Below are 62175 nucleotides of genomic sequence, written 5' to 3' on the forward strand. Positions count from 1 at the left end.
ACAGTGGCACCTTGGGGCACCTCAGCATCCCCAGCCAGGGTTCCTTAGGCTGCCAGCCCCTCCACCAGCCTTCCTTCAGCTGGGAATGCAGCCTTGTGGGGGTGGTTTTCCTGGGGATTGCAGGCACAGGGGATCCATGCAACCAGGGAAGGGTCAGCACAGCAGTGCAGATGCTCCTCCAGTGGGCACTGAGGCACCTGGGCTCACCAAGAGCCTGATGAAGGGACACCCCCAGGCCATCACCACCCAGCCCTGATCTGCCCATGTCAGTGAGCTGGACCATCCCTGGGGTTCACCAAATCCTTGGGGCAGCAGAGCTCCGTGGGAGTGCAAGGGTAATGCAATCCCATCCCTGATCCAGCTCTGGCAGCTGCTGAGGAAGAAGCCCTGCTCTCCAAAACCACCTCCACGGGGTCTGCTCAAACAGACACGCGTGAGGCCGCTGCTCTGGCAGGCTCTCAGCTCTCTGCCTGTTGCCCTTCAATGAGCTGGCTATTTAAACTGCACTTAAGCACTACAGCTGCCGGGCTGTACAGCGTCTCCGTGACACCAGCCCCTGCTCCCAGGCACTTTAAAAGCCTCTGTGTAAAAGAAATTAATAACAAAGTGAATTGTACTCGAATGCAGCTTCTGGAGAGATAAAGCGGTGGCGGGGGAGCGGCGGAGGGTGAGGGAGGAGTTTAACCTCCCCTCCCCACACCCCCCGGCAGTGGTGGATGATGATGTTTTCACGACATCACAAAACCAGGTCAGATTAAGACTGAAACAGGCTGAGGTCCACCAGGCTTTCTGCTGGGGCCCTTACTGGCAGTGACGGGTGTCAGGAGCCTGACAGCAGATGTCAAACGATCGCTTCCTAATCGGGCTGGTTTTCCTTCTCAGCCCAGCCCTCGGGAGCCAGGAGGGAGGGAGCTGCCTCCTGACACTGGTGGGGTTTCGGTCGGGTCTCGCCCAGCAGCCCATGATCGATGCTGACGCCCCTGTCAGCCGCCTCCAGCTCCAAGCTGCTCCAGGCTGGGGGTGTTTTGTTCTGTTCGTGATGGACAGAATTTGGGAAAACTCAATCCTAAAAAGCTCTATGGCCTCATCTGGAGGCTGTGGGGCTTCCACCCCCAGCCTTTGCCGAATCAATGCAGCAGCAGATCAACCCACCACGGAGCTGCCCTTGATCCTGACGAACACAGAGGAGGGAAAAAATGTGTTTTAAAAAGATGCGGGTTCACAAGGGCTGATCATAGCTCACTGCGTGCCCCACAGGCAGGAACAAGAGGCTGGCATGGAGAAGGAGCATCTTCCGCAGGCTTTAACCCCGAGGGGGACACAGTTCCTTCCCAGTTTTCAGCTGGAGTTTTCAGGGAGCAGCGTCTGCAAAATATCCCTGGCTGGGGAAGCAGCAGTGGTCAGGACCTCAGCATCATGGCTCTGCCAGGCCATCATCAGCAGTGATTAATGAGGCATCTGAGCTGTCACTCAGGGCTGTGATGAATCCATAAGCACCGAGATATATTAGGGAAAATGCTTGTGGGAGAAGAAGAGAACTGGGCTGGTAACTCCAAACCTCACAGACCCACAGGGAGGTTCCTGTTGGTGATACTCTCCAGGGAGTATCCCACCCCCAGGCAGTGTCTGGCATCCCTCCCAAGCACCATTGTGCTCCTGATTTCCAAGGGGATTTGTCTTGCAGGGGCCCTGCAGGTCCTGGCAGAAGAGGGAGTCAGGAGCCATTCCCACCTGCCAAGGGAGAGCAACTTAATGTCATTCAGAGCTGGGATCTCACCTCCAAATCCCTCCTTCTTTGACAAGAGCAAAAATCATCCACTCAAATCTTCAAACAGCAGTTCAAAGCCTTTACATCACTCTCAAGACTAATTAGTAGCTAAATAATAATCCAGGATAAGTCTTAGCAAGGCATAAGAACCATGACATGGTCAGTCAGTGATGTGGGGGATCTGAGGCGGGAGAAAGCTTCATGTTCCTGGTTAAATCAACATCTCCCAGGAAATTGCAGCCTCTTCCCATAACAAATAGCAGTGTCAGGAGTTAATCCTCATCAGAGGAATATTTCAAAGCAAACTCACCTGGGGCAGAAGGTCTGTTTGCTTTACCTGTGCTAACCTGAGGCAGGGCAGCAGAGCTCTGGTCGCTGTTGCTCAACCCAAGTGCCCACCAAGGCAATGGGTGGTGACCCCATGGAAGATGGGTTATGGTGGGACAGAACTGGTGGTCGGGCAGGTCCTGGGGCAGAAGGTTCATAGCCTGAGGATGGACACTAAATATACAGATACTGTGTCAGACCTGGGACATCCTCAAATGCAAGCAGTGGCAAGAGGAGAAGGGACCCTGGAGGTTCCCTGTTATTCCCTCATCCTGACCTTACATGTCCTGGCTGGGCACTGAGCCCAGGGACCTCGGACACAGCCTATCCTGCTTGGAATGCTGCCCTTCCTGCTCTGGACTCCCATCTGGTGCTGACATCCCCTGGGTGCCGTTCCTTTCCTGCCAACCCTGCTTTTCCCAGGCACCTCTAAACTCTAGGAAGGAAAAAAAAAAAAGCCACCAAACCCGCAGCAGCAAGCTGGCTGCACCAGAACATTTATTTCATATAATGCATCATTTATTTTCAATTATCGTGGCACTTTCCCCCCGCCCCCCTCCCCCTGTCCCTGTCCCTGCTGCTGGAAAGTTTGCAGAGTTGCAAAAAAGAGCCTTGGGAGGAGCAGCGGCTCCGGCACAGGGCGAAGGGACAGGAGGGATGGGGACGGCACCGGCACCTCTTACAGGGGCTGGGAGGAGGCTGGGAACCCGGCAGGAGCAGGGGAGGATGGACACCTCGGGGCTGTGGGTCACACAAGGAGAGATGTCCCGGCTGTCAGCTCACCTCCGGATTAACCAGCTGAAGGAGGTGACAGCAGCGAAGCGGAGGCGGTGACAGGGACACTGCAGGGGAGGGCACAGAGAGGGATCAGAGCAGTTCTGTGGGCATCTCCTCCCTCCAGACAGTGTCACTCTTCCCCCAGCCTCAGCCTTCTCTCCCTTCCCCTCTCCTCCAGGGAGCTGCTCTCAATGCCTTGGCGAGCCAGAGGTTGAGGATGGAGCCAAGTCAACCTTCGGCTCCTGGGAGACATCCAGACCTGACTCTGGGATGCAGCTTGAGATGCCATTTTCACAGCTGATGGCTGAAAACCCCAAACCCACCCCAATTACTGCTTGGCCAGGAGACCTCCCAGGGCCAGGCTGCCTTTGAGACCAGGGTACTTGTGTGACACCCTCCCTGTCCCACAACCCCATCCCACAGGAGGTGCTGCAGCTGCAACCCAGGCATGGAACTTGTCATCTTTGCCCCACCATTGCACACCAAGAAGCTTTTTTATTCCCAGGTCTACTTCAGCCAAAGCCATTTGAAGATCTCCAACATATCATGAAGAATTTTCTAATGGGGCTCAGCAGACTCTAAGATTTATATCAAAAAGCCCCAATTTATTGAATTAATGCTGCAGAGCAAAACCGTGGCTGCTTAACAACTGGAGTATCAGTATTTTACAGCAACATAACTAATAAGGCCATTAATACAAACTGGGCTTACTCCTGACATTTATATCACTGTAAATCTCGCTCTCAGCACTGGAATTATTTATGCCATCCCAGGCACTCGAGAAGCACTGTCATCCTTTATCAGGCTGAAAGATTTGAGCTGAGAAACAACGAATATAAACATAATAAAAAAAAGGAGCTCCAGACAGGTCCCTGATGCAGAGATGGGGCTGTCCCTTGTTTTCCAGAAGGGATGGGACCAGGGGGGACCTGCGGTCCAGACAGGTCCCTTGAAAACGAACCCATCCAGTGCACCTGGCTACAGCTCCCCAGGTGAGCCCTGAGCAAAGAAAACTCAGATGATTTTCATACAATCACAGAATGGGTTAGAAGGCACCTTAAGTATGATCTAGTTCCACCCCCCTGTGGGACTGCTTTTGCTCAAGGATCTGGGTGCTTTTCATGGAGAGCACAGACACCGAGCCCACTCTTACAAATTTTAAGTAGGGACTGCAGATGCAGCCAGGAAGACTGAAAACTGCGGAGGGTGAGAAAGGTCTAAACCCCCCAAAAAACCCCATCCCCAGCACTAACCAAGCACCTGGGAAAGTGCAAATAGGAAGGAGATGAGGGCAGGCGGGTGGGAGAGGAATGAAGCCCGACAGACCTCACTGAGTACTAATTATTTCTGGCATTATCTGCGCAGACAGATAAGGTTTTCATTAATAAACTTGACAAAGGTGGAGGGGGGCAGAGAGAGCAGCAGCTGCCAAGAGCCAGGCAAGAGCTGTGGATGAACCACCACCACCAGCAAAATGCAATCAGGACAGGGAGCAATTAGGGGCCCGACCAGCAGTGGTGGCAGTGGGGGGACATGGGGACAGTAATTGGCCGCCAAGCCTGTCCCCGCTCAGCATTCTTGTGCAGGCTGCCTCATAATTCACGGCACGTTGGAAATGAAATCGTTAGTAATCTTTCATAGGCAGGGCCTTATTAAACCCACTATCAGCACTTGGTTAATTGGAGGAGATAAACCCCTGGCCGGCGCGGGAGGGCGGGAGAGGGAGATGCATCAGCCCCTCAGAGCCTCCCTGCAGAACAAACACAGGGCACACGTGTGTCAGTGTGAGACACGGGGGGGGCACGGGCTCTGAAACCACCCATTGAGGATTTTACCTACACAAAGGGACCTGGAGAGGCAGAAGGATGAGGGATGCCCTTGGCTTGCGGGGGGTGTCAGCACAGCCAAGGGCTGCAGGGCAGATACAGGCAGGTCCCCGGGGCATTGGGGTGGTCCAGCACATCCCACCTGCCCGGTCTCACCCCAAAGGCCAGTGAACTGAACAAGGGTTGGCCCCAAATTGAAAGAGGAAAACCTCAAAATCATCTCAGTTAGGAAAAAGTGCTGAGAGGCCAAGAGTTGAAAAACCAGCTGAACTCGATAACCCTTGTGGGTCCCTTCCCACTCGGGACATTTTATGACTCTCCTCACCGCTCCAGTTCCTTTGCCCTCCATAGAAAAGCGAGGAACTCCAGACTGCTGAGGAGGAGTGGCATTCCCAGGTGGGTGCAGGGGGCAGTGTGCCATCATCCGTGCTCAGCATTCCGGTTCATTAAGCACTGGCACCGCTCCGTGGGCGCTGCCAGCCCGTGTTGCCTTCCCGTGGCCAGCGATGCAGGGCATGGATGGGGATGGCTCAGGGTCTGCATGGGATGCAGACCTGCTCCACCACTGCCTCGGGGCTTGGACTACCCCATCACCTTTGTTTTGCTGCACAGAGCTCTCCCACAGCCCTGACAGCCCAGGGATGTCTCGCCATCCAAAAGGATCAGAGCTGTGATGGCAAGTGAGAGGCCAGGACGGGATTCCCTGGCGAGGGAGGTCAGCCCAGCCTGGCACAGCAATACATGGGGGGAGCTCACACTGCATCATGCAAGACTGAAAAAGGGGAAAAAATCCCACCTCTATCCCTCTAGAATCTCCTTTTTCACACCTTACAGCCCAGCTTCTCTGCAAGCCAAACCCAACTCCTCTGGGCAGCAGCAGTGATTTGCCCTGCTTGGCTGTAATTAGCTGCAAAACCACCTCAAAAATTGCCTGGTTGAAGAACATTTAAGGACTAAAAAAAAAAAAAAAAAAAATGGAACTGAGCTGCGAGAAAGCAAGCAAGATCCATCATGGCTAATTATTTGCTCTTGATTGTCAAAAAAAAAGATGGATTGATGGAAGGAGCTGGTAAGCAGGATGATAGCAGGAGTGTTCTCAAAGGTAAGCACTGCAGTAGGATCCAAAAGCAGGAATTTTCATAATCCATGGGCTGTTAATTATCTAAACAGAGGTCTCTTGGACCTGCCTGAGTGAAGATTAATTAGTTTTTGAAATAATAGCTAAATTGATAATGGGAAGGAGTTTGGGTTCCAAAATAATGGCTGAAAATTAGCCAGCCTGTTTCTCCATTTCTCTCTGCCACGTTCAGGAGGACATTTGTCTTTGTTGCTTTTTCAGAAAAGGGCCATTAATCAAATCAACAGATGGTCCTTCCCAAGCCTGGGGTGCTGCATAAACACAAAAGTGAGGAGGAAGAAGCAATCACCAACAAGTGTGAGGGAAAAAAATCCCCCAACCCTGTGATTAGCAACTCCAGAGTCGGTGTTCCCTGAAAGGGCTGGATCTGTTCAACTGGAGTAACTCTCCTGGAGATGAGGAACGTCTACCATGACAAGCAGGCACCTCCAGGAAAGGGATTTGTCTGTCTTTAAAACAAATTACCTGCACTTATCCCAAATACCAGGATTTATGTCTCCTGGTTGACCCAAGTTTGATGTCCAAGTTGTCACCGCCTGCTCAGGCTTTCACCCATGAGCGAGCCACACGTGTGTCAGATTCGTTCCTGCGTGTCCCAGGGGTTTGCACGCTGCCTTGTCCCTCCACAGAGATGCTCCCCATCACCCTCTCCCACCCAGCTGCACGTTTCACAGGAACATCTCCTGTCAGCATCAGTGACAGCTCTGCTGTCACACGCAGCCGAGACCATCCGAGGGGCTCAGGAGCTGTCAGATGTACACGCACATAAGGAGCGCAGTGGCACGCGTCTTGTTCCCTGGGAAAGTCAGCCAGCAGGAGCCTCGGGTCCTCTGAGCAGCCCCCAGTGCTCCCTGCCTCCCAGGGCATCCGACCCTGCCTTGGGGGGTGACACTGGCCATCGTCACATGCAGCTCTGAGCACAAAGCACCCTCACAGCAGGTACCCTCACAGGTGGGACACCGCTGCCCAGAGCTCCCTGCTGGCACAGCCAGAGGTACCAGGCCGCTCCAGGGAAGCAGGTCCGTGTCACAGCCAAGTGAAGGCACAGGCAGCTGAAGGCTGCCCCATCAATCACACCAGCCTCTCTGCTCACAGAGCCCCTCAGCTCAGAAGAGCATCTGCTCCATCACACACACAAGGCTGACACATGTGAAACCCTTGGCAGCACTTATTGATGTGCGTTGCCTTGGATTTTATGGCACAATAAATAACGGGGGAGAGGCAGACACCCATCCCCTCAGTGCCTCCACACCACATCCCACCCCTTGTGGCTGCTCAATCCCAGCACTGCAGACACACATTCCTCCCTGGATGTCATTGCTCCACACCCTGCCAGCCACACGTGGCCAAGGGACAGGAGGTCATGCTCCCTTGTTCCCTTTCCTGTTCAGCAGCCTTTAGTGAACAGGCATCACCAGCTACCAACAAAAAACATCCAAACATCCCTCCCAGCCACTTGTTATCTTTAGCATCCCACAGCCAAACAAGGGACACGTGGCTCGGTGCAGGGTGGTCTCCTCCCAGATCTGCCTGAGTACAGTGCAAGGCTCAGACCCTCTCCGTGAAGGTGACAGCCACGCCCTTTGTCCCACGGGTGGCCAGCAGCCTCCTGTAGCCCACTGCCCTGCCCCAACCTCAGAGCAGAGACCAGCAACAGTCAGAGTCGCCCTCAACTTTACACCACCCAGCAGCAGGATCAGACCTCAGCTGTTTGTTTCACTGTGGATGAGGCAGAAGCAGCGGGGAAAGATCCTTCAGATAAGAGGGAGTGGGTGACAGGCCTGCAGCAGGGGGAAGCCACTCGGTTTATCAGCACAGGTCTTGGGCAGCACTGAGTACCCACTGCTGTGCAGGCAGCCAGCAGCAAACAGCTCATTAGTAACGCTGACGATCCCGCTGCTCCGCCAGCCTGGGCTGAACCGGCTCCCAACGTGGAACAATATCCCCCACCGGCAGCAGATCAAAGGCAAGGCAGGGAGAGGGAGGGGGAACACACCTTGCAGCTCCTGGTTCAGCACCATCCTCAGCCCCTGGGCTGTGTAACCTCGTGGTCTCACCCCACTGCAATGCCTTAACTAGATTAATCGCCCCCGCCACAGGCAAGAGAAGTCAAGTGGATGCTGTATCCATGGCCATTACTCTGATTTTTCATCCTTCACCTATTGTGAATAAAAAAAAAAATGACAGAGAGAGGGGCAGCCCCTCAGCCCAACACCCATCATCACCCCCAGAGCAGCCATTGCTCACTGTGCCCTTCATGGTCCAACAAGCCACTGATTTATCCCCAGGTGCTGGGAAGAAGGTGGCTCACCAGCAATCCCTAAGCAAAGTAGAGGTACCTCTGCCTCGAGGAAGGGCCAGGTCCTGTGCAGAGCCTGGGAGCAGCTCCTGGATCAGGTGTCGGGCAGGCACAGTGAGCTGGGAGCAGCTCCAGCTCCCGGGCAGGATGCTGGGGCTTGGCTCCACTCAGACATCTCCACGCCTGGTGTTTTCAGCGTGGGCTTTTTGCCATGTCCGTGCAGCTCCTGTCCAGTCCCAGGCTGTCTGCCAGCACACACACCAGCTCTTCTGGGCTCTCCAGCCCAGCTAACATGATGTGGTGAGCACATGGTCCCTTCTCCAGATTCCTTTCCAGTTATTTCCCAGCCCCAGGCATGGGGATGATTTATCATCCCCTTCTGCAAGGTGATCAAACGCTGCAGTTGTAAAACACTTAATTCTGGGAAACAAATTATGCAAAACACACTCAGTGGGATCTCACACGAATGGATACAGCCAGCTGACAGTGAGGACTCTGCTTCCAGGATTTATTTTTTGGGGACTGTGAGAAGCTGCCTGGCCAGCCTGCTCCTTCCTAGGAAAGGGTGTCTAGCAGGCACAACATGGATCTCTGGTTGATCCCACTCCATTGCAGCTCCCAGGGACCTCAGATCCTGCCCCTCCTCTGGGATGGGCTGGCTGGTGGCAGGCACAGCACAGGGACAGGCTGGTCTGGAGGAGGCTTGGGGATCACACAGAGCAGCTCTGGAGGTTCAGCACATCTGGATCTCCTGATGTTGGTTATTTTAACACTCACATGGATTTTTCAGAGCACTTCTGTTGCTATTGGCAGTGCTGCAGCACTCAGGCTGCGAGAAAAGCATCTGGATGGACCTTCACTCATTGTCGTGTTTCCAAGCAGCTCCAGGGATGCTCTACCTGCCCACAGCCTCCACAAGGACTTTCCTAGCAAGAAATCTTGCTGATCAGGCAGAGTTTTCCATGTCTTGGGCCACTAACAACAGGAAAGGAGGCTGTTTGGCTGTGGACAGGCACTTGTCATGGCAGGTGCCAGAGGAAAGAGCTCACTCTTCTGGACTGGCTCAAGGATGCTCCAGGGGAAAGGACTGCAGGCAGGTAACATGCTGGATTAGGACTGAAATCAATCCAACCTGGATCCTGCTTGGAGTGCATCACTGTTTAAAAACCATAAAGAAAAGAGAAATGAAGATTTCCTGCCCCTGAATTGCTGACTCATTAGTGACTCAGGGGCTAAGTTTAGCTGTCGGAGCACTCAGCACCAGGCTGCTGGCCTCTCCTTAACCTCCTTGTCAGACCTTCCAAGTAAACCCTTCACCAGCTCAGGAGAGATTCCACTGATGCTCCAAGGGGATTATGAACCACCTCTGAAAGCTGGAATCAGGCACATGTACATACTGAGGTACACACACAGCCTTCTGGTGGGGATGCAAGACCTGGGAGCGGAGAGACAGCACTGAGTGCATCGAGCTTGGGGAGTTGTCATAGCAACAGGGGATTTTAAAGGCAGTTAGGTGTGGGTTCATCTGCATCAAACAGGGATGGCAGAGAGCCCTGTGGGCAAGGGGCTCCTCTGGTTCAGAGATGTGGTGGCACTGCCTGACAGCAGCAGGCAGACCCAAAAAGGCTTTGAAAGCCCCATAAGTGCTGGTACAGCAGCTCAGCCTGGCCTGGGGAGTGGGGATGCCCCATGGGGAAGCACAGAGCTGCAGCCCAGACCGATTTCCATACCAGGGTGTAAAGTTGAAGACTTTCTGATCGAAGAAAAGTATAAATTTCTAAACAGTGATGATATCAGCACCACAGCTTGACCCAGCTGTGAGCTGAGCTGGCCCTGGGCCTCAGTCACACCCGTTCCTGTAAGGTCAATCATTATATAACCTCCCACAAAACCTTCATTGACCACTTCCCAGGAACACAGCCTGGAGAGCAGCTCAGCTCCTGCACTGCTCAGGCTGATCCAGGTTGCTGCTCCTCACTCCTCCCCAGCCCCAGGGCAGGAGCTGGGGGATCTGCCCACCCTGAGCCCCCCGCACTCCCCAAACGCTGCTGATGGGGCCCTTGACCATGGCAGGAATGGAGACAGATTCCCACATGGTCACTATCACGTGGGCTGAAGGCATTTTCCCTTCTCCACACACCTGGCTTTTCCAATTCCAATAGCATTGCTGAGAACTTTTTTTTTCCCACCTTTTTTTCTTTTCATATGCTAAAAATCAGTTCCTCCTCCTCGCTGCTAGTAATTCCTCTGAAGTTTCTCATCCCATCTTTTCCTTCCCTTCACAATTTCTACATTTTCCAGGCTCTGTACTGGATGAAGTGCTGTTGATTCCTTCTTTCCATCTATTTTTCCACATTTTTGGCTCACAGTGGCCACTCTGGCCAGGAGGCATGCTCTGATACTCACTTCCCTGGCTAGGGACATTCCCTTTTCATGAGACAGCTTACAGGAGGCCCTGGGAAGCCACAGAAGCATGGGCAGTGCTGTGTTCATGCCTTCCTTCAGCTCCCAGCCTCCCATTTTATTTATGGGCTAGAGAAGGGGTTGTGGCAGCGATTTGGCTGCTTCCTCCCAGTCTGGAGAGAGACAGGGGGGCAACATCCATCTGCAGAGGGGAGATAAGGGAATGGGGCACCTCCAATGCCTGGGATCTTATTAAAGGAGAGCTGGCTGGTGAGATCCTATCGCTGCCCAGAAATATCTCTGACTTCATCCTCCACTAATGCGGACCAGAACAAATCGAGCGAGCAGGGTGAGCAGGCTGGGTGCTCCTGGGAGGCAGGATGGGCAGGGAGGGACAGGAGGCTGCCCCCCTCTCCAAGGGACCCTGAGTCACACTGCCCCCAAGGCTGGCCAGCAATACTGGTGGTGGGTAAGCCTGAAGCAGTTTAAACCAGTCACCTTCTAATGGAGGTGGCAGCGCCAGACCCGCTGCCCACGGTTCTGGAACCAGAGCTGGGTTTTAAAGCTGCCAGTCCTCCATTCGTTCAGGGACATGAGGGACAGGGGCAGCTCTTGGCCAGCCAACATCTCCCCTGCCAAGGCACCACCTCCCAGCCCTCCAGCCCTGCTCAGTCAGTCCCACCTCCCGCTGTCAGCCCAGTGGGTACAGCTGGAGAACTGCGCCCAAGCGTTTTCCCACCCAGCACCGTTTCCGTTTCCCCTGGGAAAGCACAGTTGGTTTGCCAAGGTTTTTTCCCACCTCTCTGCTCCACAGCAGAGGGAATTGGGCACCACAGCAGCTGATAAGCAGCTGCACAGAGCCAGGTCTTGCTCTGGCAAAGCCCAGAATGAGTTACAGACAGGTGAAGCTCAGATTTCCAGCTCCTTTCCTTCTGTCCTGACACCTGGGAACCCGATTTATCTCAGAAACCATCATGTGCTGCTTGTTCATCTCAGGAACAAGCACGAGACAGACAGCAGTGCAGGGAGGGATCCCTGCCAACAAACACTGCTCATGCTGAACATGGCCAAAAGGAGCCACGGGGAGAGGACCCAGAGCCAGAGGCTCCTTTTTGCCAGGGCAAAGCTCACTTTGACCCCACAGCAATTTGGCAAGGGGGTTTTGGAGGGCAATGAGAGCCTCACTGAGGCTCGAGGCTCATGGGGCACAGACAGGTGCTAACAACAGCCAAGCAGAGATAGCGATCTTCTTGTCAGACTAAACCTCACAAGAGCCACATGAATAATTAGCAATAAATTCTTCCCACCCTTCAAAAGGGAGGGCAGGTGTGCAGGAGCCTGCTCTGAGCCCTCCTGGGAAGCCAAAGAGGATGCAGCCTCTCACCATGCCCCCTCCAAAAAGCCTAAGCACAGCTGCCAGCTCATAGCATGGCACAGCCCTTGCCTGAGTCACCGGGGCCTTGGTGTCACCTCCCACCAGCCACGGGAACAAAAGGAGCCTCATCATCCTCCCTTGCATGGCAGAGCTCTGCCCTCCCCACGGCTCCGGGGAAGGGGGGAAAACATCAAACCCCACTGCTGGGTGTGTGGGCAGAGCCTGACAGCATCTCCCCCATGGGCGGGCTCTGCTCCGGGGGGGAAGGTTTCCAGCAGTGCTTGGGAACAAGCTGTGCAGCCTAGGAGAGCACCAGGAGAGGATTGCTGGGCTCCTGGCACCAGAAAGGAGAGAACAGGCCAAGCACAGCAGCAGGGAGCAGACATGAACAGCAATGGGAGGACCAGGACATCCATGCAGGGAGTTCAGAGTGGCTTCAGGAAGAGGGAGACAGGAATGGCTGCCAGGAGACCATAGAATTATAGAATCGTAGAATGGGTTGGGTTGAAAGGGAACTTACAGATCATCTACTTCCAACCCCACTGCCATGGGCAGGGGCAACAAAAGTAAACCAAGAGCAGAAAAATTTGGGGAAATGAGTAGGTCAAGCTACACCAAAGCAAAGAATGTGAAAAAGCTTCTGTCAGCTCCTCTCATTCCTCTGTAAACACCAGCCTAGGAGCACCGTGCCCGAGATCACAGCCTGCCCAGCCCAGCACTGCTCCAGCAAGGAAAGAACTTGTCCCACACAAGGGAAAACACAAATCTGGGAAAGCACAAAACACCCAACCAGCCAAAGTGTGTCAGCAGCTTGTGGTTCACAGGGTGAGAGCCCACACACCAGCAGGACAGCTCCTAGACAGCAAGGCCAACGTTGACCAACCTACCTCAAGAAGCAGCCCAGCAGCTGGAGAGAATATTTGTGTGCTTCTCAGGATGGGATGATTACAAAGCAGCCCTGCTCCTTCTGGACTGCACAATTCCTCGCTCAGGCATCTCTGCATCCCACTGTGGTGGAGGTAAGGAAGCCCCTTTGGGTGAGTGGGAGACCTGGAACCCTGGGGTGATAACCTCCTCCCTCCACGTTATCTACTACCTGTGGCTGAAGATGTGCTGCCTGATTTATCCAGGGCAAAGAGTGCTTGCAAGAACAACAAAGTCATTGAAGAGCTGTACTGGTCAGTCTGCATGGGCAGTGGGAATGTTACAGGGCTGATCACAGAGCTGCTCTACCTGAGCTGTCACACGTTGATGGGAAAAGGAAGGATGTGAAAACCAGCCTCATCCACAGCAAGCAAGAACCAGGGCTGACATATAGCTTAAACAATATATTAGCTAACACACTGAAGGAATGAAAAAGCTCATGGGATTAAGGAAGAAGCCTCTTTCCTATATAATTTATAAACATACAGAATGTGATAATCTTGGACTTAGTACCACGAGTATGTTTAGCAGGAGCAGTGGCTCCAGGATGCAGCACCAGCAGCCACCAAAGGCAGCAGGAGGCACTGGTGGAGCCAACCTTGGCAGGAGGTGCTGGGACATGAGCTCCACGTTCATTCCCACACATCCAAAGCTGATCACTGCCAATAGTCGTGGCTTATTGACATCAGCTCCCCTCTGTGGGTCACAGCTGCCCCTATGCCCCAACCCATGCTATCAGAATGTCCCATGCCATGGGAAATTCAGGGATTTAGGGATAGCAGCGAGACCAGGGTGCCAGGAGAACATGGCTCTGCCTGGGTTTGCATTGTGCTGCACTAACCCAGACTAAATTACCTTTTACGCTGCCACACTTCAGCAAATAGAACAAATAACCAGAGAGCAGCAGCAGAGAACTTCTTCCTGTGGCAGCTGCCAAGGGAAACCAGATCCTTTTAGTTCAGCCTCTCTGCTGCTGACAGGAAGGCAGGTTTTAGACACCCCAGTGCTGAGGCTTTGGGCACTTGTCAGCAGCACCAGGGGTGGAAGGGAACAGCCAGAGCTCCTGACGCAGCTCCGAGCTGGGTACGGAAGGAGAGTCTATTTAAAGGAGTCGGAGCCTTTCTAACCTACCTTCCTTTGAAAGGAAAAAAGCCCACCTAAATATATCCTGCCAGAATTAGAGCTTTTAACCTGTTTGCCTCCTGCAGGCCATTGTCCGGCTCACCAAGAGCTGTTTCCCTGGAAATGGCAGTGCAGGCTAATTGCTGTTTGAAGCTTTTCCTCCTATGGAGCAGTGCAGCAGCCTTGGAATGCTGATCCCTTCCCTGACAGTAGAACAGGCTTCCCAAGCTATTTCTCCCCAGTTTTCTCCCTCTACAAGCAAGATTTAAGCAGGAGAATTTCCCTGCAGAAGCCACCCTAGGGTGGGTACGAAGGAGGAACTGCTGGGGACACACAAACAGACTGACAGCTCCAGCTGAGCTCAGGGGACCCTCAGCAGTGGGATGAACCCACAGCTTTCCCTGCAGGTGAGGAGTCAAGGCAGCCAGGCAAGGAAGAAATGCAAACAAGAGGAAAAGCACATCTGATTTATGCCTTTTTTTTTTTTTTTGCCTAAGTTCATGAGAAGAGCAGGTTGTCAGAAGGCAGAACAGACATTTTGGTGACAGCTTCTTATTTAACGTAATTGCTACACCTCAGAAAAAAAAGAAAAAAAAAAAGCCTTATCACGAGCCAAGACGATTTTCCTCCAAGAAATCCTTGAGGTTTGTTGTTTCCATTGAGCTCTGCAGGGGAGAGCCCTGCTCCCAGACAGCAGCTGGGGCTGGGGAAGCCACTTTCTGGAAAGGGAGGAAGGCTGAGGAGGAATGTGGCACGGCAGTGCCCTCTTTGGGCACAGCCACCCGCCGTGCTTGGTTCAGCTACACCTCTCCTTCAGGAGCTGGGACACACAAGGAACTTTGTTCTACGCAGTAGGTATTTGCTCTGGCAGCCTCACCCTTCCCAGGAACCTGCCAGAGCCAGGCTACAACGTGCAAGAGAAGCCATCCAGGCCCCCCTGCTTCATCCTGCCATGAGCTCCTCACACAAACCCCATGGAGAGCAGGGACCAGGTGTCTGGAGGCACTTGGGTCCATTGAAGAAGCAGTTTGAGGGAGTGTTGAGGAAGCTTTGCCAACTTAAGAAAGGTACCTGGAGCCATGCAACAATGTCCCTGCAGCTTGAGTCAAACTTCTGGATGGGCAACACTCCTTCAGCCTTGCTCTGCTCCAGCCCTTCTTGGCTGCAAGTCTGGTTGGGCTTTCCAAGGGGAAAGGCAACTGATGGAGACTATTCCTGGGTTCTTTGCTGGCACACAACAACAACGCTGTAATCAATCACCTCCGAGGTTAATTGGATCAGGTTCTTCAACAAGCTCTCTTGAGGGGCAGGACTTCCTTTTCTCCACATTAAGCCCTTTTATTAACACTCTGATAGGTCTCAGCATCGCGCTGTCCCTGTGATGCTCCCCACTGCCAGTGATGGGGGGTCTGTTGCAGGAGATCAGGGGTGAGCTACAGAGAACCACAAACAGCAGAGAAAACTGAACAAGTTTAGAAATTGTCAGCTTTAGCAGCAACACCAGAGCCCAACTGTGCTCGTGCCCAGAGCAACCAGCCCCATGCTGCACATGGTATTGGAGTCACAGCAATGTCTTTGGCTCTTACCCTGAAAGATTTCACAGGACTGGAGATGCCTCAGAGCTCTCACAGGCACCACACAAAAACCCCTCAGTGTTCTCAGTGTAACACAACATGATTATTTGCTTGCAAAAATGACTCGGTTTCTCCGTCCCTGGACCTTGCAGGTGTTTTGGTGAACAGCCTGCATGTGCTGAGGGTAATCACAGCCCTGCCAGGGGTTGGACAGCCCGGAGGACACGGCCACACTTATCTCCAGCACGAGCTGAGCGAGCAGCTCCTGAGGGTGAGAGCTAATCTGTGCAGCCCTGAACGAAGCAGCCGCTCTCTCAACACCTGCAGCCTCCCTGGGGAGAAGAGGAGGACAAGGCCTGAATGGGATTAGTATGGAGGAGAAAGGCATGTCTAGGGCTGTGCCTTGGCTGCTGCCAGGGATGTGCCTGGGGAAGGGTCTGCCTTGGCTGTCCTCACGATGCCGAGGGCTGGAGGCCAGGAATGTTTCCATGGGTCTGCTGGGGAGTGAACAGGTCTCCAGCCTCACACCCCTTCTGGTCTCCCAGCACAAGGTGGAGGGAGGTGGCCAGGCAGCACGTGGAATCTGCTTCCCCATGCACCCATATGCCCCACAGCAGAAGTGATGGACTTGTCCTCATGGCACAGCCAGTGCCAATGGTTTCTGGGCAGTCACAATCATTTCTGATCAGACTGATATCCCCAAGGACTAACCACAGGATAAGGCCACAGGGAAGCAGCTGTAAAACACTAATTATTCCCACCCCAGCCCTCACTCATTAGCCAAACCAAGAGATCCCACCAGCCCAACTCCCTGGGGAAAGAATCCCACCGTGAGGAATGAGCTCCCTTGCTTCTCTCATTTCAGTCTATTCCAACCTCACAATTCCCTGTTATCCAAAGAGCCCGACTCCATTTCAGGGGTTTACTAGACACATGTCTTAGGCTGCTGAAGAACACAGAGATCAGAGGGTTTAAAAGCCACTTAAACAGCACCAGCAAAATGCAATGGGCTGCAGAAGAGCCTTTCATTAGCAACCCACATTTAAAGCTGGGCTACAAACCACTGTGGTACTGAGCAGCAAAACTGTGGTCCATGATCAGCCCTTTCCCAGGGAAATATCCCCTTGCTGGAACAGGCAGCAGGTCCCTCAGCCCCAGCCAGGAACCAGCTCCTAGCTGAGGTTACTCCTGTATAATTCCAGAGGATCCTACAGCCCAAAAGCAGTTCTTGGGGCCAGGAGACCCAGCAGGGTCTAAGGTCAGGACATAACTTGGCTAAAGGCTGTGGGATCAGGTGGGGCTGGGACTGTACAGACCTGCAGAGCAGGGGTGGTGTAGAGGGAGTGCTGAGTAGATCACAGGATAATACAGACCTTATCCAGCCATCTCCAAGGCTCTCTGAAAAGGACCCTGGAGCTCGGGAGCACAGGAATTTATCCCTGTTGCCCCTTGGCCCATAGGAGCACCCACCTTCACCTCCCCCACTGCCACTGTTCTTAGGAGACCATGTTCTGCTTTGCTCATGCACACAGAAAACAGTTCAAACCAGGGAGAAAAGGGAGAAAGAGGCAAACACTCTGCTCTCCACTCACCTGCCAACCCTGGTGTCCAACCTGCTCTCCCCTCCAACTCATCTGCACCCACAGCCCTTGCTCCTCAGCCACCTGAATGGTGCAGGAGCTGGAAGAAAGCCAGGACTCTGGCTCCAAGTCATTAACCCTTTTCCTTGTGACTGGGTAACCCTCCTTCAGCCCACTCAAGCCTTCCCCAGGGCTGGCAGGGGTATGGTGCTGTACAACTCCACAGTGCCTCAGCTCCAGGAGGCTTGAGGTGCTCCCTTCTCCCCTTTGGCTTCATGGAAGGGCATACATAACAAGATCTCGGCACAAGCTGAGGAAATTGCCTTCCTTTATCTTGCCAGTGCCTTGCCCAGGCTAATCGGGGAAGGAGAACACAAGCAACGGCCAGAACACTGTTCTCCTGCAGGCAGCAGAGCCCAGCAGTGAAGGAATCAGCAGCCCCTTTGCCTCTCAGCTTTCCATTTCATTTGCATTTCATGTTCGGGAGCTGCCCAGCTCAGCCTCTGCCCTACAAAGGGCAGGGGATGCTCCAGGGCCAGATTCCTGCTCTGCAGGTCAGCCATGGAGAGAGGAGACATGCTCCCTGCAGCCCCTGCTCACCACATCACGAGGCATCACCAAGTGCACAAGGAAGAGGTCAGGCTCAAGAAACAAAACCAGAAACCCTTCGGCAGCGTCCTGGCACGCTCAGCCTAGAAAGAAGCAGGTCATACTTCTCCATGGATACTTGGACCAGGATATTAAAGAGGATCATCACAGCAGGCAGGCAGCGGTCCAAACTCACCGTTTTTAGGCATTTGAGAAGCCAGGATTTGTCTGCATGAGCTCCCAGGAATTATCCCAACTGTCCCCACGGCACGGAGTTCACTGTAGCATCAGAGGCTCTTCCTGCAAGATCCTCTGTAACAAATGGCCCAGCAGCATGCCAGATGGATAATCGATCCCAGCACCACTCACCACCCGCTCCTGGGAGCACAGAACACTTCCCGTGCCCACAAACAGGAACTATAGATGAGGCTCAACTGGAGATGATGGTGGATGGCAAAATCCACCGTGTACAACAACTGCTGCATTGGCAGGCTTGGCAGGGTCTGACCAGGGACAAGGCTGCCAGAGGATACAACTGGGCTGTTTTGCAATAATTTGTCCAAGTCTGCATGGAACACAAGGGTTTCAGCAGTGCCTCTGGAGCCAAACCAAGACCAAGACCTCAGCACAGATCCTACACAAACACACTCACTTCCAGTAAATCCCAGCCCCACGTGAGGGGAAGGGAAACAGCTTTTTTTCCCCATTTTACAATGGTCCTTGGGAAGCATAACAAGGTGAAGGCAGTGGTTTGACACTGGATGAGATGTACTTTGATAAATGTCCAACTTCTTTCCCCAAAGAGCCATCAGGGAGATTCTCCTAAAGATGTTGCTGGTCTAGGTGGCAAGACACAGCCCACTGGTCCATGAATGGGAGAAGGGAGAGCTTCTCCATGCTCAAAACACAGGAGGCTGATCTCCTCCCTCAACCCAGCCCCAGCAGCCACAGAAATGGAGATAAAATCGCATGCAGGCTGCAGGAATTGAACTCTCCCTGTTCTGTTTGGACACTCTCCGAGCACGGGGCTGAAGGGCAGCTCTGCCCCTCAGCCCAGCTCATCCTGGAGGAGCTGATGTCTCACAGGTAAACAGCTCAGCCAACTTCAGAGGAATTGGTCACAGGGCTACGTGTCAGCAGAGCTTCAGTACAGCATCTCTGCAGCTCCAGGCAACAGCCTCTGCCAGGGAGAAAAGGAAAAAAAATAGCCTTGAGCCATCAGGCTGCAAAGACACCATCCCTGGTCCTGTTGGCTTGAAGGACAAGCGTGGAGCACCTAATTTTCTTTGGCCTCATTGATTTTCTGCAGCTCTCTGCCCTCAGATCTACAGTGAGGTGGCTTGTTCAGCCTTGGCAGCAGCTCTGGAGCAGGATGAGGACACCCATATCCTGCTGGGGCAAATGAAACAAAGGGCAGAGACAGCAAAAGGCACCGTGGGACGGTTGGGTTAACACAGCCATGAAGTGAGGATGGCATTCCTGCCCCTTGGCCTGTTCCACGCCCTAGGACAGGGACTGCTTTGAGAAAACTGGGCTGCCTGGGTGACAGTCAGCTCCTCATATCCCCAGAAGGCAGGATCCACCCAGAGCCAGCCCTGCCTGCCTGGCAGCCACACTCACAAGCTTTTCAAGTCTCTCACATCCCAGCCTGGAAAGCAAACTACAGCAATTACCAGCACTCACTGCTGTGAATGGCAACACTCTGTAAATAAATTACATCTCGGAAATTAATAAGTGTTGCCTAATTGAGGCTTAGCATCTTAAATTCCTAAAAATCCTTATAAGACGACAGAAAAGAAAGAAGGAAAAACATTTTCTTGGCTGGAGAGCCCTAATCCAGCCCTAGCAGTAGGCAGGACACCCGAGGAGATTCAGCCCTGCCTGTTACAGGCTTGTCATGCTCCAGCAACAGGACATGTCACATCCCAGGGTCAGTCCAATTTCTCCTGCCAGCAGAGCAGCAGTACTGCAAATGGCTTCTAAATATCAAGCTGGCACTCGAATGCTTCTAAGGCAGAGCACTACGTGCACCAGGAATGAAAAGAAACCAAATCAGGGAGCAGCAGTCCAGCCTGGGCCTGCACACTCGAGGCAGAGAACCCTTGGGCATTCAGCATTTGCAGTGCAGGAAGCTCAGTGTTCCTCCTTCTCCTCCTCCTGATGGCTGCCAGCTCTTTGGTGTGTCCCACTATGGTGAGAAGCCAGTATGGATGAGCTCTGGTTACCTGGGAGCATTCAGAGCTTCTGGTGCTGTGTGGGGAAATCATTTTGGAGCCAAACACCACAGATTCCCAGCAGACAACTCTGCTGGCAGCTTCCTCTGGCCTGCCGGCTCTCCCATGCCAAGCCTGCTCCATCCAGCCTCCAAGCAATCTGTCCCTGTGCAGGGAGCAATGTGTTGTCCAGATCTTTTCCTTGCCTGGGGCACACATGGATTCGTGCCTGATGAGAAGCAAGTCAGAACCACACTTGTGTGTGATGCTGATATTTTGGTTCTCCTTCAGATTCCTCCCATCCGCCTCCCAGACACCCCAGGGTTCCCAAAGCACTCCATCCCCCAGCCTGTTAATGGGAGATCAGGAAACAGGTAACTGGGGTAACAGCATTTTCCAGACCTCCAGCTCACTGGGATTGTTGTCCATCCTCCCCAAGGAGATGGACACACATCCCATGGCACACAGAACTGGCATTGCTATGCAGCCAGTGTCCCCCTCCCTGCTGCACACACAGGTACCTTGAAGGTTAAAGCACTAATCCCCTTTTCTCCTGCCCACGTCATTAGCACATCCAGGTGAGCAGCAAACACAGCCCCTGACACTGAGCACTGGTTTTCCTCTCCACTGACTCCCTGGGGCCTGGCATGGAGAAACCTTAATGGATCCGACACAACTCCTAGCACAGAGCAGCTCCACTGTTTGATGCAGAGTTTAATTTGATTTCTCACTTGAATAGCTGAGACATCCTTGATGTGCATCCTTCAGCTCCTTCCAGACAAATCTGCTGCATACAATTAGCACCAGGAGTCACCTGCATCTCACCATCCTCCCCCTTTGCTCCACTGCAACCTCCACCAGCACCTCCCAGGGCTGCAGAGCAGCCCTGCTCTCTCCTTTGGAAAAGGCTTTCCATGGCATTCACCCTTCTCTAGAAAGGGGAAAGCTGGAATTAAACAGTGGTGATGGGGAGCTGATGGAGGAGGCAGAGGCCAAGGCAGGAGCTGCAGCAGCTTTCCCAGCTCAGTCTCCAGCAGCAATCCCTGCGGGAGCACAGTCCCAGGCAGCAGCAATCCTTGCTGCCCCAAGCTGCTCCATTCCTCCCCAAAACCCAGCTGCATTTCAACAAGGCTTGGATCAGCTGTACAGCCCCTGAAGAGCAGCACAGTACAATGTTCTGGAAACAGGGAACAAACATTGTGATTGCCATGAAGATATGGGAAGCACAGGTGGGAACATGGTGTTCCTTTTTTCTTTTTTTTTTTTCATATAAAAGTCTTGAGTTTTTTCTGGCATCTGTTTTCAGGACATCCTGAATTTCAGCCTACAATCCACAAAGCCTGGGCACCACAGACCTGCTGAACCAGGGTCACTGTCGAGGAGGGAGACCCACAGCTTTCCAAAGCCTTGGAGAACAGTGTTGTCCTGTACCACGGTGAGACACAGGCAAAGGTCTCACCTAAGACTGGAGAGTCCCCACAGGCTCCATCTGTTCTTTGTCTGGTTCAAAACTCACTGGTGAGCCAGCTCGACTGAATCCATTCCCTTCCCAAAGCTCTGAAGCACAACAGTTGCTTTAAAAACCTTACAGCAAACTGCTGGGGAGTGAAAAATGGATTTTCAGGCATTAAAGCCCAGACCGAGGAGAAAACAGACACCTTTGATTGAGAAATCAATGCTTGGGTTTTACAGCACTTCACACTCAGCAGCAGCAAAGCCCTGCCTGCACCTCATCCCTGCAGGGTAGGGGGGCAGAAACCAGCTGAAAGCAGAGAAATGGGACACTGGTGCTTCCCATGGTCTTACCAAAGCCAAACAGGCTTTGAGGACCTTCAGTCCATTGAGCAAAACATGTTTTCAAAAGAGAACCTCCGGATGATAAACTGGGAAAGGGAAAGGGTCCATGTCATAGCATTCAAAAAGGGCTTCACCTGGCTGCTCTCAGGGCTGAGGGCTGGTTTTTCCTCACCCCCTGCCAGCCAAGGCCCTCAGCCACTTGATCCAGTAGGTGACATTCCTGCTCATGGCAGGGGGTTGGAACTAGACGGTCTTTAAGGTCCCTTCCAACCTAAACCATCCTGTAATTCTCTGATCTCTCCCAGTCCAATTCACGAGGTGATCCCCACCCAATATAGCACACAGGAGCTGCTGCTGCTCTGCCAACCAGCCCTGGGTGCAAAAAAGGAAAAGAAAAAAGAAAAAAAATATTAAAACCAGAGCCTGGGATTGATGAAGATGCCAGAGGGAAGGAGCAAGTCACAAAGGGAAGAGGAGGAACAGTCTGCACCCAACAGGGATGTTACAAGCGAGAGAGACATGCTGACAAATTAAAACAGACCACGAGAACCCCTGATATGTTTTAAAGCCTTCTCTCAGCTTTCTTCTTCTCCTTTGTATGTTGGAAATTCATCTTCAACTGCAATCGCAATGCCCCCAGAGGGAAAAACACCCCAGCACAAGGCAGACTTCCCTCTAGGCAATGTGAGTCTGTATTACCAGAGCAAAAAAGGCTTTCATCTCAAAATCATTCATTTCCAGAGCACTTGACCCAAAAGGAAGTCTCCTTTATTTCTATAAAAGTCACTTTCTCTACTGAAATCCCGTGGCCTCAGAAGGGAGTTGGGAGGCAGCTTCCTGCACTTCCACTGCCTGCTCAGAGCCCAGCTGCTGTCCAGAGCCCTGCTGGGACACGGCTGGGGCACAGACCAGCCCTGCTCCTGCAGCACCAGGATGACAGCAGACCCCAGGGCTGGGAGCTCAGGGACCTCCCCTGCTCCCCAGAGAGCTCCTCTGCCCCTGCCAGGCTCTACAAGCCTCTTCTGCCCAGAGATGGTGGCAGAGAGGGGGCCTTCTCCGACTGTTTCCATCCTTCAGGAAGAGCCAATGCAGCAGGTGCAGTAGTTGGCATCTGACTTGTTTCTCATCAGATGCTCCAAGCCAGAAGCAATCCCTTTCCCAGCAGGAAGCCATGGATACAAGGGTGTATCCTCAGCACCCAGGTGAATTTGGACAGCTCTGTGGTGCTACCAGATGTGCCACATAGAAACCAGCTTGTGCAGGCAGCGGGGTGGGGGCTTGGGGAGCTGCTTCTGCCCAGGGAGCTGTGCTGACTCCATGAGAAGCCAGCTGTGATCCACACCTCCAGGAGCTCCCAGACCAAGGGATGTTCCTGTGAGGCACTCGGGCCTGGAATGGAGGGGGAAAGTGGTACCAGCAGTTCAGCAGGAGGGAGGAGAAAGGCTGTTTGCCAGAACCAGCAGGCAGCCAGGCAGCTGGTGTGGGTGAGACGAGAGCTCCTGGCTCCCACAGCCACCTGAACTCGGGGGAAGATGCCACTATGGACAAAGATCTCCAAACTAAGGCTCCCAGCCCAGCTTTGGCCCCTGTGGGTGGCAGGACAGGGGGCACCACGTGCTGGTGACACACACCCCTGCTCTGTCCTACAGGACACTGAAGGACACTCTTGCTTACCTGGGACACAGCCCAGTAAGGCAACCCTGGGCTCATGAAGTCATAGTCCAGCACAAGCCACTGTTCCCATGCTGAGTTTTGCAATGGATGTGCAGCACAATGGCCCAGACTCAGGTGAGGGAAAGGACAAAGAGCCCACATTTCTACCCCTCCAAGCTGAGAAGAACCTGAACCCCAGTCCCCAGCGCGCTGGAAAGAGCCCAGGGACTCACAAGGCTGGTTGTGCAAGAGCTCTGTTAATTCCATGTTTTTTAAGCAGCCCTTGGGGTTCTTTTGAGTGCCTGTTGTTGAGATCCCTCCATCCTGGAGGGAGCAGATTTATCAGGCAGGACTGGCAATAAAGATAACAGTATTGGTGATGATTCCTGAAGCTGAATTGCTCCCAGTGCACTGGGAGGGGATATCCAGTGCAGGACACCTACAGAGTTCTATAGAATAAATATGACCTGCTTCAGTTTATACAAACCAGCTCCACAGAAACATTAAAACCAAACAGTACTGCCCTTACAGGGAAGAAACAGGAGGAGCTGGGATATCTGAATTGCCTTTCCAGTGAGGAGGCAGTCTGCTGGAGGCACTGGTTGTAGAGCATGCAGAGGCAGCACACACACCCTCACACACACTGGTGGTACATCACCCAGAGGATGTAGCAGCTCCGGCATCACAAGGTGATACCTGTGCCTGTGGAGGCTCTGCCTCCCACTGATGCAGCCCAACAGCATCCCAGAGCAACAAACTGACTCCAGCCCCATGTTCCTGTGGGGACAGTGCACAGCCCCAGCTCACAACACTGCACAAAGCAAACTGATTGCAGCTTTTTGCTGGCACAGCCACACAGCAGCACAGCTCCTGCTTCCCTTCCTTCTGGGAAGTGGCACAGCACAGGCAGCTCTGCACCAGGCTGTCAGGAAGAGATTCCCACTGCACTGGAATTAGAGACAGGTCCAAACAAACCTGCTCCCTTCCAGGGATTGGGGAATCACACCTGCCTCTGTTTTCTGAAAAGCAGGTACAACAGTTTTGTCTGTTCAAGGTGCACCATCCCTGATCCTCTGACAGCAGCACTGAGCAAGATGCTCAGAGGCAAAGGGGATTTTTGAATCAGCTTGGGTGGCCACCAGCTATTTCAGGTTGGGTTGATTTCTGCAGGCCCTTGGCAGCATTTCTGGGGAGGCTTTTTTGAAGTTATGTCCTTCAGCTGAAACCCCCCCAAGCCCCTCTTTTTCTGACCACCCCAAGGAAAGTGAAATTCCTTGAGGAAAATAACTTTCAAACCTCTCTGAGTTTTAAAAGTCCTATTAGACTAATTTTTAGGATGCAGGGAGAAGAAAGCTTAAGCTAGACAAACTAGTGGAAAAACTGATCTTATAAAGCAGTGGATGCTATCAGGGAAGTGAGCAATTTCCTGTAAGCACCATAACCATTGCATTTCTGCTAGAGCAGACCTGTCTCACCTTCCCAGCAGCATTCCCTCTACCTGCCCTGTTCCTGGAGCCCATTTCAACAGCTCCAATGGTGTGATGCACTTCAGTGACCTATTAGCTGTCACCTGCTCAGGACACAGCCATGGCACATTTGCCATTGTGTAAAAGCAGCAGCAGCAGCAAACATAACACCCTAAATAAATGTTCAGAGGCTGCAGAGTGGTGTAATTAATCACAGGGTCTTTCACAGGCAGCAGCAGGGAGGGGAATGCACAAGGCAAGGCTGTGGGAGGGGGGACATCAGGGCCCCCTTCTGCTGCTTGTCTCCATCCTGCCCTGCCAGAGGCTACAGGAGCCAAGGGATGAGAGACCAGGCAGCAGCTGGAGTTGGAGTCAAGGTCAAGCTCCATTTCACAGTTCATCCCATTTTCTGAGCCCGGACAAGTGACAGTTTCCCCAGCCTGCTTTGTTTGGGCACATCCCTGATCAGCAGATAAGTAGCCCTCATTGCCAGGGTCTGCAGAGGTGTAAAGTTAAGACTGCTCCAAACCCACTCTCTGCCCTGCTGGATTTGCATCTTCCCTTTCCCACATTCCCCAGGGCCCAGACCCGCTGACACAGACAAGAGATGTCAAAGGAAGAGACAGAAGGAACAGCTTAAACACCCTGAACTGCATCCCTCCAAATCCTCCCTTGGCAGACAACCAGCTCTCAGCTCTCCTTCTCTGCAGTTATCTCCTCCTGCACTCCCTGGGAATGTACTCCATTGGGATGCTGGCTCCTGCTGCCCACCCAGCAGCTGAATAGCTGCACCAAGGGACACAAAGTCTGGGGGCTGCTTGGGAAAAAAAACCAGGAAGCCTCAAATTTAAGACACAACAGAGTCTAGAACACAGCACACCTCTGTCAGCACGCCTTGCTGCCCAACAGCAATGCTCTCCCTCAACAGCCAGCCCCCAAGTTCATCAGCAGAAGCAACTGGAATAGCTTAAACCTGGGAGAAACCTCCACCATCACCACTTGAGAAAGTCTTCAGGGACTCTTGGACTCACCAGGATGGCAGAAATGGCAAGTTGGGAGCCAGCAGGACTTCTCCAGGGTGAGCTGACTGATGCCTTGGCTGAGCCCTCTGCTCTTCCCAACCTGAATCCTCCCTCATCCAAGGACACTGGTCAATGCAGAGGTGTCCTCCTGATTCAGAGGGGCACTGCCCTCCCCTGAAGAGATAAAGATAAGAAAAGGTGTTTTTAGTTCCTGACATTGAGCAGAAAACTAAAGCATAAGTCCTAAAGGCTGTCAGCATTCACCCTGAGCCCCAAGGTCAGCCCATCTGAGTCATGCCTCCTCTTCCTCCCTTTTTTTCAGCCCCACTCCCTGTTCTCTCTGGAAGGCTGGTATTCTCCTGCTCTGACCAGCTGCTGGAGCAACACACCAAAGCACTGCAGAGAAGAAGAAAAAAAACAACCCAAACATATATATAGCAGCCTTTGAGCCAAGCTTTTAATATTTCATCTTTCTTTTTCTGCCAGAAGAAAGTAAATTCCTTATGCTGGCTGGGCTGCAACCTCACCACCACATCCCTGTGCCTCAGACAGCCCTGGTTGCCAGCCCCTCCAGGCAGATGGGGAGTGCAAGGCTCATCTTCCTCCCACATAACCCCTTCTGCTCCGGCATCCCTTGACACTGGTCAGGCAGCACAGTGGGGACGAGGCACTGAGGGGACAGGGAGGCCTGGGCAGCTGCCTAGGAACTGCAGAATTCAAGATGCTGTAGAGAACCCCACACTGAGCTCCACGAGGCACCCAGATGCCTTGATGGACCCACTCTGGTGGAAGAACTTGCCTGGGAAAGGTGACAGGTCAGCAGGCACCAGGTCACCCCGAGTGGCATCTGCCAATCCCCACCACCGAGCTCCATGTCAAAGCCAGCTGCCATCCCACCGGCACACAAACCATCCATCAGGCATCGTCTGTGTCAAAGCCAGTTTTTATTTGTAAATTTAATGTCTGTAAAGTATTTTGGCTTTAAATTATTCCGCAGCCTCCCCTCGGTTCAGCGGCGCTTCCCCGTCTAGACAGAACAATCTTGTTGTCAGCGAAACAGATTCGCCCTGACATCCCCGCCGCGATGCCGCTGCTATTTTGTAGAATGGAAAAGAGCTAAAAAGCCCTTTCTTTACTGTTTTGAAATGTGATTCCTGTCCATTCAACTTCAAACAAACGCCTCAATAAATAATCCTGCTGTCTTTGGTTTGATCTCTCCGTGTTGGGAAGATGCATGGATGGAGGAAGGGGGGATGGCTCAGCATCTGTTGGGTCTGGCATCTCCCAGTGCTGCTTGCAGCGTGCCTGCTCTCCCGGGAGCAAGGGATTCCCACCTCTCCTGCTCTGTCTTTCAAACCCACCTGCTTTGGCTCTCTCCCAGGCTGCAGACCAAGGACTGGAGTGTGGAGATCTCTGTGGCAGCAAAGCCCCTGCTCCCAAACACTGATCTGTCTGATCCTCTGTGGCTGCGGGACAAACCTTGGATGGCTGGTAGGGAGATGCAGGACAGGCATCAGCAGCCTGAAAGAGATATTAAACCAAGTCAAAACACATTTTGCATATCACTTGTTGCCAGGTCTCTGCCAGCATGAAAGACTACAAATACTTCCATTTTAATTTAAAAAGTACTTTTTCCCCTTGTGCACCAAGGCGAAGGTAAACGAGAACGAGCGTTCAGCAGCACCTCCTGTCAGCCTGTGGTACTTGGAGAGAGAAAACAGCCTGATCCAGCCAAAAATAACATTGCTCCCCTTTTGCTCTGTCTGTGACACATCCTTGATGTTTGCAGTCAGAAGTGACAGGTACCAGTTGGGGATCTTTCCATCTCCTCTCCTGGTAAGAGGAGGCACCCACGTGGCAGCAGGGAGGTGATCTCTACCTTGTGTGAGGCATTCCCTGCCTGGGCATCACCCAGGGGAAAGGCACAGCCCCAGAACTAACCCCAAGTGTCCAGCCCCGAGGAGCTGGACACAATCACACAGAACAGAGGGGCCTCCATCAGAGCAAGCTGAAGGTCAAGAGCTCAGCCCCAGGGATGCCTCTCCAGGGTGCCTGCAGCCAGGTGGGGATGGAGAAGAGTCTGAACTCACCAACAGGCACATCTACGGGTGGAAAAGGGACATATTACCTGATTTTATTCCCCAAATGCCCACAGACCTGCAGGAGGTGCCCAGTTCAGAACAGATTGTATCAGTCCTCCTGCATTAACATTTAATCCCAGTGCCAGAGCATCACACTGTAGATCAACTGAGAAAGCACTACACAGAGAAAGAGACACTCGCCTCTAAATATTCAAGCAGGAAAAGTGCCTCTGAATATTCAAATAGGAAAAATGAAATCATGAAGCAAGAACTTGTTTTCTGCACAGGCACCACCATCCAGCAGCGCAATGGGAAGAGCTACACAAGAAAGAGCTGCTTCAGGGCACCTCCACTCCTGCTTCCCACCCTTCACCTCATTAATTCATCCCTGTCCTGCCCCCTGTGGAGATATTAACCCACTCCCAGGAGCAGTCAGGAGTTTCCCCCAGGGGCAAGCTGGCTCTGTCCCATAGGGAACAGGTCCCCTGGCTGTGCCACAGCCAAAGCCCCACATTTGGAGCAGCCCCCAGCACACCCACCCCAGCCAGGAGCAGATGGCCCCAGGATCCAGAGAGGCAAAGCGGGGGAAGATTCCACCATCCCAGGATGTGCCGTGCAGAATCAGCCCAAAGGACTGACTGTTCCAGGGAAAATAGCACCAGGAAAGCATGGCAAACAGCATATGGATGTGCCCCTTCCTGGGTGCATTGAGACCATCCCACACAAGATCCTCAACAAGCACAGAACCCAGAGAGGGCTGAGAGCATCCTGCAGCAGCAAGTTCTACTTTCTGCCTCCTCCTTTACCCAACAATATTATTTACCAGCTCATGAATTCAGTGAGAAGGGTTTGCCCCGGGTCCGGGGGATCAGCAATTGTTCCTTTGATCAAACCTGTACCTTCAGCACATGCTCACTGTTAATGGAGAGCTGAGCAACCTTTCTCTCCTCACCCCCTCCACCTGCAGCAGCCCTGCTGATGACCAGATCCATGATAAATGGAGTCAGAGCTCAGTGGAGTGTTTGCTGTCCTCCTGGGATGGAGGTGTTAATGCATGGGCTGAGCTGGGGGCGGGGGAGTGAAGTGCTGAAAAATGATGCAGGCAAAGCTCATTATCACATCCTTAATAGCCCTGAAATTGCTGTGAGGGCCTCTGTCAGTTCTGCTCCCCCTGGGTGGTAGGGAGCCATCCCCATCTGTCTCAGCAGCAGGGCCTGGTCCCCTCTCCAGAGCCGCTGGCCACCCAAGCAGACAGGGCACCTCCACACTTGGAGCCAAGGTCTCCACACCAGGTATTCCTGAGAGGAACTGCAAAGGAGAAGTTGTGCTGGCTCAGCTCAGCACCCCTGCTCCAAATCCATTGACTCCAGGAGGGGGCCTCAAGCATCCAGATTTTACTCCTACACTCTGCTCCTGCCCTCCACGACGAGAGGCAGAACGTGCCTGGATCTCCCTGCCTGTATGAAAGAGCTGTAGCATCTTCCACCCGCCTTGGTGAACATCTTTTGCTTTTAGTTCTTCTGGGGCACTCAAGAGCTTCACTGATACATTTTGGGGAATTTTCAGCCAGTTCAGAGGTGCTGATGGCACTTCCAAGGTCACCCACCACCTGGGCCATGGCTCTGCTCAGGTGTGTTTTCAAGTCAACACATCATCACAGAATCCCAGAACAGTTTGGGTTGGGAGGGACCTTTAAAGGTCACCTAATTCCACCCCCTGCCATGGGCAGGGACACCTTCCACTAGACCAGGTTGCTCAGAGCCCCATCCAACCTGGCCTTGGACACTTAACACATCCTGGATGTGCTGGTAACTCTCTCCAGTGGGAGATGGATGTGGACACCAACCACTTGGCTCCAACACACCCTGAACAGCTCAGCCCCCACCAATGACAGCAGGTGCTCGAGGTACTGCTTTGATCCAAGGAGCAATTGCTGGTCCCCCAGATCCAGGGCAAACCCTTCTCACTGAATTCATGAGCTGGTAAAATACTACTCCTGGGTGAAGGAGGGGGCACAGGGCAGGAGTAGGTCCCATGTCAGCACAGAGCTGGTGGCTGCACCTTTAAGTGCTGCATCTCAGTTCCACTTCTGGTGACACCTGCACCAAAGGGATTTGACGGCTCCCAAGAAATGCCAAGCCAAGAAGCTTTTAAGAACTCCTGAACTGCCTTTTTAAGAGGCAGGGCACATGTGCAGCTAATCCAGTCTTAAAACTAATGATTTAATTTACCTTAGGAGAAGCAAACCAGCATAAATTAATATCTCCCAGTAGTATAACATAAGCATGTTTTATCTAGAGATTATGTTGATTAAATCATCAAGTGCCATAATCTTCCTTTCGTACCTCAATAAAAAAAATCCCTAAAAATATAGATATAGCCTTCTAAGCCACAGGGGGGAAGTGCACATTCATCTCCAAGCACTCTCCTCGCTCAGCAGTGCGTGCACATGAGACTCCCCACCCTGGAAGGAGCTGCTCCAGCTGGTGCAGTAAGGAGAGGGAAAATGAAGCTACGTGTTCCGAATGGAAGCGATGCCAGGAGGTGAAGGAGCTTGGAGTCGGTACAGGAGCCACACTCGTGGGGTTTCACTCTGCAAATGTGACTGAGGAGATCAGATCTGACTTCTCAAGGCCATGTATCTGCTTTCAGGGTGTAAGACACCAAGGCCATTAGTCACACAAGCTGGAAATTCGAGTGGCTCAGTTCCACCACGCAGGGAGACAGTGCCTGAGCAGAGGGGGAAAGCACCGAGGCCCACTTCAAACATTTCCCTCCCACCCCTCTAATCTCATTTCTGCTTGTTCCCGCTTGCTTTGCTCTCCACTGAACTGAAGGACTACACCACCCACCCTGGTGAATCAACAAGACCTACCTTGGCTTTTTCCAACCGAGTCTGCACCTGCCGGGGGTTGTTTTTCAGACAAAGCCTGTTCCTGTGGGACTCAGCTGCAAACCCTCTCCTGCAGCTCTCTGCCAGGTAATCATGCACGGGCACTTCAGGTTTAATGGCTTTGTCTGCTGGCTGTTTGGATTGCTGGAGAGCTCTTGGGCAGGGCACTTCAGAAGCACAACACCTTTCATTTAAAGCCAATTCAGAGCCTCGGTGGTGAGTTTGAAAGCTTCCCTGGAGAAGGACAAAGGATTTGTTAGGAGAAGGTGTCCAAGGCCAAAACAACATCCCTAACATCAACAGAAAGCTCCTGCCATGAGAATGCAAAACCTAAACCCTCTTTATACTGACCACTGACACCAGCAGCAGGTCTCCAGCAAACAACCTGGATTTATAAGGCCAAGTCTCAACAGGAGCAACATCGACTCACCCTCCTAGCCCCTGGTGTTGGTGTTTATGAAATAAGTGGATTTTGCAAAGAAAGGGCAATTAACAGACATTGTTGTGTTCAGTTATTGAGAAGTTGGGGCAAGCAGCAAGAATCTGCCAGTGCTGCTGAGTGTGGGCTGCAGCCACCACAAGTCCCCTGCCTCAGTTTCCTCATAAACAAGGTAATTACTCTGCTGTTGTAAAAGCTTGGGAGCCTTCAGGAGAAAAACGGCATTATCTGAAAAAATATTTTAATACCCAAATGAAGCTGTCAAGAGCAACTCCCTGCCCGGTGTCTCAGGCAGAAAACACGTCTCCATTCAAACACCCTGTCCCTGCAATCAAAAAATATACATCTTGTAAAGGAACCAGTTTCAGGTTCTGTGAGGAGGCCCTTTCTCAGCAAGAGGTTTTTTTCAGAGAGGAGACACAGTGTGCTGACTTGCAGCCTTACAAATCTAGAAGCTTCAAGAAGTCTCCTGACTTTTTTTTTTTTTTATTATTACTCATTTCTATGGTCCTGCAAACCTGCCTGATGAGTCACAGAGCAGAGGAGGGTTGTGTTTCTTTCCTTGAACTCCTTTCAAACTAAAACTCAGACCCAAGCCCCTTTCTCCTCTAGACTCAAACCTCCATGTCTTACTGTATAGAACTGAATTCCCTAAAATGATTCAGGCGGAGGACTGTAATTTCAGAACAACTCTGCACATCCTTCTGATGTCATTTTACAGTAGAAATAACCTATATCTGACCCTCTCCCTCTCTGAGTGTCTCTGTCTGCCCAGCTCTGAACAGCATTTCCCTCCTGGGCTTTGTAACCTCCTCAGTCCAATTAACAGGGTCTCCAAAAGCCTGGGGACTTCATTACTTCTAAATGAACCATCTTCAAACACACTAATGCCACTTGTCTTCTGCAGGACCCTCATTCCAGGCAAGCCTGACATTTTGACAGACCTCCACACTCATTTTCACCGAGGAAATGCACCATTACAGAAGGTTAATTTTTTAGGATGGATAGAAAAATCTCTTTCTCCAGGTAAATATTAGACAAACATCTACACACTGCGTGGAATTACATGTCAAGCCACTCGATAAAACCAACTTATCTGCCAGGAACAAGCCTGTCAAATCCTTGGCACAGATGCCTTTCTCCCCCCATTTTAAGTCTAGAGGAAGGGAGGGGGGCTCCACTCATTGATCACCCCCACCCTGCCAGCACCACGTCTGCCCGTGCTTCAGCCTCCCTGCTGAGACAGCTGCCTTTGGAGAGGAGGATTTTGAGAGGATACCAAGAGAAAAGCCTTCCAAAAAAAAAAAAACAAAAAAAAAAAGTCACAGGGGTTGCTTGGCTTCTACCCTCACTCCCGGGGCTTTAGGCACGCTGGGAGAGCGCTGCTGTCTGCAAACACCACCTCTGCCACGTCTCCTCCTCACAGAACAGCCTGCAGGCAGCACAGAGGGTGCTCAGCTCGCCTGTGACAGCAGCCAGCAGAGCCACATCACTCTGCTGCTGCTCACTCCCAGCAGCTCATCCCTTCCCAAGGAGAAAACTCGGCTGAGGGACTTGCTCCTCACTCCAATGCTCTCAACAGACCAGACCTACAAGCGTTTGCTTTTAGGTTTTTAACACATTCCCCCTCTCCCCAAGCTGGGGGCAGAAATCTTTCACAGCAGATCAGAGCCCACAGATGTCAGACAGCTTCTCTTCCTTCTTTTGTGATGCCCTGGGAAAGCCAAAGCTGGCAGGCAGAAAGCCCAGGATACCTGGCAGGATGGACTTGATTGTCTCCAGCTAATGAGTTCCACCTCGGAGGGAGAGATCCTCCTTTCCAGGGGCCTCAGGTCCTCTCTGAGCTTCATCTAGAATCTGCAGGGACACTGCCATTCCACACTCAACATCCTGCATGAGCAAATGACTCATTATCCCCAGGGAGCTGCCATCTGTCAGCCCATCACGGACAGATCTGATTAAAAGAACATCCCCGTGATCTCCACCTACTGCAAAGGAGAACGTGCTCTCTCCCAGTGGTTCATGCTAACACATTCTAACTTGGGATTTGCAACGAGCTTCTCATACTCAACTACCAAACACAGCTGATGAGCAGTAACTCGTTATCCAGAAATCATCGGGTCACTGCTCTGGGCTGAGCCAGATGGATCTGGGATGGAGGAGGGACAAGAGGGTAACGCTGAAGAAGAGGTGATGCACCCAGAGGTGGAATTCTGAGGTAGTTAAAACTCTAGAGTAAAACCTTAAGGAAGGTTAAATTGCCCTCCAGCCCAGAGTACAAGCTAAGTTGAGGAAGGCATTTCTAGCTGGATTGCAGACCCAGCTCTCAGTCTGTGGCAGACATTTGCTCTCCCAAGCCCCGAGTCATCAAGTTTGCTCTCATTTACTTCTCTCCGTAGAAACCTTTGAGATTTGCATTTCAAAACCACTATAGGGGTAAAATCACTGCTGAGACAGGCAGCAGCAGGCACTGGATGCCCTTCACAGCACTGACCATGCGGGAAGGCAGGAATGCTCCTGCACTGGCAGCGGCTTCTCCCGCTCGTTCTGCTCAGCAGCAGCCGAGATTGCCACAGCAACAGGAGACGGAGGAGAAAAGTATTTCTCCAGAGCATATTTGGTTGCTTTCAAGTGGATCGACACAGGAGAGTTCGTTTGTAAACGTCAAGAGCATGTCGGTGTGAAATTGGAAAATGCGAGTGGGCGGCAGCACGGCCAGCACAGCTCGGGGGGAGGAGATTGAACACTGGGCTCACCTGAGCAGGGTGTGGACCCAGAGACCTGCAGGAGCTCACAGGGCCTCAGCACTCATTGACTGAGCAAAGGAAAACTCTTGTCACTAAGGCAGACAGCTCTGTGGCTACTCCCCCCACGCTGGGCTCCAGGAGTTCTGTCTCCAAAACGCCCACTTTTGTGTGCGGGCACCACGAGGCTGAGCTGCATCCTGCTGTTTTCCCCTCGGGAAGGGAGAGACCCCAGTGCTGATGTTCCCAGCAGCACCACTGCTCTGTCAGCTGAGCCATGTAACCAGGCAGCAAACAGGGACAGTAAGGTCGAGCAGGAGACTGTGCTCCTCCCCAAAACAATTGAAGAGGCTCATTAAACCGGTTAATAGCAGGAGCAGCACTGACACCATGCCACAGCATTTTCACTTTCCTTTGTAACAACATCCCAAAGGGCTCGAGCACTAAGTGGCACCTCAAGAGTCCAGTTGAGATGTGCCAGGAGCAAGAGAGGGCAGCTCATCCTGAAAAACACAGAAGGTAATGAACCTCTTCTTGGATGAAGAGCGAGGCTCTCCCTGTGCTCTGGTGATGATGATGGCTGGGTTAAACACCCAGTGAACAAGCAGGCAGCACAACTCAACCTCACCATCCTTCACTGCTCCCCCTCACAGCAGGCATTTGGGAGACACATCTCCTCCCTAAAGGAAAATTTGGGGAAAGCAGGATGAGAGCTAAACAAACACTTATTCTGTCACATTTTTGTGATTCTGCTGACAGCCCATTCGGAGCACACTCAGCTCACTGAGAGAATACTGCAACAAGACAAGTGACAGACAGGGTCACAGGTCCAGGAGACCTCCTTGGTCAGAGGCATCACATCCAGCAATCCCCAGTGATAAACCAAGAACCCAGACCCTGCCTGGCCATGCACCACATTCCTCTTCACCTGAGACACCACATTGGTTCAACCAAGCGTTTGGCAATCAAAAGATGCAGAGGCAGTGAAAGGGCTCACTGCAATAAATTAATTAAATAAAGAAAAGTACCAATGCCTTGGAATGTAAGTAAATATGCAACACCACCATTGAAACAGGGTGTGTAACAAGGCACGGTTGGTTGGCTGAGACACACCGACCATCTCTCCTGGGCTCGTGCCTCTGCTCGGCTGACTGGCTGCATCCATTAATTATACCCCCATTAGGCAGGCAGGAAACCCTCCCAACCAGAGGCACCTTCCTGCTCTGTCACTCAGCCCAGGAACATGACAGATACAACAGAGCTGAGGCATAATCGAGACAGAGCACCTGCCAGGCTGGATGGATAGGGAGAAACCCCTCTGCACAGAGGCTTTGCAGATTATTAATACCTTTGGTTACATGACATGATGAAGAGGCACTGCAGGCCTCGTGAAGGCCACAGCCAGAGTTTTTGAGGTTGCTCACATCCATTACAAGTGTACAATGTGTTCCCCAAGGTCTCCAGCACTGGGGTGGCAGAGCAGCCACACGTGGCAGCCACCGGGACGAGCCAGCCCAGCACAGGAGCTGATGCATTTTTCATGCCCCCTGTGGGCTTTCACATTATCTCAGAGCAAACAAAACCTTTCTTTCAGAAATCCAGCCTCAGCACTGAGAGGTGCCCAGCCCTGCTAACTGCTCCAGAGACTGCACTGTGGGGAGGCCCTGGCACAGGTTGCTCAGAGAAGCTGTGGCTGCCCCATCCCTGGAAGCGTCCAAGGCCAGGCTGGATGGAGCTCTGAGCAACGTAGGCTAGTGGAAGGTGTCCCTGCCCATGGCAAGGGGTGGAATGAGATGAACTTTAAGGTCCCTTCCAACCCAAACCATTCTGTGATTCTGTGATTCCGTGATTCCCTCCAGGATCTGCTTCCCACACCCCCCACCTCCCTTGTCCAGACACACCGTGCAGCAGTCCAGTCATGAAAGCACCAACACTGCAGCTTTGCACCCCAAAATATCTGCTAAATACTCGCTTTCACAGCACCTGGAAAGGCCAAGCAAGCACCTGTGTCTACTCAGAAGGATGAAATTCTCAGGGAGCAAAGCCCTGCTGTGACAGAGCCCCTCACTGGATTGCCACCAATTTTCCCTTCCTTGGAACAAACAAGGGTTTATCCATCTTGGTTTTATCCAAGGGGACAGACACTTTATTTCTGTATTTCACCCAGACTTCCAGAGCTCTTCTCAAAACAGTTATTTCAATGAAAGTGGAAACAAATCAATAGTTTTGAATTGTCTTCGGGGAGAAGGAGACCAACAGGCTGGGCTGGGAACTCTCCTGCCAGCTTTGCCACGTTATTTCCCTTCCCTGAACTGCAAAACTTCACACTGGGTACAAAATGAGCCCTAATCAATACTCTAGTGCTGAGATACTATTACAGACTGTGCATCCCTGGGTCCCAGGTCACATGTCAAACCCTCCTGCCATGTCTTACAGTTTCCCAGACAGCCTTAAAACCACAGGTTTAGCAATTCCCAATTTCAGTGGATGAGGTTTTTACTACCCCAGAAATCCTGTTCCATCAGAATATTTGCCTCCTGAATTTACAGTGATTTTGTACAACTGCATTACATGATTTAGTACCTCTAGTATTCAGTCTGCCCTATTACATGATGCCTCATGATGTACAAGGTTTGGAATGTTGCCTCCTAGTCACAAAAGAAAAAATATTCCTGTGACTATAATGCATTGTTAGTAAATTGTAGTTCATGGGCAACAGGCTATTTCTTCCCCCAAATGAATAATTATTCAGTGTTAACAGGAACTTGACATGATCAGCAGCTGCCTTCAACTGTCTGCATAACAGAAATCAGTCAATTGTTTATCAGACACCCATTAGCTCCCTGAACAAAAAAGGAAAATAAACCACAAAACAAACTTGACCTACCTCTCCATTTAATGACAGAAGCTGACGTGGAGCTCCATCCATGTGTCCTGAGCCAACCACTCTTCAAACCCATGTCCGTCAGTGCAACCAGTCTGTTCACTTTATCACCCTTCAGTCACCAATTCCAACCAGGATTTAAACCATCAAGCAGAAAAACTTAAGACACCACTTTTAACCTTGACTCATATTTGATAGTTATTTTTGTTAAAGCTCATTAGCTTTGGTGAACTGGGCTGGCCGTTAAACCAGCAGAGATGTGCAGCCAACCTTTGTCAAAAGGATCCTAACTCAATAAAAATAAGGAACTTCAATACAGCGAAATGAAAAATGTATGTTTCATCACTATTCTGATTATTTTCCCCTCTCAAGATTTGGGGCAGAACACGGGGATGCAAATTAGAACTAAATGAAAAATGACAAAGCTACCTTAGGCACACAGAGTGACTGATAGCTTTCAAATTTAGGATTGATTAAACAAAGCAGTGGCTGTTTCCTGTGGGTTAGAGCTCTCTGTTCCAAAGCCCTACAAATGCCTGGCTTTGCTCAGAGCATTGCTATTTTAGAACCAAAGGCTTAAGTAACTCTTCCTGCTGCTTGTTCAGCATCTCAGTTATGTGAGGGGAGTTTAGGCACCCACCCTGCTTATATACACACCAGATATTTTGCCTTTTTGTCTTTTTGTCACCTAAATGTCATTTGAATTTTGGTCCCAGGGTACAAGGTTTCTTTGAGTGACTTTCCCCCTCTGCCTGTTTGTTAATATCACATTGGGGGGGTAAAAAAACCCAAATATTTTGTGTTTTTTTTTCAGTGCTCATAAACCCAAAGAGTTCTGTAAGCATATTTAAAAACTAAACTAAATCAACATTTTCCATTCTTGCATAAAAAGGAGGAATCTAAATAACCAGTATTGATGGCACTGCAAAGAGACAGATATTTAAAGTATTACAAAATATTTTGGCATCCTGAAAGTCTGACATGATGTTAAATGTTAAAGGTGCTTCCCACATTCAGCATAACATTAAAATAATGACCCTCTAACTGTACGAAATGTGAACTGTCAGTGACAACAGGTTTTCAATAAATCGTAGAAAAACAGAAACATTAATTAGTTTTCTAAATAATTCAGTATATATTAAATGTTTACTTTTAGAACTTGAGAAACTAAAACTAATAACAAACCTTAGACACCCATTCAGATTTTCTTAGGTCATTCAGCATTTGCTATTTGGAACAAGAACCCAAAAGCTGCCTTTTTTTTTTTTTTTCCTGAAGGAAGAAGAACCTCAGTTACTCACAAGTGTCACAGCAATTTCTTGCTCTTTCAGGGTTTATTTTTTTAAGTTCCCTAGAAATTTAAAAAAAAAATTGCAAAGAATTAAGGTTTCTGTCACTCAATCACTTTGTCTCTTTACAAAATTCAAGAAAAAGCACATGAGCTAAAAAAGACAATTTTGTTTATTAGCTTTTGTCCTTGGAAGAAGCCTCTGTGCGTGAGTATGATGTCAAAAGGCCCCTGGAATTTGGCTCACTGATCTGGCTGCTGTCCATTTGAACATCTAATGGCTGGGGGGGGATGTCTTTTTTTATTTTACACGTATCAACATCACAGTTCATTTCTCAAGGCAATGAAAAAAAAAATGCTTGATATGAGTCAACAGCCAATTCCAATTTAACCCTCAATAAAAGTCTATTTTTGGCAGAAGGTTTGCCTTTCTTTAAAATTACTATAACCACGAGTTAAAAACCACTTCATAATGAGGATTAAATTGTTTCATACCTGTGGCAAAGCTGTTTCTGTTCACTGAGGGTTTGAATCCTTCAAGACTGATGATAGGCAGGCAAAGAGCAGACAGAAAAGCCAATTTTCTCTTGGAATTTAAGCAAGACCTTGTCCATCTCCTTGAGTAACTTGTCTCTATTTTTCCAACCAGTGGCAGGAAATCTTCAGTTCTACAGCTGCTGTCTATACTCTTGATCTCCACATGCCTCATCCTCACCACAGCACATCTTGAGCATCCTTTTAGGATTAAAAAAAAAATGCACTGCTTCCCTGAGTGCACAACAAGGCACTGCATTTCATCATTTCCAGCCTTGCTAATGGCTCAGGCCATTACAGAACAGCCTGCCTGGAAAAACAGGGTACAATATCCAGGTACTTTGTGAGACAGATCTACTCTTTATGCTGATGACAAAGGCAGGACAGACTTTCATTTCATAAAGAAACTAAGGATGAAGTAGCCTATAAACAAAATACCTTCAGAGCAGCAGTTAAATCTGAACAAAGAGGGCTGCAAGCCCATACTCAGGACTGCCAAACCCAGAGGTTGATCCAAGGGCAAGGAATTCTGGCAGAAGGAGATTCAAGGTTGGTATGGAAGAGCAGAGCACAAGTTTGAGATGAAGTTTTGCCAACTTCCACGTGGAAGCAGTGCCCTGATTCACCATGAGTTTATGTAGCCCCTGTCCCCAGTCCATCCAACACACACTGACATTCCTTCCATCCCACACAGACTCCTCACTGTCCTCGTTCTTCCTTGTCTTCTCCCACTCCTTGATCAACACCACAAGGTGACCCTTAGGAGAACAGCGACATCTCAGCAGTTGGGTGTCCACAGGGTTTTCAGGAGAAGGAAGTGGTTCAACAGTCTCACAGGTATTCACTTCCAAAAGACTCTCCAAATTCTGACCAGGGATTGCACTGGAAACCTGTGTCCCACCCCCATCTCCCCTTTCAACACCTCCCATGGGAAGACAGGCTTTGGCTTGGGAGAGCAGCTGTTCTTTGCCCACTGATGGTGAGCACATGTTGTAGATTCAGATTAAGATGTGGTGTTGAAGCTGTTTAATTACATTTACACAACATGCATCTGTACCTGTACCTGGCTCTAAGGGAGCTGCTGCACATCCACACTCCTACCAATACCCAAAGTTACCCCAAAACAGGGAACATCACAGCAGCAGAGATCAGCTGCTGTCAGCAGGTTTTATCTCCCCAACACTGAACCAAAGTTCCCAGCTGCTTCCACAAATATAGATATTGATAAAATGATATAGACAGGAAATAAATCCTGCTACTCACTTAAGCACTTTTTATTATTAGAACGATGATGTTCATTTTAAGACTCGGTGACAAATCCTGTTTGGTACATCACCACCTTATTAAAAACCTGGGACACGTGCAGAGAATGTTAAATTATATTAAGTAAGCTGTTAACTTGACAAAATCCAGGCTGCTGCTTTCTGCCTGACTAAGCTGCAGCAAAGATGGCACGTTGTCAAGGGGTGGGAAACATCCTCTCCTTCCTTGCCAAAGCTCCAGATCCAGTTGAAACTGCAAACAGCAAAAATCAGTAAGGTGTCTGTCACATCAAGAACTCAGCCATCACACTCCACTCCAGACCCACGTACATGCATCAGTTTTTGGGGTGTGACTGCCACCCAACTGCAGGAAAGAAATGGACACAGTCATTCCAACTCCCTTGCCTTGCCTATATTCCATTTATCCAGCTCAACTGATGCTGAACAAGAAGGCAGCTCCAGAGCAAAAACAAAAAAAATGCCTCAAAGTGACAGATATTGATGAAGACAGAATTTACAACTTTTTGATTAGTAATCAAAAGCAGCACAAAGTTGTTCTGCACATAAGACAGAGATCTGACAGCAGTGCCAGGGCACCGGGTGGCTCCTGCCAATGCAGTCCCACATGGCATTGGTGGTTCCAGCCATCCGCAAAAGATTGGGAATAATAAAGGAATGCCAGAGTCAGATCTTTAAACATCTTGGCATTAACATCATTATTTGAGCATTTTCACTTGTGCCACAGGAGGGCAAGTGTAGAAACCCCAGTGTTTACCTCCAGTAATTAAAACACCCTTCAAGGGGAACCCTTTGCAAAGCATTTTAGGGAATGAAGGTTCCAGCTATGGTCTAAGAGCAGGGCAATGCCACTTTCTACTCTGTACCAGGCTCCTTTGGAAGATAAAACAGATCCAGTACCTCCTGTCAGAAGGATTCCACCACAACCTGTCATTCTAAGCACCAATGAAAAAAATGAAGTTTATCTTTTGTCACTACATCTGTGAATGATTACACTCACACACAGAGTTCATACGGCCAAGCTATCTGCAAACTCCAGGTAATTGTTCCTTTAATTTATAGTCATCCACCTATTCCAGGTAATCTATTTCAGCAAATAGACATACTCTGCTTGTTCATTGAAGGGTTTTTTAATGTGAAGAGAAACGGAAGCTTCTGACTAACCACGCGTGACTGCTTAACTACGTTAAAATCACCGTATTTTCAGCAGTTTCTAAGCTGTTCACACCGTCCAAAAAAAGCCTCAGCACTCAAGTCTTTGAACAGTTCACCCAATAAAGCTGATGTTGTGCACCAGGGGTTCTGGAGGTTTCTCTTCAGCTGCAGCTGAAACCTGGCAGGATTCATCTCCTTTTGCCCAGCATCCTGAGCCTTGCAGGAAAACAAGGCCAAAAAGAACAACCAACCTCAGGTCTTGACAAGCAAAGCTTCTTCCACTGGTCTGACTTCAAACAGGGACGTGACATTGTTTTGACATACGAGTCCCATCTGTGCACCACAGAACGATGATGACAAAAGTATGATGCAAAGTCTTGTTAAGCAGTCACCCCAAATACAAAGAGAGCCTACAGAAGCTTGATGCAAAAATCCAGAAAGAGTCCAGGGCAGTGCTTGGGCATCGCTAAAGATTTAAGGACTACTGGGGATCATGTGGCCAGCCACAAACGGCCTCATCAGAGGTCATGACATTGTTCTGTGCTGCTGGGAAGAGCGAGCAGCCTGACACCCCTCAGCAGAGGTTTGGTGATCAGTTAAAAAAACCAAAAAAAAAAGGCCCAGGGAGGAGCTCCCGCTCACGCAGCCGATCGCCGGCGGATCACGAACACGCCTCGCTGCAGCTGCCCCAGGTAGATCCTCATCTTTGTGCTGTCGCTGGTTTTCCTCACCCAGATCTGCAGGAAAGAAAGAATATAAAAAATGGGGCGGGGAGATAAACTGGGGGTAAAAGGGGAGCACTCACAGTAAGCAACACACAGACCAATAAACTTATTGTCAGAGCTGAACACCTCTGTTACTCCCCTGTTACTCGGGTTAATCCTTTCTCCCTCCCCACATGAAGCATTTGCAACCTGAGTAGAACATGAAATAAGGTTTTTAACTTTACCTCCTTAACTTCCTGCTCGGAACAGTCCTCAAGAAAAATCACTCCTTCCACGCACCATCAGGAAAGCAGGTTCCTTTCTGCTCCAGTTCACAACAGAACTGTGGCATTAAGCTTTGCCTAATCAAGAATAAGTCTCCCTAGATCCACAGATCATAAAATTACCTACCCTGGGATTTGCCCAGGCAAGTAACTATTAGTCAAATGAAAAGCTCATCCTGACTCTGTTCCGTGAAGCATTTCCCACAATGTATTACAGAAGTGGTATCTGAAGACAAAAGGGCCTCTCTTTTAAAACACCTGCATGGAAGAATTCACACGACACGTTCCAAAGGACAAACTGCTGCCACTCCAGAGAATTTTTTAAATCTCTTTCAAGATGTTTAGATCCAAAACCTTGTACTTTAAAAATCAAGTCTGAGCAATCTCCTCTGCTTTATGTCATTCTAATGCATTTAAACATATTTAAATACGTGCATGAAGTAAGAATTATCCAGCTCTTAGTACTGGAGTATTTTATGACAGAGGTCCAGTATTTCCTACTGCAAAGGATTATAAAGTTATGTTGGCCTTTGATTTATTCTAAATTATTTTTTTAGCTATAGTAGCTATTAACTCTATTATTTTAATTATAAACTGACTTTATCAATAGGAGCCCTCAGTATACAATAAATTTAATATTTGCCTGTGTTTGTACTTCAATTATTTCCCCAGAGAAATTAAAATCAACATTAATTGAGAATCAGCTGCAACATTACCAAGAATTTGGTATGTTTTGCTTGCCAAAAGAATTAAGAATTTCTGAGCAACTGTACAAAACAACAAACATGTACAATTTTACATTTTATCACGATATGATGGAATGGTAGATTAGTTTTGCTAAAATTAACTGCTTTGTTAAGTTCCACTTGGAGCAATATTAAAGTTCAGGTTTAAGTGACCACAACAGTGCAGTTACTTAACATTAAAATCTGCCACAGTGTTCAGAAAAATAAACACATCAAGACATATTCTGAACTTAAAACCGATGTTTCAGACACACAATATATTGTGCCATCAGAGAAGAGCATCTGTTAATCCTAAAACTGAAAGAGGTGGGAAATAGGAACAACCAAAACAATTTCTGATTTTTTTTTATTCCTAGACTTCAAAAGAAAAATAAGCTTCCTCCTTTTTTTCAACTTCAACAAGCTGAGATTTCTGAATAAACTAATAAAAAATAACACTTTCCTGCAGGTACTGAAAAGGTTTTTTTGTCAAAAAGCACTAGACCAGGTTGCTCCAAGCCCCATCCAACTTAGCCTTGAACAATTCCAGGGATGAGGCAGCCACGGCTTCCCTGGGCAACCTGTGCCAGGGCCTCCCCACCCTCACAGGGAGGAATCAATAGATTGCATTTCCCTCATGGTTTCAGGTAAGGTGCTCCCAAAGAATTCAGTTTTAATGTTATAAAGTAACAGTAATAACTTTAATCAAGTCAGCAGCACTACATTTAGCATCCATTTGCACACTACCACTACTTTATCTGAACTATCAACTGCTGAGCACCACAACTGTTACTGCCAGGGGAACAGTTGTGATACAAACATATCCCATATGCAACTCGTTCTGAAGAAAATAAAGTATTTTCCCTCAGCTGCCACAACAAATTAAAGTTCCTTTACTGGCTGATTGAAGAGAAGTGCACTCAAGTCTATTATTTCTTTCCCTGAAGTGTCTGGAATCTGCAAGCAAAGAATAAACTGCTCCCTTTGCCCAACTGCTGCTCCTGCAGCCAGACTCACATCAATCTTGGGCACGGAGCTCTTCACCTGCTGCTCTAAGGCTTCAGCAGCAGCCACAAGGAAATTGCCTCAGACAAATGACTGGCCTGCCCCATCTCCCAGGGAGGTGATGGATGCTGCCAGAGAGCTTCTCAATTAGCAGGGAGAATCTTCTTCCCTCACAACAACTGAATTTGGTGACAACGTTTTTTCTCATCCTCCTCTGCATCCCCAATGGAATTTCTTTTAATCCTGCATTAACAACTGTTCTTGAAATAACAGAAATGGAATTTATGAATGTAGTGCCAATGAGATGCAACATGTCAGTTCTACCCATTTTTCAGGCTACCACTTGTAAAATGTAGGATCATTCTTTAAAAACAGAGCAAGTGTCTTCCCATCTCAAAAAAAGAGATTTCTCAACTCGGCTTTATCTCGGATTCAGCTTCTTTACACACTAAATATGTATCTTTGCTGAAAGGTTCACTCTTAGTCCTCACTGGACCCATGTCCTCCCCCCCTCTGCTGAAAAACAAAAGCAGCCCACCACCTCGTTGGCGCCCACAGAGCTGATCACACAGCTGATCTTCGTGTTGTCTTTAGACTCCAGGTAAATAGCCTGGCTCTTGTGGTACCTGCAGAAAGAAAAAAGGGAAAGGAAACACATGAAACCACTGGTGATAAAGCTGGGATTCCACGTGCATCTGGACAGAGTCAGTCTGAAGTCTGTCTTTCCACACCACTTTCTCCATCTTCGCAACACAGCGAGTGCTCCGGTTCTACACACCCACACCTTCCCTTTCCTGGTATTTTAAAATGCATGATTCACATTCAACTCTACATGCAGGCTACTGAAAACAGGTTTCACATCTGCAAGAGGAAGGGGCAGAGCACCAGCCACAACACAAGAGAACACTGACTGCCTTTCACATTGCAGACACGGGATGGATTTCGGAAGGCAACTCCATATTATGCCTCGTAAAATACGACAGAGGAAGTCACAGATACTCAAGAGTTATTAACATTTCCCAATACAAAATTACCAGTGCACCACCACCACCACCCAAAGTGAATTATCCTCAATCAGTGCAGTTTGTGTGTTGTTTAACAAGACCTCAAATCTCTAATACTGTTTTATTTTGTGAAAATACCCAAAACTGATAAGTGATGAGTTTCTGACCCCATAACAAACTGTATATACCTGCCATTAGGAGCCTGTGACTAAACATACCCATTTCCCCCCCCTTTTTTTTTAAGCTATGTATTGTTCTTAATGTGTTGTGTACAAAACAAAGACTTTGAAAGTCATAACTCTGAATTACTTGTTTCCAGGGACTTGCCCCCTTCACAGCCCACATTTCTCTAAGTGCTGCAGCCAAACCCCCCCAGTTTCTGTTTATTCTGCCCAGGAGAGTTCTGTAGGCAGAACTAATCACACTGAAACAGGTGATTTGTAAGTAAATAATCAAGCAAGCACCAAAATCCTTTACAATCATAAAAGCATAACTGTATTTCCACCTTTACCCTAATCATGATGTGCTTCATATTTATCAGGGCAATCCAAGCTGCAGAATCACTACACAGCTACTCCCTCAGTAGCTACTCAGTACAACTCCTGCAGTCTGAACACCATTTGCAAAATGCATGGATTTATTTAATCTTTACAGCTATTTCTAAAATAACCACGCTGTAAATATGGAAGTCTTCCCATGGTTTATTCCACAATGTCTTCCTGCTGGCTCACGTACTCAGAATTTTCACACTGCTTGCCAGTAACTAGAATGAGTGTCAGCTTTGAGCCTTCTAAACATACTCACTACCCACAGGCTGGGTGAGGTAATAAAAAAACCCCAAATCCTGCAACCTTTTGACACCTGTGCCCGACCATTGCTCTTTCTCCTTCATTTTAACAGAAAGGATGTCAGTGGGTTTCAGGACAATGCAACAGCAACAATGACGTTAAGCCAAAAAAATCACAGTTTAGTGAGTCCAGATGTCATTAAATGATACAAAGGAACTGAATAAGCTACTACAAACGCCAGGCCTCACTAAGATAAGACAAAAATCTCAGTCCAGCAGTGTCCTACCATGCTGTGAGTGCTTAAGCAAGGAGAATTGATGATCTTGATACAATCAGTATCAGTGCAGAAGACACCAGTGCAAATGACACCTCTCAAGTGTTATCTGTGCCTGCACAGATAATGAAATATTTTTCCCCCACTCGAAGCTGTTTCTTTCAATTTTTGATTACCACACGTGGCACAGGCTTCAGCCCTCGGGTTTCACATCACGAGTTACCATCCATCAGTAAATGCACGTTAATTGTGCAGAAGGAAGGCAAGGGAACAAGTTGGCTCAGCACTGTTTCACTGAGGAGTCGTCTCACGCTCTGTGCACGCACAGACAGGTCAGCTGAAGGCACAGCCTGGTACCTGTTCGTGCCTCACCCTTGTGCCAAGCTTATACATCCACAGAGGGGCAGAACTCAGGAAAACACTCCAGATGAAATATGCAATGGAGTTTTAAGCTGGCTTTCAAGAGAGGGGAAAGTGCCAAACAACTCTTGTGTTGCAGTGATAAAACGCACCACAGCGCTCACAGGTGAGACAAGCAGAAACAATTCCACTTCCTGCTATAAAATATTTTGCTGAAGGGCCAAGATTTTCAGCTGGAACTCCATCAGGAGATTGAAAGAAATCCCTCTACATTATTGAAGGCAGCAAAGCTAAAAGCAAAAAAAAGATGGTTGTTTTACAGTGAGCTGTATTTTAAGATTCGATGGAGGAGCACGGAGCAAACTGACTGAGGATAAAAAACTGAATCTAATTCCACATTCATCTGAAACTCTCCACTTTGGAGACTTATTTGTGAAATATCTCTGCAAAGCCTTAGGGGGTCCTTAAACATTCAGTGCTTTCAGATAGCAGTCATGCACAGCTGCATCAGGAAACAGAGAAAGTCACTTCTGAGCTGTCAGGTTTAGCATTTCTGTGCATGCCAGCACTCTTAATGCACCTTAGAAAGAATTACCCTCCCACTATCGAGAGTTACTTCATTATTTTAAAACAGCAGCTACTTTGGAGAAGTTCTATTACTATCAATCAAAAAAAAAAATCTAAGCAGGATTATAACAGCCAAAAAATGTAAAATACTTAACTTAAAACAGCATTAAGAACAAGGTAGATAGGAAAGACAACATCTGGAATTCCTGACAGTGAGACCCTCATGACAACTGAATTCAGCTAGATGAAAATATTTGTTAGTGCTTTATGTCCCAACTAGATACCCTTCTGAGAGAGTTGGTGCTTTTGTGAGATTCATCTGGGCTCGCTGAGCCTCTTCCAGGTTTAAATTTAGTGGGAAGTGGGGAGCTTTACTGGCAGATTACTTCAGATTCCATTTTTTTTCCTTTTTTTTTACTAGTGAACACTTTTCAGCACCCCACACACTAAAAATTCTGAAGAACAGTTGACTCGTCCAAATATACCCCGGAGATAATTTTTTTGTGTGTGTAAAGTGACTATGAAAGCAAAAAAAAGAGAACTTGATGAATTTGTGAAGCCTGTTCAGTTCACATCTGCTTTATGCTTCATGGACATTTAAACCCAGGCAGCAGCTTTTATCAGAGCTATGTACACTGAACCCTTGATGAAACATCACAGTCAGAAGGGAAAAGTGACCAACTGTACAAGATGACTCTTGTGTGGAAAACAAGCTTCACACCTGTCATTTTCTGTGATAAAACTACAACCTCATCACTTGTTATTTTGAGCCACCAGAACACTGAAGAAGGTTACAAACAAGCAAATTGCTTTCTGCTCAAGGAGAACAAGATTGCCCCCTTGATTATCCAGGTTTGCATGTCTCATGGATTAAGTTTAAGACCTACTAAGATTTCTCTGCAGAGTTTAATATTTTCCTTGTGTTTTGTGAGGCTTGTACAGCTGTACAGCCATAAAACTCAACAGAGCTAAATCCAATCAGCAATTCTGAAGTTGCCTCTCCCAGGTGGATCTGATCTTTAAAGGTTATTTGGATTTATTAGAAACATTTTTCATCCTGCTCTGCTGGTGGATGACGTTTCTTCTGCCACCTTGTGGAATGCTGGGCTTGTGTTCCACAAAGCTGAACCCCTGGAATGTGAATGCTGCTGACACCACTGTGCCCAAAAATCATGGAGTGTCTGGATCCAAGCTGAGCAGCTTCACAGCTCCATCCCACTGTGTCTGCTGCTGGCTCTCTTACCTAATATCAGGTTTGACAAAAATACTTCCTAAGCGTCACAGTGGACATCACTGACTCCATGGGAAAGATTCAGGTCTCCTTTTATTGGAGCCACTAGTTATCCCTCAAACCTACGGGGTCTAAACACTCCACCATCACTTCTGATTTACTGGTTGCAATAATGAGCCCTTGGGGGGAAGCAGCAAACTCTGCCCAAAAACATTTTGTCCACAAATTCTTTGATCAAAGCAATTTCTCTCTGCAGCCTTTTCCTCTTCACTACACAACACTCAGGCTGATTAAAACAGAAATCCCCCAGGCCTCACCATCTCTTATCGTAGTAGAGTTTTCCATCTTCTATCCGGGCTTCAAACCGCTGTGCAGGAGACTCTGCTGGTGTAGCTGGGAGGTGTTCAGGAGAGGAGGGGGAAGCTGAGAACAGGAGAGACACTGTGCTTAAAAAACCAGCATGTGTCCATCACACAGTAGCACATCTGACTGCAAAACTGCAGTTAATAAGGTCATATATGCAGAAATAATAAGCCCAGAAAGCTAAAAACTCAAATTTCCCTCAGAAAAGTATTACATATTGGTATGAATAACTCAACCTCTGCCTTGAATTATAATATTCACTGAAGATTTAACTGAAAAAAACATTCGTAGGTAAGTGATGGACAGTATGTCCTTGGTTTTGTTTTAATTCTAACCCAAACTAAAGTAGTTAAACAGGGTCAGAATTACTTAAGCAAGTTGCTACCACTCTGTCTTGAAATTAAGTGCACAGACACATCTAGAGAGCTGGAGGCATAAAACCCTAAGTGCTCAATCCCTCCACTGACCTGACAAGTAGGCAAGGTGTCCAGATGCACCTGAATATAATGAAAAACCCTCTTTACACAGTTGGATTGTCCCATGTTTCAGCCACCCAAGATACACATCTCCCTTCTCATCCCTGAAAAACGTCAGGGCAGACAAAGAGACTTCACACAGGGCCCGTTCAGCACAGCAGCCACACAAAGAACAGCAATTACACAGTCAAAACAATTATACAGCCAAACTCCACAGTCAGCAATTATACAGTCAAGCATCTACAATATCATTCTCTGCTCAGAACAGCACCACTGTGAGCAAGTTCTAATGCAACTGTTAACTCACCTGGTCTCTTGGGTGATTTAAGCTACATGGGAAGAGAGCAAAGCAGTGTTAGAGATCTGACAGGAGCCTTACAAGCTGCAGTAATAATTTCAGATATCTCACTTTCCATACTCTCAATGCTTCTGTTTTAAATGCACTGTTAAGTGGCATTTCATACAACCAGAGCAGTGTGCTATAAACAGCCAAAGGTGCAGATAATCAGGATCATGATACAAAACTGAACTTGAGAGCATTCAGACAATCCACTCAAATGAGCCAAACCCATCTAACAGACTATATTTTTGAACATGATCCAACATTTGTCAGGGTACACAAAATACAGGAGATAAATCACCAGAAACACCTCAACACCTGGCACAAAACCCATGTTCCACCACCATCCTCAAATGTCTTAATGAGCAGCCCCTAATGTAAGAAACTAGACAAGCTTTCAAGTGTTTAGTGAAAGCAATAGGTTAAGCAAAACTTGAAAAACTATAAACATGCACACTGCCCCCTATTCAATCTGCTGAAATATTGTGACAGCTGGGAGAAAAACAAGTTAATAAAAACCCCCACCTCACACTAAAGCCTAAACCAAAGGCAGCCTGTGATCTCCCAGAAAAACACACTGACACCTGTTCAACCATGCAGAGGAAGAAACTCCTTAACAGGAGCTCATCCCTTGGTTCAGACAAAAGGTAACATTTTTAGATGGCAGTCATTTTAATTAGGTTAATTAAACCTATTAAAATAAAAGGGAGGAGATACCATCTTGCTAAATCTTTTATTGAGCTACTTCAGAAAGCCTACAGGGATGAAACAGTCCCACACCTCAAAAGGGAACATTAAAGAGAGCTCTGTTCTCTTTAGGGGAAAGCAATGGCTTTTTCTTTAAAACAAAGAAATACAATCAAGCAACAATCCCTACCTTATTCAGCGTTCTCAGGTCCTCCATTATTTGCTCATCAGTCAACAAATAATTTAGCTGAGGTATCCAGAATTAAGGTTCCCATAAGCTCTTGACAAGCAAGGCTAAAAATTAAAGGTCAATGACATTTCACTTGACTAAATGTAAGCCAAAAGGTTTCTGTAAATTTGCATAAGATTTTACTAAAGTGTCACACTTGAGCTTTTTTTGTCATAGGAATTAATAGGAGCCAATCTCCACTGAGCCTCATCTTCAGCAGCAAACAGTGCAAAATGACTTTAATTTATTCAGACACAACCATCAATGAAAAACCTTTAGTGCATTGACATTTACTTCATGGAGGCATCAAGCACCAGCATTTTCAGTGCTTTTTGTCTTGTATTTCTGTAGAGAAGAATCTGGGAGCTGGAGCAACAGACTCACTTCAGATTTTGTACAAGGAAACAAACCCCACCCAAACCCAGGGAAATAAAACTCATCAGTAAGCAGGAGTAGAGAGATAGAGAGAAGAGGGGAAAGCCATACAAAATTAAATTCAAAAATTAAAGCCACAGGTACAAGACACATTCTTGTGGGGATGAGGATAAATAAGAGCCTGTAATGCACCTGAAAACAAACCCCAAACCCCAGAACACAGGAGTTAGTCTATTATAGTCTTATTAGAGCTTTGCTGTCCTTTTGTTTCTCCAAAACAGCTGTTAAGTCAAAAGTATTCAAAGTATTAAACTAAAGTTAACAATTGCTAGGCTGCATTTCCAGGATTTTGGTTCTGATGGACTTTAATCTCCCCCCAGTGTGGGTAGGCAGAGAGGGTTTCATACTGTGCCTGCTGTATCATGCTCAATTAGCAGGTCATGTTCACTATGAAACTCATTTATTTTGGATGAGATAGGGGCACTAATAAATGATCATATTTTCCCTGACAGAGTGAACAGAATCTCCAACCAGAAAGAGGTTAATTAAAACTGGAGATGCTTGTGACCATCCTGCATGAACTCCAGGAGTTCAAGGTTTGATACTGCCTTCAGAAAATGCCAGTCACTAAGATAAGTTTTTTCCTAATCTAAGACATACAAGTTTAGAATCTAATAAGAAGCCTCTGCAAAATAAATATCCTTGCCTTCATTTCCAGGTGAATTTAATATACAAATGTAAAAACTGCCTGTCATCACAGAAGAGCTAAAAACATATTTCCAGAAGCCAAGGAACATTTTAATTCTGAGACATGCAACAAGGCAGAACAGAAGGATTACATATACATGTGTTTCTCTCTCGTGAGACATAAAAACAGGATGAATTTTCATCTTTTCTTATTCAAAGAACAAATCTACCACTCCTTGCTTTTGCCATGCATTTTCTGGATTAGGGATCTGAAGCCTTTATCAGAAATGGAAAAACTAGTTTGATATGACAAATATGATCTTCCTGGTGAATGTTTTGTCACATCTTGAAATGAGAAAAGCTTTGGCTCATGCAAAAAGCCATTTACTATCTACGGAATCAATTATCTCAGCATATAAATATAATGTCCTTTCAAAGTTTTTCCTTTGTGGAAAAAAATTTGTCCGTAGAATTCAAACTATTCTGACAAATATAAAGTTATCTCATGATACTGTAAGGTTTCAGTTAGGATACCAAGGGATCTCCAAACACAGGTTTTTACATACACATATTATAGTATATAACTGCTATATTGGTTTATCACACATTAGACATGACAACTGTGCTTCGTTCTTTCCTAGGGTAAATTTGATCCTAGCATTTAATTTCATTTTCTTTCCTGCACAACACAAAGGTGCAGGTGGCACACTGGCTTCAAATCCAACAGCCTTCCAATGACTCTGTGAAAGGATATCAGGGGCAGGTTTCCTCCTCTTGTCCGGGATGGGAACTGGATCATTTGGTCGTCGCCTCAGTTTCCTTGTCATAATAGGCTTCACTTCCATTGAATCTGGAGAGTAATGAAGTTGGAGAGCTGATAAGACCAGAAAAAAAAGGAGAAAGCAGCAGCAGCAGCTTTCTACACAGGGCACAAGGAAAATAATCTTTCCTCTTTCATCCAGCAAATTGAATTTTTTTTTCTTTTTTTTTTTTTGTGACAGCTTCCAGCACCCGGAGCGGGAAGTGCTGCCGGTGAACACAAGTTCTCTTTGCCATCAGGTCACTGTTCAGTGACTGCTGCAGTGCCATGGTTACAGCTGGCATTTACAGCTGCTCCACGTACAGATAAGCAGCACAATGATGCTACGAGGGTTCCAGGAAAATTTCTTCAATGCTAATTCCATCTGCCTGGGACAGAGCATTTAAAAGGCCAAGTTCGTGGAGCTCTTTGCCAACAAAACTTGGATCATAATTAGCATGTCAAACATCTGCTACAAATCAATTAATGTTTTCTCATCTTCGATCAAGAGAAACAGCTTTGTCAAGGGAATACAGGAAGTTACTGCATTCAAGACTGATACAAGTCTGCTGGAGTGATTTTAAACAAATAGAATTCAAATTCAGATTATCTAAAAATTATTAATGAAATGAACCTAATTAATAACATGCAGAGCAACAGTTGACAGGAAATAAACTGCAGCATATGCACTGGGGAAAAAGCAAAAAAAGTCTGTTTAAAGGTGAAACACCAGTCCCCTCACCAAGGAACTATCTGAAATGGCAGTTTGTCCAAGTGTCTACACGGAGCCTTAACTGAACAACTCCACCAAAACCCTCAGAACTCATTCCTTAATTTATGAAGATATGTTGAACTGGCAACCAAGAGACCACATCTTCAATGCCAAACACATCATGTCCCCTCTCTTTGTATGTGCTGAGATTTATTTGCTCATCTTTAGGTACCACTACTATCTGTGAAGCCCCTTTGGCTCCCTCTAGATGCTGAAACCTTGAGCAGCTCTGCATGTGCAAAATACACCAAATTCCTTGTCTCCTCATCTCAAGGGTGAACAAGGATGACTACTAGACCAGACTTCATAATTAAAAAAAGTTATCAGGGGAACAACATAACTCAAGCTGTCTGAGTTATCAACAGTTTGTACCAAGCCAAGAGAACTCCTGAAGATGTCCAAACAAGGTTTAATTCTCACTTCTGAGCACTAATTGGATTATTAGCTTATATAACACCTGTAGATACTATGCAAGAAAGATGTGAAGGGTGCAACTCATGGACAGGCCTCAACAAGGAAACCACTATCTATGCAGGAAGTGAGGGAGTTGCTCTCAAAATGAGAAACAAATCAGACTTTTGGTTCAGGATCACAGCAGTGCAATTCTGCAGGAGGTTAATTACCCCTCAAATTAGCTCCACTGTGTCAATTACTACAATGAGCACTGCCAAGGCAGCAAAGGCATCAACTGCTCTCAAAGAAATCTGTCCATTTAATGTAAATTTTCCAGAGTCTGGACACAAAAGCAGTTCATAAATCTATTTTTCTGGTTTAAAGTAGAATATTTCAACGTTTATTGTCTGCCTTTCTTCAACTACTTGACACCTACTACTGTAGGAAGAAAAGGGCACAGTTTACAACCTGGCATCACTGCTCAGGTCAGTACTGTGACATATCTCAATAGTTTTATTGCCAGATCACAGGAACTAAATCAGCCCATTTCCCTGTCTATAAGAAAGCCCATCATCCACTCTGCTGCTTGACTGGCACTGTTTGATTCACCTGTCAGCAATTCAGGTCACTCAATTTTATTAGGAACTGCTTTCTCCATTAAAAGGCCATCAATTTGTGTTCTACCCTCCTGGCATTTCACACCAGTTGTCTGTATAAACCACCATTGCCACCTTTAGAGCTTTTTCTCCTAAGCAGCAGCAGAGTGGATAAGATAAGTGACAGCTGCTTATCTTCTTCTTACCCCCTGTTAATTCCATGGTTAGCTTTTCATTCTCAATCATCTTCTTCTTCTCTTCCAGCTCCGCAATCAGATTTTCCTTAAGCTCAATTTTCTTATCTTCAAACTCCTTTGCTGCTGCCTTCTTTTCCTTCACATAATTTTTCTCCACCTGATCTGTCTAATGCAAACCAAAAGAGCAAGGAGGTTAATTAAGAGACCAATGATTCTAGTTAATGATATCACAACAGCTTTTCAAATGCTGTATTGATCAGCCTTTCGGTTCAAAACTGTAGCGAGTTCTAAAGATTATCAATATTCATAATCAACAGAAAACCATCTAAATATGACTTAGTACTATTATATTGGCTAAAGAGTTAATTATTTTTAAAAAGACATTTTAATGTTGCATAACATATCAAGTCTTCTCAGATTTATAAACAGGACTATAATTTATTGCCCTAAACAACCTTTTTTAGGCAACCCAATGCACAGCCAGACACAACAGCCCAAAAGCAAATATTTAATTCTATTTTTAAAACAAAGTGCAGAAGTTACTTGAAGTAATACCAGCAGTAGGCTGTACTACAACTCCAGTGTAACAAAGCCAGATAGAGGAAGAAAATTTCTTTAAGCCTCCCTGGAAAACAAGCCCAAGTACTGGTTGATGAAACAGGTTTATACCTCTACCACCTATATATATATGAGTAAATTAAGAGTACTTACTTCCAGCTGCAGGAACAGTTCTGAAATGCAAGAAAGACTTACTTTATTATCCTCAAAGATGCACAAAATTACTTCCTTAACATTTTAAGCCACTGAATATTGCAGCCAAGACAGGCAGTGAACCAAATAGTGTATGTACTCATCCCACCTCTACTCTCACTTTTCAGTTTTATGCTGAAAATAAAGTAACCACGAAAAAATTTCACAAAAATATGCTGTTAATATAAGTTATTTACAGACTGCCAGGAAACTGAAAAGCTTGCACAGCAGTATTCCATAATATTCAGTTTGGCTACTACTCCCAGCAGTACTAAGCAGGTAGTTCACCTTTCTTCCTATTAAATTACAATCAATTAAGACTAGATAAAAACTTCCCATACAGGAGCTTGAAACATGCAACTAAATATTCACAGTTTAAGCCAACTTCATGAATTTCAGCAAACACTGGTTAAGAAATAATTCTGCAGCTGTCAGAAGATTGATCTACTCAACTTACACGTGTGATTTCAGCCTCCTTATGCCTGAGAAAACAAGGGAATTGTTGTGTAGCATTGAAGGTTAAGTGCCAACACATGGCAATGATTAGTTCAAGTCAGACCTATGGATGAGGTGAAGGGATTTGAGGGTGTGAAATAGTCCTGCTACTGATGTTTGTGCCATCTCTAACACCTTGAAATTAAGCAGGATTGCATTTCCTAGAGGACATAACGGCCAAAACAGAGTTTTTACTCAAGAGAGTGGCAACAAAAGCAAATTAAGGCACCTGATCACTGTATTTCATCAGCATATTAAGCTTTGGTAATACCTGAAACAGGAAAAGCTTCTGTAAAGACCACAAGCTTCAAAAATATGTTTTGGGAAAGACTGTAGTAGCAACACTGTACTGGTGGGCTTTTTTAAACATGAATTTTAAAAAAAATAAATAAAATAAATACCAAAGACAATAATGGCCCAGTAAAAAAATCAAACCTTTTGTCTGCAAAGAGCTCTACCTGCTGAGCATGGAAGCAGTTGGGTTGTTTAATCACAAAATTGAAAGTTATCACCACCTGCCCTCCTGTGGAAGAAACAAGGTGCTGCAGCACTGGCCTTGGCCAGCCAGAAATACCAGCTTGCACTTAGTCTTAATTTTACCAAAACAACCCAGTATTGCCAGGATGCAGCTCTAGTGCACGTGAAATTCATCTCAGAACACAAATTCCTGTTAACAAGAAGCAGTTCAAATCACTTAAATTACTCAAGAGAATCCTTTATCATCCCAAGCACTTTTAGAAAGACAGAATTCACACTATTCAAAGGTCAGAGTGGGTTGGCCATCATACAACTGCCACTGCCTCTCTGCTGTATTTCCCAGATTAACAGCCCAGGCATCACAGGATTCATCCAACTTCTCTAAAGGAGGAACAGCTACAATTCCTATTCCCACATAATGGCCTCTATAAAAGGCCCTGCTTCAGCATCCAAGATAAGAACCTCCTAGGAAGAGAACAAAAAAGAGAGAGGGCAAGCAAAGGGACCTGATTTCCAAGCTATTCCTCTGCAGTAACACAATAAAGGCCACCCAGAGGGGTGAGAGCTGGGCACTATAAAAATGAACTTGGGCCTTTGCTCCTGGAACAGAGCAGAACACAAGGTACAGGCAGCCCTTTCCATGTCCCAGCTATGCAGAGTAACAGTTCCAGCAGCAAACCCTCTGTATGCATTGTTCTGGGGCACAAAACAGATCTCTGGGAAAGCATGTGCTCCTGAATTCCAGTCCTGCAAACCCAAGGGAACAGGGCACCCAACACCTTCAGCAAGTGGCACAAAACAACAAGCCAAAGTGGGAGCCTGTGGGTTAGGCAGATAAAAATTAAATAACTGTTTCTACTTGTGCTGTTTCACACAAATGAAGACTGTTTATTAGTGTTTAGTATCAGTCAGAAAACAATGCTGATGAGGGGGAAAAAAAATAATCAAGATAGATCCTATCATGCTTGGTAGAATCTGAAACAACTCACACTGTACCTACTGCACCCTTGGAAGCAGAAGAACCCTTGGCTCCAGCAGGTTCCTTTTCTTTAAAGCACAGAATTACCACTTTCTTTCTTCAGGTGTTTTAAAAACCATAAATTTAAGTTGGATGCAGTGTCTTACAGAGAAATTCCACTTACCTGCATTTCGTATCCTTTCTTTGTACTGCTGGTCCAACTTCTTCATTCTTTTCTGGTATTCCTGAAGAGTACCTGGAGTGGAAATAAATTGTAGATTCCCTCTGATTTTTTTCCCCCCCCAAATATTAAATTTTCTAAAGGAGCCATGCACCACTTGAAGCACAAATACTAAAATCTGAGATCAGAAAATTACAGTTCTACCTTGTTAATTTGAAAAAGCATATTCCCTGCTTCTTCAGAAAGTGGATTACTCCTTTTAAGAGATGCTTTAGCACACAGAGGATTAACACCAAGTGTTTAGAGGGGAAAAAGATGGAAGTGGCTGACATTTTTAACTCAGCAGCACAGCTGAGAGCCCACATGCAGTGAAGGATGCAGCTTACATCTTTCAACACCCCCATCCTTCCATGGCATTTGAAAAGTGCTGAAAATTGTCTAGGAACATAAAAAAGCCCCCCTTCAAAGTTTACCTTCCTGCAATTGCTGCAACTGCCTCTTCAGAGATGCCAGTTTGTCCTGATACATCCTGCAAAGACAGTCAGCATGAAACTTTGCTTTGCAAACCAAGCATACAGAGCCTGTTCCACCATCTCTTTAGGTTACAACACGTTGACACAGAATTAAGAACTTTTCAGAACTTCGGGAAACAAATGAATGACGAATTAAAAGAATTTTATTCAAATTCAAAGGTTTTCATTCTGTCTAAAAAAAAAAAACCCTCTGCCACCCCACTGGTTTTATGAACCAAATATTTTGGGAACAGTTCACGATAAAATAGAATTGATATTTATTAATGTTAATATCTAAAATGACATTTAGATCCACAAATTTACAGCAGAATCATTCTGCCACTTGGCCAAGTCTTACTATTTGTATCTTAGCTCCCTACATGTAACACAAGGCATGTCCTCACGGAGATCTTGACATGATTAAAAAAAAACAAAAAACCCCAAAGTCTGTTCCTGGTTCTGTTGCACACCTACATTTCCTTTACCAAGTAAGTATCTGTGGTTTAACACAGGCCAAGCCTTCCTGGCCTGTATAAAAACACGTCACTTCCAGTAAGCAAGAACTCAAAATACTGCAAATACTCCTAAACATCACAGGAAACTACTTCCAGTCTCCAAAAAGCCCATTTCTGGGACAGGACTAGCATTCCATTGTTTAAGGGATTTTGATAGGCATCTTGCTTTTCCTTAGCTTATATAAAGCAGATCCTTTGTTTTATTTAAAGCAGCAGGAGCCATTTGCAGGAAAACTCATAAGTCATAATTATTTCTTTAACCAAAACAGCAGCAGCACTTAATTCCTTGAATACATACAGACCAGAGAAAGTAACTGAGAAGAGCAGAAATACAAGTATATATCTTATGAGCTATTGGGCTAGGCATTTAAAAACCCCAATCTGGGCTCAAAACTCTGCAGTTTTGTGAAAATAACACCCCCAAACCCACAAATAAACAGAATATTACCTTACTTTGGATTAGTGTGGGTTACTTACTGTTCTTTCATTTCTACAAAGTCCTCCTCGTCGTGCTTGGCCAGGTCAGTCTCACTGGCATCCTCGGTGTCTAAAGGAGGTAAAAACTAACTTGTTAAAATTAAAGATTAAAAAAAAAATACTTAAAAACATGGAAACAAGCAAACACAAAACCAATCCCCAAACTTCAGGCAATTTAACCTCCAAGACACAACCTGAGGGGCCTCTGCAGAGGTGAATTCAAGGGTGGAACAAACCCTGTCATCTCCTTCCTGCAAATGGGAGTTTTGCAGTGAAGCTTTACATCAAGTCTGAACAACTCCAACTTCAGAGAGCCGGGGAATTTTTTCCCATTTAAGACAACAGGCTCTGCATTAATGGTCCCACATACACAGGTAAGACAGGAAAGACTCTGTAAGACCTTTCACAAGCTTGTCACCACAGTTCCACCCACTCAAAGCTGCTCAGGTTGATCACAAAGGTCTCACTGAAGAGAACAGTTACTCACTGTGACCTGAACTTCAAAGCTACCCATCACTCAGAAGCACTTCAACGTTTAACAACAAACACCAGCACTGCCACAAAAACAGCTCCACTTTATAAACAGGTAACATAAGCAAATTAAACCACTATGGGGCTGCTAGTTTTCTGCTAGAGCATTTTCAGGCTTCTATTTATAACACATGGGTAGCCAAGAATCCATCAGATTTCCTCCCCAAGGAGAGGTCAGTGTCTCCAGGTTTTACAGGGTACAGCTGTGAAACTTAATCACAGTTACATTCCCTACACGGGGAAGGGGGCCCAGACCCTTAAATCAAACCTTTCTCAGATTTTTTTTCTAAACCTACCAACGGTTTAAGCTCACACCAAAGATAAACCAAAAAGTTTTAACTGCAAGAAAAGCACTTAAGACGTCTGGGTCACCATAAAGGACTCCCATGCCCAATTTAGTTGTGTGTAGCCTTGGAGAGCCCTGAGTGACCCAAACACTGTCAGGATCTTTAACATCCCCCATCCGTGACCACAGCAGAGGTGATGGAGGGCTCTGCTGACAGCAACAGGCACTGTCCAAGGGTCTTCCTCCATCTCCCTTATTTGTTATTTTATGCACCCTACACCCCTGGGTACTTCGTGTTTTACTTCATTTCTTCTTGTCTTCTACAAATCCCCTCTTCCCTCTCACATCCTCCCACACTCCCTCACTGCTGTCCACACTTTCTCCTCCCTTAGCTGCCTCCTTCCCCCTTCACACCACAGAAATAGAACCAGTATATGAGATTTCTCCACTATTTTCCCCCCTGCTGCCCCACTCCATCAATACACTGCATTTCTCCACTATTTTCAACCTGCTATCTCACACAATTAACACTGAATTTCCCCAGTTTTCCCCCTGCTGCCCCACTCAATCAATACACTGGGTTTCTCCACTATTTTCCCCCTGCTGTCCCACTCAATCCCCCCTGCTCAGCGCCCTCCCGTCTCCCTCCTCCTCACCCGGAAAACCACGACTCCACCTCTCCGTGGACTCGGCTGTCCTACTCTTCCACGGGGGCACCCCTGCAACCCGACAGCTCCTTGTTTTCCTCGGGCGTTCTCGCTGCTCCAGAGTCTTTAACCACCCAACCCTCCCGCATCCTCCCGGCCGGGGTGTGTCCCCTTCTCCATCCCACTCTCCCACGCCGTCCCAGGGCACCAAACCCTCACCCACCCTCATCGGAGTCGCGGGCCCGGGCGCTGCGCTCGCCGTCCTCCTCCTCGGCGCTCTCCAGCTCCTCCTCCTCGTAGTAGTCGGGCGCGGGGGCCATGGCGGGGGCGGGCGGCCCCGGCGGGGCGGCGGGGGGAGCGGACACCAGCCCGGCCGCGCTCATGGCCGCGGGGGGCTCCGGGAGCGGCAGCGGCCGGGACGGACCGGGCGGAGCGGCCGCCGCTCGGCAACCGCGCCGGGAACCGCGGCCACGGCACTTCCGCTTCCGGGCGGCGCCGGGGCCGCCCCGCCCCCGCCCGGGCAGCGCGAGGCGCGGAGGGAGGGACGCGGGTTCGAGTCCCCGCCCCGCCAACACCGCGGTGGTTGAGGGTTTTATTTCTCTGCTTTTTATGGTTCGTCTCCCTTTTGGGGCACTTGTGTTGCAGGATTGTGGGCTTCTCGGGACGAGATACGTGGAGGTCCTGGAGCGAGCCCAGTGGAGGGTGAAAGTTGATCCAGGGACTGGAGCATCTCTGTTATGAGAGAGGCTGAGGGAGCTCTCATGGGTCTCTACAACTGCCTGAAAGGAGGTTGTAGTGAGGCGGGGGACAGTCTTTGCTATCGTGCCTGCAGTGAGAGGATCAGAGTAAATGGCCTTAATCTAAGACAGGGGAGATTTAGGTCAGATATTAGAAAAAAAAAAATCACTCTTAGGGCAATCAGGCACTGGAATAGGTTGCTCAGGGAGGTGGTGGAGTCACCATCCCTGGAGGTGTTCAAGAGGCATCTGGGCCTGGCACTGGGTGATATGGCTGTGGTGGTTTAGGGGTTATAGCAGCATTGCTGGGTGAACGGTTGGACTTGATGATCTTAAAGGTCTCTTCCAACCTTGATGATTCTGTGAGCTGGGCCTGCTCAGCCTCGAGAAGAGACAACTGAGAGGGGGTCCCGTCCATGTCTGTCAGTGTGTGCAGGGAGGGGTCAGGGGATGGACCAGCCTCTGCTCAGGGGGGGAGGCTCAGCAATGGGAGAAGAGGAACAGGCAGGAACTGATGCCCAGGAAGTTCCACCTGAACACAAAGAAGAACTTCTTCACTGTGGGGGTGACTGAGCACAGGAACAGGTTGCCCAGAGAGGGTGTGGAGTCACCCTCACTGGAGATATTCCAGCCATCAGGACACAATCCTGTGCCATGTGCTTTGGGATGCCCCTGCCTGAACAGGGAGGTTGGACCAGATGACCCACTGTGGTCCCTTCCAACCTGACCCATCCTGGGATTCTGTGGTACAGACACACGGCAGAGCTGCTCCTCAGCAGGCAAGGAGCAGGACCTTGCCGTGCTAGGAATGGACTTTTTAGGACACTTTGTACTCACCCAAACTTTATTATACTTTAATACAGAAATTGCTTCCCTGTTCCTCCATACTCACAGCAAAGCCCCACCACAGCACTGTGATCTCACTTTCACCCTGCCACTAAACAGCAGCTCCTAGAACACGTGCCCAAATCCATCAGGAATGCCCCAAATCTGCCAGGTACAGGTTATCCTCCTGACTAGACACTGTTACAGAATTAAGGACCAAGACACAGATCCTGTGTGAGACTCACACCGTTAAAACCAGGATCTGAAAATGCCTCACATGGATATTCCAGGCTAAATATCTCACCTATCTTCTGCAGCTCAAAGTCTAAGGGAAGGACTAATTAGTCTCCTTGCCTCCAGCACAGCCACACCAATGGCTCACCTTCAGCTGGGAGGTGCATTCCTCACATGCAGAGCTCATTGACTCACTGAGGCACTACGAGCACCTCACCGAGGGGAAGGAAATGGGTTTGGTCTAAAGGACGGAGCTCCAAAACCTGCAGCACTTCTCCAAACTCGCCGAGCCGGGCGCTCGGCACCCAGAGCAACACCAGGTCACACTCTGGTGTTCTGACAGGAGCTACCATAACGCAGTGCAGGCACTTGGCTCTCCTGCAGTTCACCCCAAAGGTCTGTTTGCCCAGACTGACAATTTTTAACTCGGAACGCCCATGCCAAGTATGCCCGGTGCCTTTTTCCATAAGTCAACATCGCCTGTAACAGGAGCCAGGCTGAGGCACGGCCAAAAGTCAGCACCACCCCGGAGCAGCTCCCAGGG

At 48.2% G+C, this 62175-nt stretch overlaps 1 protein-coding gene and 1 long non-coding RNA gene across 4 annotated transcripts; both read right to left on the bottom strand.

Moving 5' to 3' along the window:
• Window positions 1–26149: 26149 nt before the first annotated feature.
• LOC108505398 lies at window positions 26150–38231 on the bottom strand. Of its 2 annotated transcripts, XR_001877492.1 has the most exons (5): window positions 38079–38231; window positions 36897–37005; window positions 30809–31060; window positions 27214–27373; window positions 26150–26248 (listed from the first exon to the last, which is right to left on the bottom strand). It is a non-coding gene; the product is annotated as an uncharacterized LOC108505398 (long non-coding RNA). The 2 variants fall into 2 exon arrangements; XR_001877491.1 differs by lacking the exon at window positions 38079–38231 and having other exon boundaries at window positions 36897–37370.
• Window positions 38232–41463: 3232 nt separating this feature from the next.
• Window positions 41464–60221, bottom strand: SUDS3 (SDS3 homolog, SIN3A corepressor complex component). 2 transcript variants are annotated; one of them, XM_017831345.1, is made up of 12 exons: window positions 60059–60221; window positions 58372–58441; window positions 57341–57396; window positions 56871–56942; window positions 54718–54737; window positions 54016–54172; window positions 52004–52099; window positions 50149–50210; window positions 49239–49260; window positions 48410–48515; window positions 44407–44494; window positions 41464–41887 (listed from the first exon to the last, which is right to left on the bottom strand). In XM_017831345.1, exons 1-12 carry the CDS (start codon window positions 60216–60218, stop codon window positions 41789–41791), a joined length of 1008 nt encoding a protein of 335 aa, XP_017686834.1. In that variant the 5' UTR covers window positions 60219–60221; the 3' UTR covers window positions 41464–41788. The 2 variants fall into 2 exon arrangements, with proteins under 2 accessions (XP_017686834.1, XP_017686833.1); XM_017831344.1 differs by having other exon boundaries at window positions 44410–44494; window positions 60059–60218.
• Between the last annotated feature and the right edge of the window lie 1954 nt (window positions 60222–62175).

This window comes from Lepidothrix coronata, unplaced genomic scaffold, assembly GCF_001604755.1.
Source record: "Lepidothrix coronata isolate B3197 unplaced genomic scaffold, Lepidothrix_coronata-1.0 Scaffold189, whole genome shotgun sequence".
NCBI lineage: Eukaryota > Metazoa > Chordata > Aves > Passeriformes > Pipridae > Lepidothrix > Lepidothrix coronata.

Excerpts from the sequence above, each read along its gene's own strand:
- SUDS3 (XM_017831345.1), bottom strand. The coding sequence starts at position 60,218 with ATGAGCGCGGCCGGGCTGGTGTCCGCTCCCCCCGCCGCCCCGCCGGGG. Across the intron at positions 54,173-54,717 it reads AACTGTTCCTGCAGCTGGAA|ACAGATCAGGTGGAGAAAAA; the intron begins GTAAGTACTCTT and ends GGTTTGCATTAG. Across the intron at positions 50,211-52,003 it reads GAGGAGGAAACCTGCCCCTG|CTCAGCTAAATTATTTGTTG; the intron begins ATATCCTTTCAC and ends AATTCTGGATAC.